The following is a 60,948-nucleotide window of genomic DNA, read 5'->3' as shown; positions in this document are numbered from 1 at the left end:
TTAACTTGAAGCAGGATTAACTAATACGGCTTAATGGAATAATCTAAAGTATAGTCACGTTTTTTTAGACCAAATTTCAACTAAAAATTTTAAAACCCCGCAACCCAAAAAAAAGGAATTTTGCGCTTAACCCCGTTTTGAACATACAACGTCCAAGTTGATTTAAAATCATCGCATCCAAGAGCGTTTCGCATTTAATTTCGGGAATTGAATATAAAGTTTTCAGTTTAAACAATATGACAGTGCAAAGGTCAAGGTCCGTGACCCAATTAAAATTTCCTTTTTTTTTGAGATAAATTAAATTTTCCTTTATTTTATGTTTTTCTCAGTTTTGAACTAATTACATGTGAAATTAGTTTGGTTCGAAGTAAAAAAAGCTATTAACACATTACATTCCGAATATGAACACAGACGCAAGTAACAATTTTATTGAAAGAATAAATTTCTGGCATTTTTCTGTTTTTTTTTTTGTTTTTTTTCAAATATTAACGTAATTGAATGGTTCATCAATAAAACATTGATGTAGTTGATAAATAATACCTTTTATATGCAAGGTTATGCATCTTTTCAGTAGGCAATATGATCATGTTCCTGTTTATACAATACGACTTATATCTATTAACACATTGAAAAGGAGGAGTGATCAGCACTTACTCCGTCATTTCCGCCATTGACATTGCTGAGGGTCCTTACTTTACACTATATAGCAAATACCTTAAGGTACCGGATTCCTCGTTTGTACAGAATGTACATCGCTACTTCTTTAAAAAGTGCTAATTAATGAGTAACTGTTTGCTAAAATATAAAATTCACGTCTCATTTTGGTAGTTCTGCACGTTCAGGTAAAATATATTTCTACTATATGAGAAAAAAATAAATCCTGAATTTTCAAAACTTTGTTAATGTTACGTTATCATTAATTATTTTGCTGTTCATGTCCAGTCTTGCGTCAAAGCTTTTTTTATCTTTATATATATTTACATTAAAAAAATTACTTCACTAAGTATAAAGATTGAAGTTTTATATGTAAAATAATCACTTTACTGAGTATAAAGATTGAAGTTTTATATGTAAAATACGTACCAAACATTTTGCACTTGGTACCAACACCATTCAATTCTGTAAAAAAAACATATATATGTACTTTCGTACGAACTCAGAATATCGTATCTGATCATACAAAATAATTTGTCGTATATGGATTTATTTTAGCTTAATGGTAATGAAAGCTTGGAGCTTTTTGAAAAATGATAAGGAATATGGATTACATTTTGTACTTAGGAACAACTAAGATTTGTTCGTACGTACGAACAAAATTCCAAATTGCATTTTTTAAAAACTCAATTCTTTTTCAGTTCTCTCATTTGTTCGTATGTACGAACAAATGATAGTGAGAAATGTAAAAGAATTTTTAAAGCAATTTGGAATTTTGTTCGGAAGTACGAACAAATCTGGGCTGTACAATGTCAAACTGAAAATATCTTGCAACAGTCTGATGTTCGTAGTCGAAAATCCAATGAATAAAAATAATCTTTTTCATTATTTGTACTCAACAATATGTGAGAAAAAATTTTAAAGCAATTGGAAATTGTCAACGTAGGAACAAATCTGGCTGTTCAAACAAAATGTCAGAACTGAAAAAATAAATCTTTTGCATACAGTCCTTGGATTTGTTCGTACGCATGAATAAATTTACAAATTGAATTTTTTTAAAAATCAATTCTTTTTCAGTTCTCTCATTTGTTCGTACGTACGAACAAATGATAGTGAGAAATGAAAAATACTTTTTTAGCAATTTGGAATTTTGTTCGGACGTACGAACAAATATGGGCTGTTCAAACAAAATGTCAGAACTAAAAATTAATCTCTTGCATAAAGACCCTGGATTTGTTCGTACGTACGAACAAAATTCCAAATTGCATTTTTTTTGTTATCAATCAATTCTTTTTCAGTTCTCACATTTGTTCGTAGGTACGAACAAATGCAGGCTGTTCATACGTACGAACAAATGATTGTGAGAAATGAAAAAGAATTATTAAGCAGTTTGGAATTTTGTTCGTACGTACGAACAAATCTGGGTTGTTCGAACAGAATGTCAGAACTAAAAAATGGTTTGTACTTAGGAACAACCAGGATTTGTTTGTACGTACGAACAAAATTCCAAATTGCATTTTTTAAAGAATCAATTCTTTTTCAGTTCTCTCATTTGTTCGTACGTATGAACAAATCCTGGCTGTTCGTCCGTACGAATAGATGATAGTAAGAAATGAAAAAGAATTTTTAAAGCAATTTTGAATTTTGTTCGGACGAACAAATCTGAGCTGTTTGAACAGAGTGTCAGAACTGAAAAAAGCAGAATATGGATTATTGTTCGTACGTACGAACAACCAGGATTTGTGCGTACGTACAAACAAAATTCCAAATTGCATTTAAAAATGTGAGAAATGAACAAGAATTTGTAAATTTTATTTGGAATTTGTTCGTACGTACGAATAAATTCTGATTTTCTGTTGCTGTGGTCTGCGATTTCTTCAATTTTTGCTGTGATTTTCACCGGTAAAAACTCCATATAGCGACAAAAAAGAGGGACAGACCGGAAGATCCTCTTTTATTCCGAAAGCAGATGGTTGCACAATAATGCAGACTTATAAGTATGGCCCTTCTTTGTATCAAATCAAATTAATATACAAATTCTAGTTTAAGTGATTTAAGGATCATTCTAATATTTTAACATTTTCTTTTTATAAACAAAAAAGGATTTTACCGTGTAGTGTTTTGCCGATTAAAACATGTTTCAAAAAATGACCTACTTTTGGTAATGCGTCCATTTACGCCTAAAAAGGATTCCAGATTGAAATCCCTTCAATGGAAATAGATTTCAGTTTCGCCTGCTTTGTGGGCAAATTAAACATTTTTTTCTTTTCATATGCGTCGTAATTAGGCCCTAATCATCTCTCTTATCTCATTGGTCAGGATAAGGCGGACCCGATGATGCCATTTTCAAATTTAGTGCCAAAATATTTAGTGCAGGGTTAAAAAGCGCTTTTAAAATGTTAACTACAAGCTGTATGCAATGTCTATTTTCCGACATTAACAAAGTTGCAGGGTGATATTTTGCGGGGCCGCGGTATACGAGCGAGATAAAAGTTAAACTACTGGTATCTGTTTTATCAATCATGGAAATAAAACTAATAAGCTCTAATTACATGTTCAATACGGATTTTTAGATTATCATAAGCTCCTATAGCCTTACCCGCCTTACCATTCCATTTTTATTGCTTATTTAGAATTTTTATTTTTCGTTTTATCGGATATCTGCAGGCTCAGGCCTGCCATGCCTTATAGAAGCGTACGCCACTGGTTGGATAAGCAATACTTTAAGGCAAGTCCACTGTGACGTCATTCAGTTTTATGTCATTTGTGATGTCACTTTCAAATCGGACGCGATAGAAAGGTATAGTAGTGTTTTCAAAGCTGTATGTTTATGGAAATTATTTTTGGAAAGGGTGATATATCGAGGATAATTCTTTGAAATACATTCAACGGGAAGGAAGGATTTTTAAATCGTAGAATACGGGTTATTTTTTTAGCCATGCGTATGAAAAATGGTGTAATCAACGCATTGTTTCATATGTATGGTGTCTGAATATCATCTAGAGTGCCACTTACTGAGTGTAGTTGTTCGACATAGAACAAAAATAAAGTTGTATTCCGATTGGACGGTGGAAATATAAATGGGGAATTGACAATTTGTAGAAATCTAAATCGGACCTTGGGATACAGCATACAGTTAACTTGGAATTTGCAAGTTGCATGTGAGTAAATTTGTCCTCCTTGCATTTGAATTTTGTTTTGAATATACGAACTGTTCAATCTGTTGATCTTTCAAGGTATTTTAGTACAAAAACGACGATTATTCATTTCTAAATCCATTATGAGTAGCTCCCCAAGTAATTCACGTAAACATTCATGTTCTCCTCCTTTTTAGAGAGTAAACGCAAATGGGGGCCGATTTTTTACAACAGTGAGCTGCCGTTGGAAAAATATATATGTGGCATTCATTTAACAATTCGAGTAGTTAGAGAAAAATCCTTGAAATTCTCCAGTGTGACTTTTTTTGTAGTTTAACTAACGCTATTTACTTTACCGATAGCTGCACCAGTTTTGTCACCGTGCATCCAAGTTGATGTTTACCGACGAGATGGGACAGACTTTAGTTATGAGGGCCATTATAAAAAGGTGCTCACTCAATGCAAGAGTTTAGTTTATACTAATCTGTTTTAGCTCAATTGTGATGAAAGCTTCAAGCTTATTGGAACCACTCTCGAGTCCGCTTCCTGGAAAACCAGTACTGGTGTCATATGAGAAGTCATGGTCGTGACCCCAGTGGGGCTCGAACCCATGACCCCTGGATTGAGCGGGCGGCACCTTAACCACTAGACCACCGCTCGCCTCATGCAAGAGTTTTACTTTACATTTAAACAAATACGTGTTCCTGATTCTTTGCTATGTACATGTGCTATTAAAAACTCTTCAATGCAACTAAACCTGTTGTCAACGTTGATATGGACCCAATTGTGTTTGGCAGAATTGTTGACACGTGAGTAGGTAAGGCTGAAAGATACAATAATTAGATAAAAGAACATAAAAGCAGCCATGCTGAAAAGTACTGAATTTAAGTTTTGCAAGAAAGAGAGCTATGACGTCCTTTATCGCTTCACAACTCACACAGGTATATCTATAGGAAGTAATCTGTCCAAATTATGACTAAAAGTGGTCTGCCTTTTGTAAGAAATCAGAATTATTTAAACACTAATAATATAGATGGCAATCCATGGATTACTTGTGTAAAACTATTTTGAAAATGAGAAGTTGGAACTAGACAGATCGAATTCCAGGGGATTGAGCGTTATATTTAGAGATTACCGAAGTCCTACCTAAAATGGTATTGTATGCTCGGGAATTAAAACTTATTTCGAAATAGACAGCATTTTGAGGTAAAGAAGTTCCGAGATATCTAAATTTTAATCACCTGTTTGACGTCGCGGGAGTGTAACAAAGCCATTAAATAAAAATGATAATACACTAGTGTAATAAAGCTTTGACGTCAACGTCATTTATACTATAGGCGAAGTTGGTCAAATTGTCTTGTTTATATAGTAAAAGAATATCGTTTTTTATGTTTCGACAAGAAACGCTAACATGTGATAAAAAGAATATTACATTTGTGACTTTCCACATTGAATTTATTAAACTCGTTGAATAAAATTGATAAAATGCTCGGCAGAGACTCGCATTTTATTATTTTATTCAGCTCGTTTAATAAATTCAATATGAAAAGACACTCATGTATTATCCTCTATTTATAATAAGCGTTGTACAAATGAAGTTTAAGTACATTGGCTTACTAAACTATATTGTTACAAAGATTTATCAATGGACATGACAATAAAATCTAGCTACAGATCCTTTGGAAGTTTATAAACAACCAGGCTATCACATTCGCACGATCACAGAACATCGAATCTGATCAAAAATCATGACTTGTTTTATACTGATTTATTTTAGCTCAATAATGATAAAAGCTTGAGGCTTATTTGAATCGCTTTTTAATCCGCTTCCCCAACCCCGCCCCCTTTCTACCCTTTACATCTTCCTTCCCTATCTTTCTATATTTTTCATAAAATTAAAATGTACTTGTTGGATGTTTGAAGCAACCCGTCTGTAATATTTTTACGTCACAGCCTTTTTGTTGTAGGCATACTTTACAATAGCGTGGCCCTGAGGCTGTGTTTGTGGCGTTTTGTGCTCCCGAGAACTCTACCCTTACCTATTTTCTTTTGGTGTCGTATGAGGTGTGGTCGTGACCTAATGTAGCTTGAACCAATGACCCCCGTGTTGAGCGGCTGACACCCTAATCACTAATATTTCAGCTGAATGATATAACTTTATAAGCTAGTTGTAAGGTCTGTTACAAAAAAAGGTGCTAACTCAATGAAAAATAGTTTTACTTTACAAACAAATACGTATTCCTGACACTTGAATGTGCTATATACATTTGCTATGAAAAACACTTTAATCCGACTTAACTTGTAGTTAACGTTGCTATGGACCCACGAAGTATAAGGAGAGCTATCCTACTCGACCAGGCGTTGGCGTCTTTCCGCGTCCCAACTTTGGTTATTTTATTTTTTACACTTTCTCTTTTTTCTATTTACTTCTGCAATTACTTGATGGATTTGATTCAAACTAAAAATAGTTATTCCTCATCATCACCCACATCATCTAACCTAAGGGTCATAACTCTGATACCAATATTTCATGATTTATCTCCCTTTTCACTGAGATTTTCAGGTTAAAGTTTTGATGCACTTTCACTCTATCTGTGTTATTACTGAATGGATTTGATTTGAAATTAAAATAGTTGTTCAACATGATCACCCTCATCATATGAAGCAAGGTACATAACACTGGCACAACTTACTTAGAATTTCAGGTTAAAGTTTTAAAGCACTTTCACTCTATCGCTTTTATTGCTGAATGGATCTGATTCAAACTTAAAATAATTGTTCAACATCAACACCCATATCATATGGCACAAGGTGCGTAACTCTGGTACATTTTTTCATGAATTAAGCCCCATTTTAGTTAAAACGTAAGGTTAATTTTGATGCATTTTCACTATATTTCTGTTATAATTATGAAATGCATATTTAATTCAAACTTGAAGAAGTTGTTCCACTTCATCACCCACATCATATGACAAAGGTGCATAAAAGTGCATAACTTTTGCACCAATATTTAATGAATTATGCTCCCTTTTTGCTTAAAATATACTTATACAGTTTTTTGATACACTTTGTCTTTACCTCTCTTATTACTTAATATTTTTGACTCAGGCTATTGTGCAATATCTTCATCCACCAATGAAATCACCCTAATGACAGCTCCAGTTTCCTCAGATAAATTATCCTATCCAGCATCGAAATAGTGAAGCGCGCTGTTTTCTGTGACAGCTCTTGTTTGAAAGTTATTGTCATCACTTGATCGTTATCGGCGTCGGCGTCTGCGTCGGCGTTGCCTGGTTAAGTCTTTTGTTAAGGTCAGCTTTTCTCCTAAACTATCAAACCTTTTACTTTAAAACTTGCAATACTTGTTAACCATCAATAGCTGACTCTGCACAGCAAGAAACGTAACTCCATTCTGCTTTTTGCAAGAATTATGGCCCCTTTTGGACTAAAAATATCAAATTTCCTATTTAAGTTTTATGTTCAGGTTAATTATCTCCTAAACTATCAAAGCTATAGCTTTAAAACTTGTAGCACTTGTTAACCATTAAAAGCTGACTCTGTATAACAGGAAACATAACTCCATCCTGCTTTTTGCAAGATTTATGGCCTCTTTTGAACAAGTTCAAAGTTTTGAGTTTACGTCGGCTTTTCTCAAAAACTGTCGAAGCTATTGCTTTAAAACTTGCAACACTTATCAACCATCAAAGACTGACTCTGTAAAGCAAGAAACATAACTCATTCCTTCTTTTTGCAAGAATTATGACCCCTTTTGGACTTAGAGAATATCAGATTTCTTGCTTAAAGTTTGCGTTTAGGTCAACTTTTCTCATTAACGGTCAAAGTCACTGCTTTAAAACTTGGAGCAGTTATTCGCCGTTTAAAGCTGCATGTATAGTAACTCTACATTATTTTTCGCAAGAATTACGACCCCTTTTAAACTTAAAATATTATGGGCATGACAATATTTTTTCTATCATACAGAGACAAAAATATCAGATGAGCATCTGCACCCGTAAGGCGGTCCTCTTGTTTTATTTCAGCATGCTTTCGTGGTAACATATGTACCGATACTTATATTTAATTTTGAAAACATATACTGCATAACTAAGTTTTATTTCGATTTATATATAGTTGTGAGTTCTTATTACAAGTCGCTTTTACATAATTTTAATAAACAAAATGCCCCCTCCCATAATTTACCATACTTTGAGCAATGACTGTCTACCACTGAGTGCTAGTATATCATGCTTTGTTTAGCGTACCATTTATTTCACCAAAATCTACGTTACATTAACACTTAAGATTGACAAACTTTTCAAAGTTACACAATGAGTATTAGGTTACAGTGCTTAGTTAACAAGCATCTTAAAATGACTTTTGAATAATTCTTTATGTAAATTACTTTAAAGTGCATTCTTTCGCCAGATGCAGCTTATTGGTACATACGTTACTTAATTACATTATTCCTTTGTGCATTAAAACTCTCTATTGATAGAGAGTGAGTGGCGCAGAAGTTAGCAGACTGGGCTACAGCGGTCCGGGTTCGATTTAAGATTGCGGCTGATATCCCGCCCAGTATTCAGTTCTGGTACTGTTTCCAGCACTATCGGTCTAAAATGTATGCTGGGAAGGTAAATATCACACCTGCCGTGGGCTTCACTGGAAATAAGTTGTTCAATCCATTACAGGTGGGGACTTTCGTCCACTATCCACTTTAAACAAGAAATTCTACCTTTTTAAATTTTTTATATCAAACCAAGTAAATGTTGAGTTATATACCGATAACCTAGTTGAGTATTCATATAGGAAAGCAGTTTAATATTTCCGAATGTTTATATGAACTCTTTACCCTATGCTGCTATTCTGCTAATTTCAGATATTGAATTATTTAACAATACTGAATATTGTTCTGTAATCACGAGTTTACAAGCACCGGTACATGTACATGTTTTGATTTTTTTTGTCCGACTCCCACATACAGCCGGCATCATCCTTACATGATGCATATATTGGTTTGCAATTTTTGTTGATATATAAACAATATGACATGTGCAAAGGTCAAGGTCACGTGCACCCAAATTAAGTTTCCTTTTTGTTTGTAGATGAAATTACTTTCCTTTTATATCATATGTTTTTCTTCAGTTTTAGAACTAATTCAAATGTGAAATTACGATTGGTTCTGATAGATATATAAAATGCTATTAACACTATTACATTTCCAGAATATGAACACAGACGCAAGTAACAATTTTATTGAAAGAATAAGTTTTTGGCATTTTTTTCTTTTTTTTTTTTTTTTTCAAATATTAACGTAATTGAATGGTTTATCAATAAAACATTGATGTAGTTGATAAATAATACTCTTTTATATGCAAGGCTATTCATCTTTTCGGTAGGCAATATGATCATGTTTATTTATACTTCATAGCACTTACTGCGACCTTTGGATCTTTAACATATATTTTGTGACATTTAAACTGAGAAGCATCTGTATGATCAAACTGATTACATTAGTTAGATAAAGTAAATTATCTTAACAAGAAATCAGAAATAATTGGTTTAGTAATCTCAACCCGAATTAAAACAAGTTAGAGCTGTCCGTAAGACAGTGCGCTCGACATTTTCTCATTGCTTGACTCCGAATTAGAACTTTGCCAGTAAAATCTTTATAAAACTTTAACCAAAAGATTTAAGTTAACAAGGAGCATAACTCTGTAAAAATTTAAACCAAAGTTAGGGAGTTTATTTCTTCTGGTGTAGCCTTTGATAGTAAAAGACTATTTAAAGTTTCAACTCAGTAGCATTGATAGTAACAGATATATTTGACTTTATCAAAAACTTTAACCAAAATTCTTTGTCAAAAAGGGGCATAACTCCATCAAAATTCAAATCAGAGTTATGGGAATTATTTCTCCTGGCTGGTGTAGACTTTGATAGTAAATAACCACTTTTAGTTTCAAGTCAATAGCTTTGATAGTACATTTATATTTGACTTAATCAAAAGTTTTAACCAACGGCGATGCCGACTCCGATGCTGAGGCGAGAGCAATAGCTCTGCTTTTTCTTCGAAAAGTCGAGCTAATAAAGCAACGAAATGAAACATTTAAAACTTTATAATCTGCCCTGCCGGAATGTGAACTTCAACAGTATTTCATCATAAAATGTAACTATGCAAATATTACATAAAGATTTATTGGGACGTTTTTTATCTGTAAAATGAAAGCTTTCCTAAAATTGTATATAACTAATATATACTGAACAAAATAGCTAAGTGTCCCTCATATTTATTTGCCAATATCTTAAAAATTACATCAAACAAAATACTTCTTGAAATGTAATGTACACTCAGAACGATATGTAATTGATAAAATGTCGAGCTTTCAACAAAACCAAAACACGTCTTCAGATATAATATTCATTCATTTTACGATTTAAACCAATTTTTGATATGTCACAAAAAGTAAACATACATGTTTACAATGTGCATGCACAATCATACTAAAAACGAAAACGTATTTCGCGAAGATAATGAAATAACTTCGTTAACTTGCTTTTTCTAAAACCAGCATTCACCATCCGTGTCATATTTAACCATTGGCTAGAAAAAAATGTTTGTATGAACAGTTCTTATTCTTACAAATGGTATTCACTTGTTCACTAAAACACAGTTTGTTTTTTTTTGTGTTTTTGTGACATTTTACAAACGGGGTGAGTTAGTAAATTGAATAAAATCTATATGTTGGCGTCGTTTAATATTTTTGAAATTTTATCATGTTACTATATAAATCTGGTATAATAATAATAATAATTAACAATACTTTGTTCTAAAAGTATGCTAAATTTCAATTTTTTCAGAATTTACAAAAATATTGGAAAATTAGCAAATGCGGTTAGCTATTTTGTTCTGTATACATACCCTATGACCTTTAACTTTTATATTTGAGCATACAATACGTTTTCGAGTGCGAGTCATAATTTATTAATTGGATACAAGTGTATGGTTTATTTAATCCTAATATTGTAAATCAATTCTAGTATAATGAGAAATTATTCATGAATCATTGCATCAGTGCCAAAAATTATGTGAAAATATCAGTTTTAATGCATGACTTTTTGACCTCTATAATTTTCATATAATAATTATATATTTTTGGAGACAGCACCCAGATGAACCAGGGATGTTTAAACTTTAATAAAGTCTTTATCTCCAAGCATTAACATTCAGGCTCTCATAAACTTTTTTCAAGGGCTAAAACCACCAGACTAGAAAGATCCCTATATAGCATGCGAGAATACTTAAATGCACGGATATTACCGATTGTCATTACGGACCCGTTTCCATAGCAAATCACTTTAACTAGGAATTAAATGCTTTGTTGTGCGTTTATACGGGTAATAAGTACATTTGGACTTCTTTGATCCGTGCAATATCTAAATGGAACAACCGAAAAGACCCCCCACGTTCAATTGTAAATTCGCCTTCCAATCAAAATACAGTTCCTGGTTCTATTCAAATTATCATTAAATCCAGTGAAAATCATATAGTCTTGTCGATTCAGTTTGGATTTTTACCGTCATAAGAACTTGTTTCAGCTATATGTTACAGTCTGTTTTAACATTTTGATGCCCAACTTTGAAAAAAACGACCCATCTTGTTAATCTCTTTATAAATGACATCACATTGCGCATACAGTATCGCGGAAAGCGACATCCTTTATATCGTTACCCACATTGTTCCTTATACGATAATAAACGGGGTTTTTTTCTGTCCATAGAAATTATACAGTGATATTATAAATAATACAAACGCCGTTGGGTTACACCAATGGTCACAGAGATTTCTTTTCTTTTCTGGCCAGAGCATTCATCTTTATATGTATTTTAAACCTGCAGAAATGTGCGTCGAAAGATTTAACAAAATCCTACGAATTTCCTTTTAAAACATATTATAAAAATTTTTCTTTACGCTCGTTTCGATATTTTATTGCATACACAAAATTATGTATTTATAACACGTAGGAATCTTCCTTTAAACGTCGTGTCTTTTAACAATAGTGTAAATAATAAATAATTAAATATGTGCTATAGAACATGATTAAGAAGTATTATATAATACAGGAAGATTAAATAAATTTCATGATCCGAAAGGACTAAAAAATATATCAACATTTAACCATGATAATTCCAAAAAAGCATTGAACATAGTAATATGATGATAATACCCTGACAAATGCTGTGAGAACACGCTGCTTTTACTTCAGACATTCCTTTACAATCATTTGTATCATTAGTTGAACATTTCCTTGTCCGTATCATTCTGCAGGTGTAGTTTGCCAATCTCTGACACTCCCAGTCACTCCATTCTGACCAATGTGCCTCCTCTGTAACAAAGAAAACAAAGGCTGGTATGAGGCTCAAGGTCTTGGAAATCACATCATAAACCTCTGTAAAGTAGACAGCTGAGGAAGTGTGGCTGTTTATTTAACGCAGATGGAAATTAGATAAACATGTAAGTTTGGGAAGCTATCTGTCTGGCTACTTACATGTAGCGCTTAAGGAACTTATTTGTATTTATAAAATTAATATGAATGTATATAAGGCGTACGGAAAAATGAACATTCAAATAAAAACAGTAACTAGTTATACCACCCACTAATGCCTAGATGACATTGAAACTTAAATTATGATACCAACGCATATTAGGAAATATCTCTTTGTTTCTATATAGCATGCAGATGAATTGTGTACTAGTGTCTTTAAATGTCTTGTTAGGGTGTAAATGCTCTTTAATTCTGGGTGAAATAATAAGAAAAGAAAACGCGTATTTTCGAGGCTTTCTATGGATTTTTAACAGAAACGTTATTGGCGGCACAGAAACTGATTTTGTTATTCCTAGGCGACGTTGTTGTTGCGTCGATTCAGGTTTCCGCCAAACGATTTTATATAAGGATGTACACTGATAATGTAATATTTATGGGGAGAAAACACACCTTCACAACATCCGCATGCCTTCGGACAATCTTTGGATGCCGTATCTTTAAATTGACAAATCAGCTGATGCATATCCGTAATAATGCTACAAGTTGGAACGTCTGTACAACTAGTATCATCTGAAACAGAAGTTAACAATCATTTAAGTAATTTAACTTAGCCCAAAATATTTCCTTGAAACTTGTAGCTTGCCAATATTTGCACATATTCCATGCATGTCTATTTATATCTTTAAACTTTAACGCTGTTAATGTACCAATGTATGACAAAAAGCGGGTGTAACATCACTGAACATGGAATGTTAAATAAATAAGGGTTCCAAAAGGAGTTACATTTACTTAACATAGTATTATGTAAGCCTGACGTGCCCAGTTTACTTATTTATTCAAGTTTAACATTAATGCGCCAAGATAAATTAAATATGATTAGGGCTACAAAAGAGAACCAAAGGCGTTGATTTTGAGAGAATAAAGTAATGTAAAACCTAATAATACTGAGCAAGAGTCATTTATGACTTAAATTGGCAATATTTATACATGTCAGTATGTGTAGTAAATTTTGTCTTATCTCAGGAATTGCATACAATACTAAAGATGTCTTTTAGATGTGGTTGTTTACCATTTCCTGATACCGCATATTGTCAAGGAAGTAAAAGCATTTAAGTTTTGTTCTGCGGCATTTTGTTTTGTATACTCAACTCTAGTCTTAACAGTTAGTCGACATTTCAAGAAATAGTTAAAGCAATCTGTAGACAGGAAGAAGATTTGAAAATTCTTTTCCCATTAGGCTGGCTTTGTTGAACAAATTTTTACATGTTTATAAGTAAGTGGTCATAGCTCATGCATATTTTCTTCAAGAAAATGTTATAATAAGGCCTCGTTCAGGATTTATTCATTGGCTGATTGTTAGAAACGCACATCAAATGTTTCAGTGTGTGAAAAATATAAGATTGTATTAAACTGCATGTATTTATTTAAAGTTTGACTGTAACCAACCATCCGGAGCACACTGTATTTCAAATTCATATAGATAGCGGGTGGACGTATTTTGCATTTAGCTGCTTTTTAGACGAGAAAATGCTGTTTGCAGTTCAAGATGGCGTTATGTTTTTTTTTATACTTTTTGACCTAACAGTTTTTCAAATCATAGGTTTGAAGTTAAAAAGCTTTGAAACGAAGACAAATGTCCATATATTTCTCAAAAACAGAAATATAGAAAATATCTTAACCAGAAGTGCGGAGTTATGAGCATTTAATATTTTCATGTTAACGAAAATTTTGTGATCAAGGAAATGTAACTCTCCTTGAACATGGAGAGCATAAACATCAAAGGGACGTAATATAGTCAATATTTTCTAATTGGGTGCATTTGATTTAACATTCAACTTTGGTCTGGATTGCTAAATACTGATCCATGATACTGTGCGCTAAACATTTAGAACATCTGGAACAGTCTATTAACAGCAAAACTATGCTTTAGCAGAATCTAAATAGTTAAGCTCTAACTGGAACTCGAACCCAGGACCTCTCACACCTAAGGCAGACACTCTACCACTTCCCTATAACAGCAGTAGCTAATAGCTGTGCAGTTTAATTGCTGGATTACATTGCGTAAACTGGAACAATAATCGGTGTACTCCGGATTATCGGTGTATTCGCTTTGTTACCTAACGGCAATTTTTGTGTAAAGAAAAAATATATTCTAATGCTGCCAACGTCATAATCGGTCACTTCTGCCCAAATTTCTCTGACGTGTTGTTCAGAGTATGAACTTACTAACTGGTAGTACCAGTGAAATATTACTTACACTGAATCTTTTATATTTGCCCTTTTTGCAGCTGTCGAACGGCAAAGACGGTGAGTTTTGTCCAAATATAAGTAATTATTTTACCAGTTTTGAGAAGATTTCGTTATTTATTTATTTATTTTGTTGGGTTTAACGTCGCACCGACACAATTTTAGGTTATATGGCGACTTTCCAGCTTTAATGGTGGAGGAAAACCCAAGGTGCCCCTCCGTGCACTATTTCATCACGAGCGCGCACCTGGGTAGAACCACCGACCTTCCGTAAGCCAGCTGGATGGCTTCCTCACGTGAAAAATTCTACGCCCCAAATGAGGTTTCGAACCCACATCGATGAGGGGCAAATGGTTTGAAGTCAACGACTCTAACCACTCGGCCACGGAGGCCCCTGAGAGGATTTCAATTGGTGGAAAATTACAGTTACAAACTAAATACCTTTCTGCAACACATGGAGTCATAAGCATTCACTGTCAATCAGTATTATGACTAAGATTGACTGTCATTCATTCATTTCAAAGTTTTATAGACAGAGTCCGTTGTTTACATTTTTATCGTAACCGGTGCACTTGTAAAAATCACTTTGGTTTGAAAAATCAAAGTATGCGAAGAGCTATGGTACGGTCTCTAAACAGAGGACATATTTCGCAGTAATAAGTGTGTTTATTATATACAAAATTTCAAACGACAACGCCAAGTTTGTGGCCATATAAATTATCTTCACTTGGCTTTTGGTCTTGAATGTTTATCGTTGTTTGTTAAAAAGTTATCGAAGGTACAGAGCGAGTTTATATTGACGACAAAATTCGTAGTCGTGCATGAAAATGTAATCCCTGTACAAAGCGCACTCTTTAAGGGATATTTATTGATTTGTACATATACATAAATGTGTACCCTAATTTAAGATTTTTATCTGCTACTTCTTAAACCTCCCATTGCAAAAATATTTTGGTACAAGTGACATTTTGTTGTTTGATGTTGTATACACGACAGTTTTGCTGTTTGATTGTTCTACCGATGTCCTCTTGAAGTTTTCTATCCAATATAAAGTTTGACAATTAGAAATATTTAAAAGTGATATATATAACCAGATATATGTATGTGTTTTACTAAAATATATGTACAATTAACAACATAAAGATGTCAGTTTATAAAGTTTATAAAAGATTTCAGACAGAACACCAGTTTTCCTATGATTCAGTTCGTTTTATATCACAATTATTATTCATTTGTTTGTACATTAATAGCATATCTTCATACTGGTATAATGAAACATAAACTTTCTTCGTGTTTAACTTGCGTTTATTCTTGTGCGGAACCTACAAAAGTCTTGTGATCCTACCTAGGGACAATTATTTGCCTATAAATGACACAGATGCGTTCAGTCATTTTAGATCTTACTATTCAGCCAACAGGTAACATTGCAGTCTTTTTCCTTCTTTTTTTACTATTTTGACTGATATTATATTGCTTTTATATATAGATTTGTTGGTTTACTCAGCATACGTCCATTATGAACACGTTTATCTACAGAGGCAGGCACACCGGATGCCAAATTCATTCTCTTTCTCTACGGACACAAGGCGATCTGACTAGAGCGACAGAGGGAAGAAAGACTCAGTAAAAGAAAGAGGGAAATCGTTTAGAAACAGTCATTTCTGGCTTACTGGACTTAGCTCTTCTCTAGTCAATAATGTGCTTAGTGTACAACATCAATGCACACGTAGCGCTATTTCATTGGAAGAACCAATACACATCTCAAACCTGGGTGGTCTACTCTAAAGAGCACCTCATAAATGTCAAGTGCTTGGCTGCTAATAATTGAGCCCTGGTTCTCTGAATTGAAAGTCAAGCGAGTCATAAATATACCAACGTTTCATTGCATTTATTTCACCAACATATTCATTACCAGACCGGATAATAACATAATTTACGGACTTAAGCTGTAGATTGTCAAAATGATGTAAGTTTCAGAATTACAAATTAATTGCATTAAATGTTTCCTTTTTAATCCTCAAACCCAAGAATGTGTTTTATTAAATATATTGCCTTCCTTTTTGTAGTATTTGAAGTATTTTGTTTGAGTAACTAAAGAAATCAAGTGTGATGTAGAATTGCAGGACGTACAATTTTGACATTTCTTTAGAGATGGTGCATTGTACCCAAGTCCTCAAAGTAATCTGCAATTTCATTTAGATTCTTCCTATCATTTATAATTAACGGACTCGTGCATGTCATGAATATGAACTTTGACATTTAACAGTAACCTTAACCTTGAAGCCAGCCTTCCAAAACTTGCACACTACACCTTGTTTCAATGTGGTGGAAACTCTTTTAGTCTCCAGGTCAATATGTCCTTGACCCTTGATCGACTTAACACAAAAACATACAGGATCCTTCCAAAGGGGTGCTTAGTCGAAATGGCAAATTTGAAAGCTACACCAATTACACTTAATTTTTACAGACAATGTTGAAGGACAGACAGATGGACGGATAATAGCATTCCATTATACGTCCCGTTTTTCTTTTCAAAACCTGCGTATAAAAAATAAACAAATTATTTTCAGGTATATAAAACTTATATACAGTCTGTATACATGTAATTAGATACTGAGAGACTTATGCCCTATATAAAAGAAATTAATATGTGGAGATATCCTTAAAACGTGTGGTAAAAGTTATGCCCTTGTACGCTGCACTTCTTCTCAACGTCTTCTTTCATTGTAAACTATCTGCAACTGCAATTAGCATTTTTCTCGCCTAAAATGCAGCAAAATGCAAAATACGTTGACCCCCCCCCCCCCCCCCCCCCCACGATATATCCCTTGGATTATAATCGTTACATTGAAAATGAAAGAGATATGAAATACAGGGAGAATGTGGGGGAGTGGGGGTTGCATTCGTCATATTTCATACAGAAATGCCTATTTATATCCAAATTTAGATGCACACATGTTACACGAACAAGTTCATGTGCTGAAGTTTGGCTTGTAACGATGCTTGTTTGTGTAAGACTGAAGAAATAAAATATGGAAAGTAGATCCCTCGGAAGCACCGAGAACAAAGCAAACAGTGAAAATTGCAGACTCGGTGTTATTGAGTCTGTTCATGAGCAGTAATGGAATATGCAACACTGTCCACGACCCCTAGCACCGGCTTAAGCAGTATTCAATCTTCAAATCTAAATGAGTTGAAATCAATGATCCCGAAGGACCAGAAAATATAACAACACTGAGATGAAGTCGGGGCGACTTTTTACGGCCGCCATACAGCACTTAACACCCGCTGTTGTGAAGTAAATAAAATCTTACTATTAAACTTAAAGTAATTCAAACCTGCTAATGCTAATTAAAGAGACTGGTCTCCAGATCGTTCGGCAACAACAAAAATAGATTTTAGATATCTGGCAATAAATGCTATATTTCTTATCATAATATATATTATAATAAGAAGGCTTTAAAACTTGATTACGAAAACACAGGAGAATTTGCTGTTTTAGTACTTTTTACGATGAAAATCGAAAAGCGTTTGTAACGCTTTACTCCAGGTAAACTGTCTCTATTATAAATATCTACATTTTGAAGCCATAATTCACTAGTTTCACTATAGCGCTATTGGTTACGACGTTGTCTTTATTTCCACGGCGGTCCGTGGTTCGATTCCCGACGCGGTTATCTTTTTTTCTTAATACTTGATTAAAACTTAAACAAAAACATATAAATGCAAGTATTTACCATTTAGAAGTATACGTTTGCATGTTATGTTTTAGTTAGAAATAGAAGTTAATTTGAAAACTAGATTGAACATATATGGGAATACATACTGAAATATAGCAGGCATTTTGAATTCAAAGTTGGCTGCCACACTGATGGCCGAAAAATGATTCCAATGGATTTTTAAAGGTATCACATAAGCATTCATACAAACAAAACCTTTCATATTATTGGGAAAACATCCACAGAATTACAACTCGCCACAGACTATTGAAACTGTTATTCAATGAAGCCTCCGACGTTCTAATATTACTTGAATTTTGTTTTAAAACAGGGCTCATAGAATGTAAGTAAGTACAACATTTGATTAAACATATAATTTTCAATGCATCCATTTTAGTTTACCGTACATTTGTCTATGTCCAGACAAACTGAAATATCTTAATATGCTACGATTAATATCATACGATTCTCAAAACAATGTACACGCTGACACAGAATAATACTTACTAAACCCCCTGCATCGACCCGACTGATGAAGTTCGAACTTGTCTGAAATGCATAACATTTTAATGAGACTCAAAGGTAAAATAAAGTTCTTCCATAAAATTAATGATATCCTAATCAAACATGAAGCGATTTGAAACGAGAGCTCTGTAAAAAAAGGGCAACATACGTCCAAAGTTCTAGACCAAAGAGGGAGGAGGTCCAACTAATAAAATGTTTTTGGAGTGTGTTTTGGAGGTGGGTATAAATTGACGGTGGGTGGGGATTGAGAAATTTTGACAGAATCAGTCAAAAGTGAATGGGTTAATGTGTGTGGGTCGGGAGTAATTTGGATTGTTGCCCTCCCAAATTTGCCTCATTTCCATCATCCTATATTTCTAATTTTAAGTTAATTTTATAAACAGATTTAAAGTTTAAAATATCTAAACACAGTTGACAGATTTGATTTTTTAATTCAATATGTGACCTTGACTTTTGACATCCCGACCAAGTCCATGCGCTCTGCACATCGTCTCATCGCCACCTACATATTTGTCAAATTGATTTCAATCCATTGAATGGTTATTACGTTACGCTCTTGACACAAAATATGACAGAAATACTTCATATTGCTATGAATTTTACCTTGACCTAACTACTTGGCCTAACTACTTGGTTCATGCGCTCTGCACATTATTTAATATGCCAGATTTGAAGTCAATACCTTGAATGGTTATTAAGTTTTGCTCTGGACACAACAACTGACGGATAAATTTGACATTTGAGCTCTATCTGTAACCTTGATATTTGATATACTGACCCGATTCATACGCCCTACACATCTTTTCATCGCAACCGACATATATGCCAAGTTTAAAGTCAGTTCATCGAATAGTTATTCAGTTATGCGCCGAACAAATATGAGTGATAAAATGACCTTTAAGCTCACATATCGGCTTTAACATTTCACCCGTAGCACTCTGCAGATCGTCTCATCACCATCTACAGATGTTAAGATTTAAGTCAATACTTTCAATATTTATTATATCATGCTCCAGACACGACTTATGACGGACAAACAGTCGGACCGACTGTCAGACGCACTCGCAAACATGTAATTTTAATACGTCAGTATTTCCGAAATTGGTGTATAACAGAAACAGTCTGAAAGTTTGCTGAGGTGCAGAGCGTGATAACGTATGTTAACAATATATCGACTATTCTAATTTTTTAAGAATACAATAAAATTCAAATATAAATCTATTTTTCCAAAGACTACCGCGGAGTGTTTTTAAAAGACGACAAGTTTACTTTTTTCATTTATAACTGTTGAAGCCCACCCATTCAGTTAAAGGTTCAGTATAAGTCAAATGAGCAAATGCTTTTATAACTGGTTTAAATTGACGACGTTTCCAACATGCGAGTGATCCCTGATCCACCCCGAACATTCTAGCATAATCCAGTACAGTATGACAGAACTTCACTGCATCACATAAATTGTGTAACAGTGACTTGAATCGATGTTATTTATTTTTTGTTTCCATAACACATGATTTACTTTAATAAAACAATAAAAAATACTATTCGAATAATGGATTCTCTGACTTCTTTGAAGCATTAGCTGTACTATATGTTTTAATAAATGTAAAGTAGAAAACGCACTTTGAATATAGATACAATCTGAAGGTTTTAAGGGTTCCAAAAGTGCTTTTACCATATGCACATTATATATTACCTGGACAAACTTGCCTCTCACATGGCAGTGACATTGAAGATATTAGTCCGCATGCTTCGGTAGAGCCCGTAGAACACTCTCTAGTCCGTGTCATATTGCAAGAACCATTTTTTCCCATTTTACATCTCCATTCGCCCCATTCTAGCCAGTGAGCTACAAATAAGATATACAGACATACTAGGAATTCGCTTCCATTGAAACACATTGTGTTTTGCAATTGAGTACTTGTTTTATTATTGGCCAATTCATATCTATAGCTAATGTTTCCTAGCATCAGGCTTTTTTTATTTCAGCATAGGCTGTATCAGAGCAAATCGTCCACCAACAGTTGTTCTGTGATTCTATCAGAATACAAAAAGTAACATTATTCAAACTTTGAACAGTGAATATCTTACCTTAATGATTATGACAAATTTTAGTTAAAATAATCAGATTTCATATTTAAAAAGATATGTCCAACTTTACGCAATAGATTAATTAGGAAAAAGCATGAAAAGTGCAACGTGGTATACTAAGCCTTTGTCATACGAAAACACATTTCTAAAGAAAGAAACAAATTAACACGGTCCAAGATACTGTACACTTAGAAAACAAATCAAACCTTCAGATCTTAAAACCAATTTTAAGCTAATAAACGTGTACCTTTCGCCAGTGAAATCACTCGCTTCCTATTTTTACATTGATAAAACCTTGCATTTTCTTTGTGTTTCATTTAATTCGATAAAAAGAACATTTTCTGACTATAAAACACTTCGTTTGCAGGAAATTTCAAAACAAATAAGACATATACTTCGTTTTGATGTTTTAGATGTTTAAAAATCCCTATGGTAACTTTATGGTAAAACAAAATACAAAACTGTATACTGTCGTCAACAAGGTTCTTGAACTGGAATACACTATGCGATAGTGATTGCTGTCTGGATTTAATTCTTCCTTTTTAAATATTGAATTATACAAATTTAAAGTATTGTTTGCGAATGCATAAACTATAGTTTTGAGCTCGCCTTCGGCATGACATTTTCTCAAACAAAACAAAACCAAACCAAAGATATGTGTTTGAAAGAAAGGTCAATGTTTAGTAAATTTTGACAATATTGATCTTATGTTTGAGAAATGCGATAAACAAAGGTTCGCGCTTTTTAGTTTTAGATGTACTGAGTGTAATCGAAAGACCTGTCCGTTTCCTGGTAAGATCATTGTCAGATTTACCTGGACATATTTCTGTTCTGCATGTATGAACTTCGTAATGGCTGCCTCCCAGTTTATCTTCACAGTCACCTGGGTTGTACGTTGAGCAATTTCTAGTGTTTTTCATAAAGCACCAAACCGGTGTTTCTTGACAATCCCAGCCTGTCCATTCCAACCAATATATAGGGATATCAGTAATAGGAGAAGTAGTCGTCACTGATGACTTTGTAAATGGTATAACGACAGACGACTGATCAAAAGACGCAAATGACGTCTTTGTAACGACAGAAATAAAAGAAGGCGCCTGGGTACTCGTTCGTAATATGGGAAAAGACGTCATAGATGCATCTGGTAATAAAGTTGTTGTAGCTTTTACTAACGAATCTGTAAGATATATAATTTAACAACCAATAAACATTTTAATAGCTTTCATCGTGTATTCAGAGCTGGTAGGTAAATTTTAAGAAGAAAATACTAAGATTGTCTTAGAATGCTTAACGAGGTCCATTCTAGTTCTTTCTCTCCTTATAACACAATCAGCTTGCTTCATTAACCGTGTACATTTATCTTAATTGTGTGACATTTCAAAAACGTTTTGACGTCGAAAAAGACTAAATTTATTACGAAATATATGGTTCTGTTTAAATTTTAAATCACCATCCACAGTTTATTGTTTTAACAATATGGTTCCTCTCGCTTTAGAAGATATCAGGTGTTCCATGTGCAGAAATTTTCAAAAACTGCTCTAGGCATAATAGGAGGAGATAAGATTATTTTTACTTTTACAGCTGTCATCACACTGGCTCATTTCATAAGATTTACTGCCAATTTTCTCGCAATCCACTTCATATCCATCAGAACAATTTCTGTGCCGATACATTACGCATGTGATTAGTTCATTATGGCATTCCCATGGTCCCCATCCTGACCATGACGGATATTTGTTTGAATTGTCGGTACTTGAAACATGGCCTATGCTTGAGTCAGTGGTTAGATGCCCTAATGTCAAATACAAAAGTAACGTATGTGTTCTCAGATGCAAAGTTCTAAATTAAAAGCAATCTACCGTTACGGAAACGCTAAATTTTCGGAACTGAATAAAACACAGACGACCTAAGATCTAAAAAAGCTCAAATCACGTTTCAAATTCACGGTTATTCTTTTAATATAATTGTGCTTAAAAATAAAAGTGGAAAAAGAACATAGACGTCTTTGATAACATGAATACTTAAAAGCGACACTTCATAGTTTAAATGAAATACAGTGTAACTTCCGAAAACCGAACGACCTCCGGACGAGCCTAAAAGTTCGGTTTTTGGAAGTTTCCGGAATTCAGAAGTTTGAAAGTTTTTAGGCAAAGTGGACGTGGTGCACGAGAGTTATGTTTTCTTACACGTAGGATGAAGGAGATTTTTATCCTTTTTAATTTGACAATTTCATATTGATTAATTGATTAATTAATTAATTAATTAATTAATTAGATAATTAATTAAATTTACAAACATTAAGGATAATAAATACATAAATAACAAATATAAAAAGAAACAACAGAACTTTAATAATAGCATTTACGCAAACATTTTCCACTTTGGAGTCCTGAGTTCGTCAACATTAATTAATGTTGATAATGCATAGTTAAATCAATGTAACTAATCATTTAAAACATCTATCTTTCTTTCATTCAAACATTAAGAGAGTTTTTAACACAAGATATTTAATTCATCATGCTTTCATAAATTGAATACAAATGAAAATAATCGCTAATTATTTCCTTACTTTTGCATCAAATGATCATTGTGATTATATAGCGTGTCAGAATAAACGCGCACCGCTAATAAATAAACAAAAGAACATGTTGACAGCGTTTCTGGATTATCAGGTGGCACTTTTAATCCAGCAAATATTTTGCTGTTCGGTTTTCAGAAGTCAATTTTAGTGTTAAAATATAAACGGTGCTTCAAAAATCGTCCGGTTTTCAGAATTCGGAAGTTCCGGTTTTCAGAGGTTAAAAATATATAGAAATAAGAACAGAAAAAACGGGACCTTGAGTTTCGTGCGGTTTTCAAAGGTTTCCGGTTTTCAGAAGGTCCGGTTTTCGGAAGTTACACTGTATTATAATCTTGCTATCCAGAGCACATGAAACAGACATTTTAAGAAGTTTTTATCAAGACCTTGAAAATGATATTACAGAGCTAACTGTAACACTTCCCAACCGAAAGGTGAAAGCCAAGAGGTAAGAGTTCACATGTGCCAGGTAAACAAACAATACCGTCTACGAACATCGGGTTTAGGTTAGACGGTACTTAATATTTCTCCTTTACCTCCTATGTAAACAAAACAATGTATGCCATCTTTTAGACTTTACTAGGCGGGAAAAAATCGTATGCAATATATACTAATATGGACTATAATCGAGGGACTACAGAAGCACATCCGGCGCAGTACAACCATCGTACGTTAAGCAACCAGCGACTATATAAAAACGACCTATGCAGGTATAATGTCCGACTAAAATATCTGTTCGAAACTTCCCACAACCGTCTCATTGCATATTTATAAAATAAACCTGTCTTATAGCAAACAAAAAATTGCTATAGTCAAATGACTGCGAAAAGCGTTTGAAATCTTAAAACAATCTCGAACAATATTCATTACTGTTTCAAACTTTAATGCTTATGCTAATATACTTAGGCTACTTTCTAAAGGCCTACGTAGGATTTATATAGGCAGATGGCCCCCAATTTTTGAAAAATAATAAGATCGATGACAGTGTTGAAAATCGACAGTTTTCACTAAAATAAACTTTCAACTACCGAACTGTGTCGTTTTTAATAATAACACATTCTCAGTATTGATGTAAAATGGATTTAAAATACGACCGGTACAGGCATTTTGCGTTAAAATTGCTGAATTCGGCCATTTCAGACTCAAAATTCGCTTATTAGCAACCCTTGCTTCAAGTAACAATTTATAACAGCTATTTCATTTGTTAATTCTATTTAATATTTTCCTAACCAGAAACTGAAGCAAGGGTTGCTAATAAATGAATTTTGGAAAAAATGATATTATTTGTCTGGCCTTTCTCACGTATAAGAGTGGCCTCCCTTGAAGCCAGGTGCTCGTTGCCAGGCAATATTATAGGTGGCACCGCTGTCAACACGTGCATGTGAAAACGAAAGTAGATTGTTTATCTAGGAATTATTACAACATTTTACCCTTCTACGTTGAATTTTTAAGGTAAGTATATAAAATACTATTTTGTTGTGTTGAATAACTAGGGAAGTATTCATTCAATTCTATTTCAATGGAAATGGAGCAGAATTATTGACACACAAGTGGCACAACTCTGCAGACTGTTAATGTTATCTGTGACACTCACAGTAGGAAGACAAAAAATCTACTGACACAGTGAAAGTGTTTACATTTTGCATTATTTATCTGATTCAACCTGATGAATGGTGTGTACTCAATGAATACATGTACTGTATATGAAATTAATGAAGCAGTAATTTGACAAATACAAGCAATGAGACATTGTTCATTGATTAACATATGGAATATTTTTCTGGTGTCCTTCACAAATGAGACAATTAATCCTTGAGATATAAAAGAATGCTTCAAGGTCAACAGAATATGATTAAAATTATAAAGGCTAGTAATGTAGTTTCTTATTATCATTATTATTGACATATTGTGATGTCTAATCAGTGTTTGTTTTGTATTATATTTCAGATATAAAAGTATGAATATTGAGATGATTATTTAGCTACCTTCAACTGGTCAGTGGCCAAAAGGTATGTCTTTTTGATAATTGTAAAATTTTCCTTACACACTTTTTCTTATGATAATTATAGGCCTCCCAAGTTAATCTCCACAGTTCTTACCATCGGTCTACTTTGTTTCTACTGAAAGTATAAACACTTTAAAATAACTATTCTATATTCTGTATATATCCAGGGTTGCAGTGTATCACATGCTCTTTTTGAAATTTCTGTGACCTATATTTTCTAGAGTAAAAGAAAATGTTTGTCATATTTATGCAAGAGTAAGACCAGATCAACTGAGACCCAAAATATAGTTGTGATGTTTGACTTATTTGTTCTCATGACATAATGAAAGATCAGCTGCTGTGGAATGCCAGTCATACACATGTACCTGCCAGAACATTACCTTTTAATTCAAGAAAGTTGCTTTTAAATCAATTTTGTAGACCTGAGGTAATATTCATAAAGCTTCTAAGATTATTTTCATCTAAGATATTCAGTATTTTGTTAGAGACCTGAAGTTGAAATATTTTCTTATTTAAAATATGAGAAACATTATGAATATGTCCTCTAATTAAATTAATTGATGAATCACACAATTATGCATATTGGTTATGTCATAAAATATTATTTGACTTTTTTATTTTAGGGAGTATTTCTGTGTGTCTTGAAGCATTGAATGCCCCAAAACAACCAGTATGATAAGAAGGTAAATTAGAACTCTTTTCCATGCCTTTCACAAAATTACAAAACCTATAACTGAGGAATTGAATTACCTAAGGAAGATCTGATAAATAAAACTTCAAAACACTAATTATGCCCTGAATTACACATAGATTGTTCCTTGCATTTTTATTTTTATAAAGATGAGAAGATAGTTCATGTATATATTTGTTTCTGCACAGGATTCAGAATCAATTTTCTATCAACCATGACAAAAGCAGACAGATTTCAATATATGTCATAACAAAATTCAATATTTCAGGAACTTCATTTCAAAAGGATATATTAAAAATTTATCAAGTTGCTTTATATTACATTACAGATCAGAGTATACAGCTTCCCAAAATGTTGAAAGACTAAGCTGTTTTTTTCTATGGACTTGTAAGTATTTTGAATGTTTGATTTCTCTTTCTTTTAACCTTATGATTGAATATTTCATTTCAATTAGTCATGACACTTTTTCTAGTAATTTGCATCTACATTTCAACATGTTTACACATTTTGTTTACACAGAAAGATATTTTTTACTTCTTTCATTCTAGGTATACTATCTAGGTTGAAAACAGCCACAGACAATGAATTTGGAGGTGCATGCTAGAGCATCAGAAATTACATACTTTGAATAAATAATTGCACAATACACATTTACTGAGAAGTGACTAATGTTTATGTTAAAGTGCAATATCCATATTTGTAACATTTACTTGTGGGTAATAGTTACAGTGTTGAAAGAGACTACCAGTGTTACATTTCAATCTAAGTTACAGTGTGGATGCTAATTCTAAATTCTTGATAATCAAGTGTTTTTAATAACTTATGAATACTAATTATTTATCAAACTGTTAAATTTATCACATTCCTACATCATTATTTTATATAAAATGCTTGTAGTTATATAATATATGCCAGGTTAAATGGTAATAAATTTTGTTTCTTTGTAAATATCTTGCTTTTTAAAAAATGAAAATGATACATTCAGCGGCCATCATCTGTCAAAAAGTTATTATAAATGCATCAAAACTGATGAAAAGTTACTTTTCACAAGTTCATGGAATAGCATAATATCCATAACATTGTATTGTTTTCCTAACCTGTATCTGGGGCCATCATAAATTAATTGCTAGATTAAATTTTCTTCACTAGGGAAAGGAAGTATTTTTTTTAATTTATTTTTTATTTCAGATATTTTATTTTTGCTTTAATGAGGATTTAAAGAGAAAAACTGACATAATTATAATAGTTATTTTTGTTAAGTGGATTTGATTATAAGCAATAATAACTGAAAGTTAATAATTTATAACATTCTTTATAGAAATATTCCATAGATGATCTTGGGAGCTAAAAATAGTTAGGGGAGGCATAAATATAGTGGGAGTGGATGATAATCTAACAATTAATATAGTATGGCCTTACAAATATAAATCAATAAATACTTACTGGCAATAATATTGATTAGGTATGATGCAGCTATATGATAAATATATATTTTTGAATGGTGATTTCTTATGAGAAAAAAAAAGCTGATATATACAGTCTAGAGTCTTCTAGTAAGCTGCATAATTATGATTGGAACTAGCTCCATATTTCCTTTCTTTAACTTCATAATAAAATAGCCAAGTATCACAATTATATGAATTCTAATGTCAGTTGTGTAAACAACTGAAAATGCATTGCATTTATTTTCTAAAGTTAGTAATAGTTAGCATTTGGTTATATCTCATATTTGGCCTTCTATAACTGGAAAGGGAAGGCAACAAATGGAATTTATGATTATACACAAAATATGGAGAAACTGATCAATAATAGCAGAATGCTTTAGCTTAATATGATTGTCAAAATTTTTGTAGTTTAGTAGATGGTCTCTTTCTTTAAGGGGCTGGTAGGTGAAATGTCAATATCACAGTGACCCTAAGACTGAAATATTTTATTATGGAAAGCTGAATGATAATTTTGCCCATGGTCATCAGGCTTTAAATCATAACAGACCCATAATTTGGGGTCAGTAGATCAAAGTTAAAGGTCACTGACAATTAGATAAAGAGTGATTCAGGTTATACATGTATAAGCTTGAGAACACTTTCACTTATTATGATCATCCAGCATTATAGCATGAATGCCTATGTTCAGTAGATGGCCACTATAGTGTTTGCAAATAGGTCAAAGTTAAATTCAAACCATACTGAAAATAAATGCAAGTTATATGCCCAGTCACAACTGACAGGCCATCATGGGAGACATAATTGTGTCGTTTTTGTCCCCCCCCCCCCCCCGCCGCCATGAGTGGTGGGGGCATATAGATTTGCTCTTGTCTGTCCGTCCCTCCGAGAATGTTGTGTCGCGTCTAGCTCCAAAAGTATTTGACGTAGAGTCACAAAACTTTACAGGCATGTTGGTCAGCATGTGTAGTTGTGCACCTGGGGTTTCGCGTCCGGATTCATTCGGTAGTGTAGGAGTTATGGCCCCTGACTTAGTAAAAGATTGGTCATTTTAATGTTGTGTCGCGCCTAGCTCCAAAAGTATTTGACCTAGAGTCACCAAAGTTTACAGGAATGTTGGTCAGTATGTGCAGTTATGCACCTGGGGTTTCGCGTCCGGATTCATTCAGTCGTGTAGGAGTTATGGCCCCTGACTTAGTTAAAAAATGGTCATTTAATGTTGTGTCTCGCGTAGCTTCAAAAGTATTTGACCTAGAGTCACCAAAGTTTACAGGAATGTTGGTCACATGTGCAGTTATGCACCTGGGGTTTCGCGTCCGGATTCATTCAGTCGTGTAGGCGTTATGGCCCCTGACCTAGGAAAAAATTGTCATTTTAATGTTTTGTCGCGCGTACCTCCGAAAATGTTTTACCTACAGTGATTATTTCATTACACAAGACCAGACTTCTTGGCCAGACTTACTAAAAAAAAAGTTTGTGAAATATGTATGTTAAAATGTACTTGACCTAGAATCATAAAACATTAGAGGATTGTTTTATAGCCTATGAAATGTTCTCTTTAGGATTTTACTCAGCTAGGCCAGAGTTATGGCCAACTAAGTGAAAAATACACATAAGGTTTCTTAAAAGTTTGTGTTGCAAACATCTTAAAAATTGTTTAACCCGAGTCATTAAACCATGTTACAGTGACAGGAGGGGGCACCTGTGTCCTATGGACACACATCTAGTTTCTGTTGCCATTGCTATAAGACCAGCTCTTAAATTGGCCCTCTTCGAAACTGTGCAGTCTCTACTTATTTTTCTCCAGTAAAAGTACTCTAACCTTTGAAACATACATTTTCACTTTTGTTGCCATGGCAATGAAATATTTTTATACTTTTTTTCGCATGCAAAACAGAGTGAGTTAATTAAACCCATTTCATTACTGCTAACAGATTTATCTTTATAATTTTAAAAGTTGTGACAACAAATAATGAAAACTTACTTATCCTAAGGAAACATTATTAAACAGATTACCAAATGACCTGTTACCATGGCAACTGAAAGGCTCTTTCTGCTTTCTTTACATGAGCATTATGAATTGTCAATTGTAAAAGTGATAAGTTCATTAAATATCCAAACATCAAAATACTGGAGTCATAACATGCAAAAAGTTAAAAAATGCTAAATTTTAGCCCCGTTGCCATGGCAACTGAAAGGCTCTTTTCTGCTTTCTTTACTGGAGTATTATGAAATGTCAGTTGTAACAGTGATAAGTCCATTAAATGTACAAACATCAAAATATTGAAGCTATAACATGCAAAAAGTTAAAAAATGCTAAATTTTAGCCCTGTTGCCATGACAACCAACAGTAAAAGTACACGTTTTATACTCATAAATATACCAGGCCAAGAATTCTACCTCTGTACATGATTTTAGATCATACTTTGAAACGTTAACAAAATTAAAACAAAATAATATTGATTTTTTTAGAAATTTTTAGTTTCAGGATTCCAAAGAGTTATTTGCCTTAGTTATGACCGTTTCTATGACAATTCTGTTACCGGCTTATGTATGTTTGAATAGCCTGATGTGTTTACATTGATATCTAATCAAACATTTGTAACAGTAATCATTTATTATTTTATTTTTTCCAATTTATTTAAGTATACCCCCAAGATACGCTAATGCTTTCTTTCACTACAGCACATAAGGTGAACATTAGATTTTCCATAAACAATTGTCCTTGCAGATTTTAATGTTTATTTTTTGAAAATACATGCATTTTGGTAAAAAACGGCACATATTTTATCATCATTTTGGTGAGGGCCAAAATTGGCCAAAATCCTACCTATGGATCCTAGAGACCCTTTGTCATACAGAGGCATTGCTCTTGCCTCTGCAATGTATAAATTGTATTGCTCAGTGTTAAATGATCGCCTTAGTAATTGGGTAGAACATAATAATATATTAGTTGATGAACAGAACGGTTTTAGGCGGAAACGCAGTACGATTGATCAAGTATCTTCTCTATATAATATAATTGATACACGTAGAACACATAAGTTGTCCACTTTTGCCGCCTTTATTGATTTTCGAAAGGCATACGATTATATCAACAGAGCCAAGCTGTGGGAAAGGTTGATTGATACAGGAGTTACGGGGAAAATGCTATCTGCCATTAAGTCATTGTATGCATCTGTTTCAGCTTCTGTACGAGTCAATGCCTTTTCTACAGATTGGTTTGAGGTACATTGTGGTTTACGTCAAGGCTGTATTCTTTCGCCAATATTATTTAACCTGTTTATCAATGATTTGGCTGTCTACCTTAAATCATTCAATGTTGGTATAGATATCGGTAACGAAAATGTTTGTATTTTGTTATTTGCCGATGACATTGTTTTATTGGCAGAAAATGCCACAGATCTCCAAATACTTCTAGATGCCTTAAATACTTGGTGTATCTCAAATGATATGAATATTAATTTTACCAAAAGTAATGTTGTTCATTTTAGACCAGCTCATAAGCATAGAACAGATTTTGTTTTTAGATGTGGTAATGATACAATTGCATTAACTGACAATTATACTTACCTTGGCATTGTATTAAATGAATATTTAGATATCAATGTTACTGTTAGAGCAGTTGCTCAAAGTGCAAGTCGCGCACTGGGCCTTGTCATTGCTAAATGTAAGCTTATTGGCGGAGTACCATATGATGTATTCACTAAGTTGTATGATGCTATTGTTTGGCCCGTCATCAACTATGGGGCGGCCATATGGGGGCACAGGTCATTTTCATGCGTAGATGCGGTTCATAATCGTGCTATGCGCTTTTTCCTAGGAGTTGGAAGATATACCCCTAATTTGGCTCTTGCCGGAGAGATGGCCTGGACTCCTACTATGGTACGTCAATGGAAAACTGTTTCTAGCTTTGTGTCTCGTATCTGTAACACTGCAATGACCAGGCTCAATAAACGAATAGCAGTCTGGGCTAGCTCTAAGTTGGGTACTTCTTGTAGAAATTGGTTTTTCCATGTCAAGAAAAAGTTTGAGGAATCTCAAATTGATTACAATATTTCTGAATATGTACCTAAGAAATATGTCATTGACAAGATCACTAAAAATGTTGAAGAAAATTACCTAAGAGCTTGGTTTACTGGTATAAATAGAATAGAAAGTGCTAGTGGTAGAGGCCGAAATAAGCTCAGAACTTATTGTACACTGAAACCTGAATACAAAGTTGAAGAATATTGTCAACTTATTATGCCTATTTCACATAGATCTGCATTGTGTAAATTCAGATGTGGGGTAGCTCCCATCCGTCTTGAGACGGGCAGATATGAAGGGTTACAAGTTGAAAATAGAACCTGTCCTTTTCTTTGTAATACGGTTGAGGATGAAATACATGTCTTACTGAATTGTAACTTATATGAAGATTTAAGGAAACCCTTAATTTTGAAGGCAATTTCCAGTAACTCAAATTTTGAATCTTTGTCTGATCTTGAAAAGCTTAAATTTGTGTTAACAAACCCAGCATTATTGAGATTAAGTGCAAAAAACCTGCTGTGCAATACTTGATAGAAGATGTCAATTTCTTAATAAATGACATGTATATAGTAAAATTACTAAGTAATTTTTAAATGTCAAACTATTTTAGGCCAGTGTAAATTTATCCATTGTTTAAAAGTATTGATGATATTTATCTATCACTCAAAATGCTCTCGTTAATCTAACATATGTTTGGTCTGACCAAACATGTTCCATTATTTTATACCATTTTGTAATGTTGAGCTTATTGCCATAGTATTAATAATTCAGTGTTTTAAGTAAATAGATTTTAAGGCAGCTTTTAAACTAAGATTAACAAGGTTATTTTGAATTTTATCTGTTTGATATGTATATATCAAGTAGTTTCATATTGCAGCTGAAACTCTATAACTCGAAGTCGGTTGGACCAATGTAAACACTTTGACTTTAAATAGTCGTGGTTCTATTTAAACATTTTCAATTTAAACAAAGTCAGATTGGAATAAATTTAGATTGAGACTGAAAGATATGTTCGACTTAAGCGGGAGTTCAACTTAAGCGAGTTCGGGTTATCGAGTTTGGACTGTATTTGTGTGCTATTCATTGTACTATGTAAAATGTTTTAATAATTGTCTGTTACAAATCTTTAATAGATTGGCTATGCATGTATGTTCCATGTATAATGATTGTTTTATGTATGTAAACATGTATAGAACGGACAATAAACTTTGAAAACTTTGAAAACCTACGTACCCCTTTATCAAAATTTATAGAGAAACCATTGCAAGCGGTCTTTTGCGTAGTGTGTCATAGTTTATGCAAAGAAAAAAATCATATATTTTCTGAATATACGATAGAAATATCATAAAACTAAATACAACTGTGTTTTTTCTTCAATCTTATAAATAAGATAAGTAAACTGTGCTAGACTAGCCAATAGACCGAAATTTTTCTACATTTTTCCCATTTTGTCTAATTTAAGAGTCAAATTCCCAGTCTATTGTAGAGATCTTCTTTGAGGAATGATGTTATAATTATCTTGAAATTTAACAAAGGATAAAGATTGGCTCATTTCTCTACAGTGAGTTATAAAAATGTAAAACAAAAGATGAATCATAGATATATTATTTTAACTCTTTCTGAAGAGTAAAATGTAGTTCATTGCAGCGAAACATAAGTTCATAAACTACTGAAAGGAGACAGGTACTGTGACCGTTTTAAAAAGCAAAATGTAACAAAATGTGTGTGAAGTTGCGGCGGTGCATTTCTTTTGGCAATACAATTTAAACGTTTTCTAACCAATTATCCAGTAATTTCTTAATGTAACTCAGTTTAATAAAAGATAAGATTTTAGCACTATATTCAAATTAAGACATTTGAATTTTAAAATTATTGGATATACTTTTACATCTATGAAATATCTGGGACATATTGATACGAGGTACAGTATTCTTAAAATATTAAAATGAAAGAATGGGAACTATATTTAATATCAATTGTTTAATCAATTTATTCTATTTATTTTATTCATAATACTTGTAGACTACGCTTAGGAGGCAGAACAATCTACATACTAAGATAGTCACAGAGTATATAACTGATGTAAAATAAAACAAAATTGATTGTCCTATATATTTTGCTGATATATCATCAGGTTAAGAAAGTACTGAGTTTTGTTATAAAATCTAGATTTACGGTCAATTTCAGTGGTCCAAACGCAGTCTAATGATTAGTAATATAAAGTCATATTGACTCGAGAGCGGAGCAAAGGAACGACTCAAAATGACTTTCAGAATAGGCGTCGTAACGTTGAGACGTCATAAAATATGACCTCGTTCAAAATTTAGGAATATAATAATAGAAAAATTCACCAACAGCTGAAATTGTTTGCAAGCCTTTGCACAAGTAACTTCAAGTTTGGAATTGATTATAAAACAAGTGTTGCCTTTAACTTCTGGTACATGAGAAATTATCGACATGTGAATAATGTTACCAATCCTTGGAGGCCAACATATGATTTACAAACAAATCAAGTTATTTCACCAATTACTGTAATTTGAAGAGTTGTTTATGTAGTGCAAACGCTATTTTTTGTTGTTGGGTTTAGTGTCACACAGACAGCATTTAGCTATTTCCAGTTTGAGCTGAAGAAGGAAGACCGCCAGGTGTTGTCCTTCATTGCATCGTTTCAGAAGCAGCGGGAAGGGTCACCAGTTTGTTGATAAATATATATAATATTTTCTTACCTGTACAGCCTGCCTGATGACAGGATGCCAACTCGTAATGATCACCTACACACCCATACTGTGAATTAGAACAATGCCGCCATCTAGATTGAATGCATCCAAAATCCACATTGTGGCATTGCCAAGCACTCCATTCAAGCCAATGGGGAACGCTCGTAGTTGTATTCAAAGGGTTTCTCACACTAGCTGTTGTAAACACCGTGTTTGAATCAGTATTTGCATGTCTGCTTACACCAGTTGTGGTTGGTAATTGAGACTCTGTTGTTGTTTTCATATTCCCTGAATCCATGATCAACAATAAATATATTTGCTAAACACAATGATACTGAAACAAATCGGGATCAGGGATAGTCGGGTGTCCATATTTCAATATTTTGGCAAATATAAAGTATAAACTGATGTAGCTGTACCTTTAAGTCGAATATTGTTACTTAAGAAATAATATATCTTATTTACTTTATTTTCGTTTAATAAAATACTTGTCTGAAGTTCAGATGCGAAGGAATTATGTCAAGAGGGCGGAGCCCCAGTGATGTAATAATATATATCTGAATGACAAACAATGATTTCTTTTCAAGAACAAATGACTGGTTTAGATATATTATGTCCATTCAAATTTGTCATCAAGGTATATAATCTACATCTTTTAAGATATTTACCGAATATTTGCCTGTTCTTAGATTTTTTTCCAGCGTACCGCTATGACGTTTGACGCTTAGACGTAATAATTTTAACGACAAACAGCGCGTATGTTTCACAATAACACACAGCTTTAGAATCCTTAGTTTAATAGGTAAGTACTAAATGAAACCGTGTTAGAATTTGTTTGACGCATAATAAATGAAATGTAGAAAAGCACATTATTATGTTTTCAATTAATACGTGATATTAATCGTCTTCTAATAGCTATATGTGGTAGGCTAACTTATCTATAACTTCATAAAATCAATTTTGTCTTGTTTCAACAACATTTCCGATCGAAAATGACGGTTAGATTTGCCAAACTAATTTTATTTTATTTTTACTCATTAGTAGGCAATGTATCAAGAAGTAAGATGTATATAAGTACCTGTTCCGCATGGGCACGTTGAGCCTTGCCATAACTTGAGTTGACTGCTGCCCGAAGGTGGACAATTCTTACGGTCTGGAACACTACACTGTCGCGTTCGGAATATGTAGCAGCTGCCTGCATTCTTCTGACATTGCCAACCACTCCAATCTTCCCATTGACCAGTTCCCTGATTTGTGGTCAGTATTACACCTAATGGTAATTATGCATACAGTAATTTTTAAAGTTTCAAAAAAATATATATCAAATCACATGATTTCTTTCGAAGTTGTATTGAAGTAAATTATGTAAAAATGGCTATCGACATTACATTTTTATGTTCATGTATGACATACTTACACAGATTTTACATATTTTGAATATCGAATATCTGGAAGAAGTTCAATCTAATATCATTGTTCTTTTCTTCATGCGAATATAAAATCATTTGTTCATGACACTATATATAAATTGCCGGTCCATAGTTTGTGCTACTACCCGGTCCACATTTTGATACTATATTTTGCTACCTGGAGAAAAAAATCAAAGAAAACCTATTTATGCTGACATGAAGTAAAACACCAATTGAATGACTTGGCGGTCAGTATTCAAAACTAGAAAGCAATCCAATAATTGTATATAATAGACAGTTTTCAGCAGCAAGGTTCTTGGGTTGAAACAGATTAAAACACGTCATCTTTAGATTGAATTATCACTGCATATATAGACAGTGCGTGAAATATTACAGTTATGTCTTATATTACAAACATATACGTTGAACATATTGAAAAACGGTTAACGGGATTAAGGTTTGACTGGAACTTTAATGTTTACAAAACAAATCTCCATAATGCACACTGCAGAATGATGTATATACTACTGTCGTGGTCGATGACCTTTTTAAGAGAGTTACACGGTACCGTCCCGGGTAACGGGTTTCAACGTAGGATATTCGCGGAGAGACGGTCTGTAGGTTGCTGTAGCTGAGTGGTTTGGTAGAGCGTAGGAACCGCTGTGATGGGGTAACGTCGTGGCCGGGAAGTAAACAGTGTTTTCTAATAAAACGATCTTCGAAGCGAGGAAGGTTTAGGGATTTGAGAAAAAGCAATCTTTACTTAGTAAGTCATTCAAGCCGGGAAAGAGGTTTTTGAGTACAGAATCGACAACGAGAGCCGGCGGATTTCGGCGCATGCGCGCGGACGTGTAGAAGCACGTGGTTTCGGAAAAATAATAACAAACGTCAAGAGTGACAGCAGCTGTCAAAACTATTGTTTGAAACTTTGAATTAGGGTATTTTCAGTGTTTCGTCTAGTGTACAGAACTGTTATAGGAATATGCTCTAGTGGAACTGTTTTCAGTTTTGAAACGGTGTTGAAGAGTTTTATTAATCTCACGAGTGTAGCGTGAAATTGGTGGTAGTTATTTTAACACTGTATTGTGCATTAAATTCCTGGTAGGAATATAGGACTTTTAGAGTTATATAGTGTACTGAGGTGCAGATTGAAAGGAGGTAGGGACGGTTCAAGATACCTTTTGAAGATAGTGTCTTGGGTGGTACAAGAACGGTACAAGAACGGCGGTACGAAAGTTATAAGAAACCTGCAGACAAGGTAGGATTGTTCATTTGAATGTTTGCTGAGGCGTTAAAGCAACCCAGCAGGATTCTATGCAGACAAAGGCATGTCCAGATTTCAATAGGCCCACCCCTTTCCATCATTTAGGTTGCAACTTGGTCTGTCTGGAAGAGGGGTAACTGATATTAGGTGTACTTGTTTCGTTCCAGCGGCAGTGATAACAATCGGTGAAAATATGAAGAAAACGGGTGTGAAGCCTGAAAAGCGTAGTATGCCAGTGTTAGACACTTCAGATTGGAATAGCAATTCTGAAGAAGAGGTTATATGTAAGAAGCGCAGGAAATGCAGTGGTTTGCAGTCGTTGCCATAGAATCTGGTGTTTGGTGGTAAAGACAATTGGAGGGCCTTCAAACAGGTTACTTTCTTTGCGAAAGCATGTGAATGGATGGATGAAAGGTATGCTGATTGTCTTTGTTAGTGTTTAAAAGGGATGGCGGCAGATAACTATGCAATGATTACAGAAAGAAATAAACACCTGTCGTACAGGTGTCTCATGAAGAAATTGGACTTGCGGTTTGGGGCAAAAGAACTTGTGGAAACAGCACGGCTGCATTCCGGCAGGCTGTACAAGAAGTACACGAAAGTTTGGAGGAATGGGGGGAACGTGTCCTCGTGCGTTCCGTGATTTGCCCAAGTGGTATATAAATGAACAGGCCGATTCTAGCAAGGCAGCAGGTCTTGATGTTTGTATGACGAAGTATTAGATTATGGAAAAGGCCATGGAGCACGTGAAATGGTACCAGCACATGCATCCAGTAGTTTATGGGAAAACAAAGGTCACGTGTCGTACACATGATACGAAAGTGAAGGGTCCAACGATCTATGAGACCAGAGTAAGTGGTGCTGCATCAAGTTTCACTAGAGCAGAGGTAGAGGCGATAGTTAAGAAAACAGTGGAAAAGTTGTTCGCAGAAATGGCCAGGGAGCGTAACAATGGTTGCAGCCGATCAGTTACTTCTGACGTTTGCTTCCAGTGTGGTTAAACAGGCTATTTCAGACGAAATTGCCCAGAACGTAGATGGTACCGTTGTCAGGCGAAAGAATATTTGAAGAGGAGTTGTCCGGAAGGTCAAGGTCAGCATCAGATTGGCAGGAGTGTTGTAAGCAGTGTTTGTTCTAACAATTATACAGACGGAACCAGAACGGTTTGATGTGTAGAAAGATCAAGGGCTACAAAGGAGGCGGTTGGAGAACCGGAAGTGAACTGTGGCAGTCCTCGTAGGACTGTGACGGGAATGCAGCAGAATGCGGTCAGAAGCAACACAAACATATAGGTGTGTGATGGTCAGTGGAAGCGAAGGAAAACAGTCAGATGATGTAGGTGCACTGGAAGGACTAAAGTGGCGTCCAACAGGGAAGCAGATTTTCAGGCCGGTAATTGCTGGCGGTCATATGATTATGGTATAACGGAGATCTGTAAGCTGTCATCAGCATCAAGGTTTAAAGTGAACATCCAAGTGGGTAGTACAGATGTTCAGGCAGTGGTGGGTACGGCGGCGGAGGTCACGATTATTTCAGAGGAGATGTTAAAGGCTCTGTAGATTTGACCAAAGATGGTTACAGATGTAAAGTTGCTGACTGCTGGTAAGGAGCTGTCCATGAGTGGATTTAAAGCGGGTCCAGTCAAGCTGCAGATTGGTTCCAAAGTGTACAAAGAATACCTGAATGCGGTACCAGTAGAACAAGACATGTTGTTGGGACTGGACTTGATGTAAAAAAGAGCAGTTCTGAACATACCAAAGCAAATGATGATTTTTGATGATGCAGTTATACCACTAATGGTGCAGAAGTTTCCTGAAAATCCGCTCTTAGCGGGGATTGCGGTATGCAGGGACAATATGCCATATGAGTTTGCAGTCTGCACTTAATTGTAAGGAGAACAAGGGAAGCAGTGGCGCTGCGGTGTTGGCTGGTCAAAGGCAGAAGTGGTTTCGAGGTGTTTGCAGGGAGCAGAAGGCTAGAACACCGAGAAAGTCTGTGGCTTTAGAAAAGTGTCAGCAGAGGTACCCAGCCAGGAGCGGAAGATTCCAGGGGGGCTGTTTGAAAAACAGGTGTGTCAAAAGTCAGCAGAGTGTGATTGCTGGGAGAATGGACCAGAATAGGAAGCGCCACGTGCGGGGAAGTAACAGAGGTGAGTTTTAGAGGGGTATGATCGGCTCAGGAAGCAGAGCCTCCTCCCCGGCAGTATTAACCAGCAACACAGAGATGCAGGACAAGGGACGCCGTACGCCTCTTGTGTTGTTTAGTCGTGGTTGTTAGCGAAGAACCTGAAATTTCAAGACATGTGTTTGAGTACGTAGGATAGCCTTAGAGGTAAGGGCAGGTCGTACAAGTTTTCAAGAAGTGTTCGAAAATCTGAATATTTTTACCACGTCGGAAAGGTTTTCAATAAAACTGGAACCTGTTTCACCAAAACATATATCCTATCATACATTGATGTGTAGGTACGGATCCTGGCTAACGACTGACACCATGTTCTCCTATACCAAAGAAATATATACGTATTATACATGGTCATATAAGTATGAATCTATCGAATGAGACCAACTTTGAGTATCTGACTAACACATAAGGATCATAGCTGGCCATTTAATGTCCCCGGGTAGTGTTCAAAATTAGATAATATGTCAATTTTGACCATGTCTGAAAGGCTTTAGACCCGGTTCGAACCCCTGTGACCATGATATTTACATGTATAATACATGGTCGAATAGGTATTTAGGCTCGAGTAAGGACACCATTTGTCTTCTAACTTCGTAATTTGACCATAAAGAAGGGGGATTCGACCGGGTTCAAGGGCTTATGCCAAAGAAATATATATGTCATACATGGTTGTATAGATGTAAGTCCTGGCTATCGAATGAGACTAATGTTTAAGTTCTTAGAGCAGCCGTAGAGATCAGGACAGGTCATTGGATTCAGGGCATGCCTCCAACATAGACAATAATGCTTTTTTACCATGTCTGGAAGTCCGGCTCCCTTTTGACCAAAACATGTACCAGTTTTATACATGGTCGACTAGGTGTGGGTCCTTGCTACGAAGTAAGACAATGTTCGTGTACCTGGGTTGGCCATGTGAGTCAGGGGATAAAATACATGAATGTACGGTGTTGTAATTTAAAGTGAATTTCAGTTAATACTAACACTATATTTGATTATGACCTTTGTTCGAGTCTTTACATTCCGGATACCTACCTATACCTTAAATGGATGTGTTGGTAGATTTAAACTACTTACAAGTCCATTTAATATCATCAAAGCTCAGGACAGGTCAGAATGTGACCAAACTTGTTTTATGCGTTGAGGTGCTGGCCAAAACTAAGCTGCCCCGACAAGACAATATTACCGGATTTTGACCTATGACCTTGACCGCTATCCTTCTATTTAAAGTAGTATGCATATTTTCACGAAAAAAAATGGTACATTCTGAGACGGTCCGACGAAACCGTCGGTGGTATATACAAATAACATATCTGTCATGACAATGTTTAGATTTTATTCATAAAAGTTATTCTATTAAAATCTACAATAATTTGAAGTAAATGAAAATCACGGACTTTACACAGAAAAAGTCCGAAAATACAGCTTTTATCATAACACATTACGTATTGACGGACGAACAGATGGTGTCTTTTCGTAACAAACTTTCAGATATTATAATTTTTTATCATAACAATTTTTATTTGCAGTTATTAACGCAAAATAAATATTTCATAAGCACTTTTTCCCTTATTTTAGGGCTAATATTTAAAGCGAAAATGCCAAAGTTCAGCAACTGTTCCCGACGGCGTGTCTGTCGGGGAAAGATTGACATTCGTATTCCTTTGAATAATAGTTCCAACCGCTTATTTGAAGAAATTACTGTTTGATATCTTGTTCCTAACGTTTGTTATAATGTAATGAAATTGATGAAAAAATGCGACAAAAATTACCGTCATACGTTCCCTATAATAGCAAGTGTACAGATCGTACCAAACTTACCTAAAACTATTTATTTCAATAGAAATAATAGATATACACGAAAGCGTGTTACTTTCGTTTGGACCTGGCACCCATGTTCCCTAAGGATCGGGTCTGAACCTTGTGCTATACTTTTATGAAACAGATCTTTGAAAGTTCGAAAAATCTATATACATGTAACTTTTTGTACGCTATCTTTATGACTTTTGTCGTTGTATTTGATTAAAAATGACCTTTCCTTTTAAATAATAATTTCAGGCCCAGGGCTCAAACCACTCTAGAGATCTGTCTGACCAGACTAGAGCGTTCTGAATGTCTTTTCTTGTGAAGTATTTAACAATAGATAAGAGGTAAGCGTAGACTTCTCGGAAGCACAGAGCACCAAAAACACAACCACAGAGCCACGCATTTGCATAGTAGGCCCACAACAAAAAGACGCTGTAATGGAAAAATATTTGGGACGGGTTGCTTCAAACATTAAACAAGTACATATTAATTTATGCTAAATATAGATGGAGGAGAACGAAATGGTAAGGAGCAAAATTGAGCCGCGGAGGGAGTGGGAGGGCCCGATGAGGAAAGATGAACAAGGACGAATATACAAAGGAAATGCCACGTTTCTTAATAACAGTCACACTACAACGTACATCACGATAGCACAGACACTCGTGTACCAAAGATAAACATACCAGCACGACTAACTGACTAACACAGAAAAACGAACAAGCAACACCTAAGGAAACAGCAGGGCACCGCCATAGACCCATAAGCACACACACGCACCCACACAAGTAGAAAAAAAAAAACAATGTCTAGCTAAAAATGTTAAACCCTACGAGAACAAAACAGGTTTTTAGACTTTGATTTCGAAAATTCGATGCCAGAGACAAAGCCGACCCTTGACCTTAGGGGCGAGAGAAAAATATTCGAATCTGACCTTAATCTTTTGCGTAGCCCCTGCGGGACTTATTGCTAGGGTAATGCCCAACATTTGAAGCTCTTTACAAAAAAAATCCATTTTTGTATTCGGTAAAGCCGAAAAAAATGAAATAGTGAAAAGTGAAAATCTAAAAGAAAGTGATTATTCTGTGAACTTGAAATTTTCGACTTCCTCATTTTCTACGGTTGATTTATTTGGAGGTCAGGATCAGGGGTTGGGTCAAGCCAACCGTTTGGTACTTGGGGACCAACCAAAGTCCGTCGGAAAATCCCGACCGGATTCACTTTCTATGTCGGAATAAAAACATCAAAATATGACCCGCTTGAGCTTTGTCTGTTTGTTTGGTAACTACTATGTATTTTGAGACCGGGGTAATCATTAAAGCAATCAGAATTACCTTTATTTTTGAATGAAACGGCTGCAGGCGGCCTTATTTTCTTAGTATAAAATATTGTCGACTCCTGTACGTGGATCGTTTATTATTTTTTTACAGTTTTACCAGTTATTCCCCTTTACTTTATAAGCACAAAGAAACGGGTTTATTTTTTCAACATATAACTGAAATGACTAAAGTGTCATTCATATGGTCAAATCAAAATAAAGTTGAAAATAGAAATAAAAAGTTAATCAATGCCACTTTAAGCATATTTATAATGAGAAAGTTAGCAAAATAAATTCTTCATAATAAAATAGTTGCATATAAATCCTTTAAATATATTATAACTCAACGGTTTTCATATTATTGCATAGAAAGCAAATTAAATAGTTAATCTGCATATGAATTCCTCTGACTGAATTATAAAAATCCTTTTAACCTCATTGGTTACAGCATTAAAAGTAGTGTTATAACTTAATTATAATTAAAATATCACAATTTACATACAAATAGGGATAATGCACTTCTAAAAAGCAACACGGGAAATGAATGGTCGTATTGAAATATTAACTACTATAGTATGTGAAGTGGCGGATATCTAAGGCTTCTATATACTACGACTATGCATTTATCAGAACGGTATCTGCTTGCCATATAAACGTTAAATTTATACGGTCAATAGATGATTATCCGGTCAATATGACTGACGCATAACCTTATAATCCCTCTATATGTAAATGTTAGTGTGTGCACACGCGCGTGCGTGCGTGCCTGTTGGTGTTTCTGTGGGTGTAGGTATGTGTTTGTATGTGTGATCAATTTGACCTTTTTTTCTATGGAAACAAACGTTCAAATATTGAAAAAAAAACTTTTCAATTTTAAGTCGATTTTTAAAACCCATTTAACTTTTCTATAATGTTTGAAGTCACAACAAAAGTCTTTTGATGAACAATCGATTGCAGTTATTAAATGTTTTAAAAAGAAGTAAACACAATTTTCTCTTATTTAATACTTACTTAAAACACAATTTTTTGTATATGGGGATGCATGTATGAACAATTTACATCTAAGTCATCTTTTATAAAAAATTAAGAATTCTTACATGAAACATAAATTGTTTGACACAGTTGCTTAAAAACATTTACATAAAACAATCATTTACCTTCTCTACAAGGACAGGTTTTCATGTCTCCCCAAACTTGTATTTCACGATTCTTCTCATTACTCTGACAGTCTTGAAGAGTCGGGACAGAACAATTTCTGGCTCTTGCGATGATGCACGTTGCTCCGTTTTGGACTGAACATTGCAAAGCACTCCATTCTTCCCAGTGAGGTGCAACTTTAAATGGTAATAAATTTGCGTTTAAATTACTGGCACAGACTATGTATTTTAATGTTTTTACTATGCTATATGCAATTAAACGAGTTAAGGTAGTTCTGTACGTTCGGATCAAAATGTTTGTCCTCAACGTAGAATTCAGTTCAACTCTGACTTTTCAAAACTTCGGAATATACTTAGTAGAAAATCCGACAAATGAAAACCATATGATCGTGTGCTTGATTTTCTGATATACTGATTTGAAAAATTTGAACCTCGCACAAGTTTTCATAATGGGCATCTTTGGAACAACTAAAATTTTGATAACATTAAAATAGAAATAGACAAAACTTTTTTACACTGTAGATTTTAATGAAGCTTCTCACAATCATAGAAAAACATCTGGTCTATAATATGATGGAATGAAATGTATAGGTTCATGTGCTTTTTTAGATATTTAAAAATAATTAAAGAGATGGGCATATTATGCGCTTTCATTATGACATTATATGTTATTATATAATGTGTCAAATGTTCTAATATCATATTTTATCTTAAGAAGGGTAATCGTGTTGCCGTTTTAAAAAATTTATTGATGGGTTGCCATTAATTCATAAAATGATCTTCATTTCCGTAAACAGAATCAATCCTATAACGCAGATAAGACTAAGATATTATCAAGAAACTAACATTGGTTTGTTTTTTAACCTTCCATGTAGCATGGGTAAGACTAAGATGTAAACATTCTATTCTACGTGATCCGCATAAATGACTTTATGCCACTACTCCCGGTAAATCAAACATGTAGAACTATTGTAATCCGATTTAATATTATAAGATTCTTTCACTGGTTATAGGTGCAGATGGGAATTTCCGGCCTCCAGGGTAACTGTTTAGGCGGTAACGAGGTTCCTACCGAGTTACCGCCTAAACAGTCACCCGAGAGCCGGATATTCTCATCTGCACCTATAACCAGTGACAGAATCTTTTTCTTGCATACCGATATCAAGATATAATAATAAAAATAAAATAAGTCGAACGTCTTTCTTTTTAGAACTATTTCTTATGGCAGCGTATTTAAACAAAGCGCGGGAAATCAACGTCCGTAAACAGGAAATCCGTCATGACGTTTCAAAGACAAATAGCAATGTTTAGTGCCGGTTTTATTTTATCAGTTCCAGAGTATCGTTATAATTTTTGATAAAATAACGTGTTTTGAATCGAGAAATATACTATCAGGAACAAAGAGGAACTGTCAAGGTATTGGATTTTTATTCCGTTTCTCGAAATAAAATATAAATAACTACATAAATCTTCTATACTTATGTAGTTCGTATTACGTCTTTTAAAGCACGAGAGTCATCTTACACCCGGGGTGTAGGATGAATTTTTTCAGCACCGGTAGAAATACCGGAAATCCCCGTCTAGTATGCAAGTAGAAACAAGTTGTAATGGTGAGTAGTTCTTGAATTTTGATCCTTTCAAAACTAATAAAAAAAAAACACAACAGAAAAATTGTTAATTAACAACATGAAAATATTTATAGATAACATAAAACTGTGTATCTATACGCACGTTACACAACGTCGAGGATTTCTTAAATGTACAGAATATCTAAAATGTTTATATATAAAAAGTTAATAGAGATTTAGAAAACTTTTCAAAGATTTTTTTTAAAAATGTTCAATATGGACTTAAATCTAAGAAAATGTTTTATAAATTTGGTACATATGTAGCAGAGACACGATATTTCAAGAAGGGTTAAAAAACTTTAAATTTCTTTATTGACTGGTTTTAAAGTAATGTCATCAATGTAGTAGGTTTTTCAAATTAATAGAATATAAATAGATAAATTCCATAAATCTTGAAAAATGTTTTAGAGATTGTCTTATAAGTTTGCTGATGACGAAAACACTATCATGATTTCTCTTACTGTTATTGTACTAACCTGGACAAACGGCGGAAAACTCTTTGTCTGTGCAGTTAACAGATGTTTTTGCACAGTGCCTAGTCCTTAGACGAAGGCAAGTGTCTCCGTGTGTGTTGATAATAGTCCATTGACTCCATTCTTCTGAAACATCTACATCAAAAGCAAACATAAAAAAACTTGAATTTGATGGTGTTGGTGAATGATATTTGAATTACCAAACATCTAAACGTCTTAGATTAGTGTATTTCTGTTCTGAAAGATTTTAGTTTAGCTAAAATTGTTCAGCTTAAATCTTTAAGGAAGACCAGAGGTGCAGCCATTGGCTTTATTTTGAGACATGAGTCGAGCTCAGACAACCACTTAAACATTTCATCTCGATTGCTTACATGACGGCCCGATCAGGGCTAGAACAAACAGAATTAAAGAGCATGTAATCTCGCACCCAGCTACGCAACTGGTCACAGAAAACTAAACCGGCCGCTTTATTCAATAAAGACGTTAGTGTACTTTCTGTTAAGATTACATCAAATTCATATTTGTAAAATAATCGATTTAAAGACATTATGATATTAAGTTTAATTGTAGGCCCACAGGAATACAAGAGTAGCTGTAACAGTCATTTACCTGATTTACCTGATAAAAGGAAACATGACGCAAATCCTGAAAAATAAAAATACTAGTAAGTATCACTTACTTGAAAAAAAAAGTTATTCAACTTATTATTATAATGATAATTTCATCTGATCGGATGACGGCTTGTTCGTAGCATAATTTACATTTCCTGTTTACTGAAAAAAAAATATTTTAAGTTCCGATAAAAGATTTAAACTATTGACACTGTAATTAAGAAATAATATATCTCATTTAGTGAATTGTCGCTGAATAAATCATTGTTTGGAGTTAAGATGCGAAGGAATTATATCACGAGGGCGCAGCCCGATTGGTAAAATAATACGCATCTGAACGACAAACAATGATTTTATTCAAGAGCAAATTACTAAATGAGATATATTATTTCGATTCTAACACGTTACCAAGGACTTTAAAGTACATCCTTGACGGCATTCATTAAATATTTGCCCGTTTATATCAGTTTCTTTTGCAGCGCGCCGCTATGCCGTTTGACGCTATGACGTAATAATTGTGACGTCAGAACAGTGAATCGTTGTATAATAATACATTGTTTTCAGCCTTCTTTGTTTAATAGGAAAATGAACCTGATCGTATTAGAATGTGTGGTTTTTATGTCATCTGCGTCTGCGCTCAAAATGGAAAGCGATGATATACAGTTTAAAATCAAAAGCGGTGTTTATATGAATTATGTGTTTCAAAATAGATTTATACTAGAAATGTGTACTTATGAACGGTGTTGTCAAAATATGTTTATACTGGAAATTATGCACATATAAACTGCAGTGTCAGAATTGATTTTTACTGATATCATGCATGCACCTATAAATTGCAATGTCAAATAATAGATTTATACTGGAATTTTGTGCATGTGATCTGTGTCGGTAGAAAAGATTTTCCTTTCGTTTTTTTTAGAATATGTTTATACTGGAAATTATGCACCTATAAACTGCAGTGTCAGAATTGATTTTTACTGAAATCATGCATGCACCTATAAATTGCAATGTCAAATAATAGATTTATACTGGAATTTCGTGCATGTGATCTGTGTCGGTAGAAATTTTCCTTTCGTTTTTTTGTTTTTTTGTGTTTTTTTTTTGTTTGTTTTTTTTTTTTGTTGTTTTTTTTTTCATTATTATTCTAAAGAACAGTGATGAAAAGGGAACTATTTGATATTGAACTTATTTATATGAATTCCGATACTATATACATAGATATAAGTATATTTTAACACTACAGTTCAAAAGAATATTATTCCAGTATAAATCTTTTGTATTAATAATCCTGTTTGGGAAAATTAACATTTAAGTGCACAGATGAGAGTTCCGGATGATGTCTGGATGGATGCCTTCGATATAAATCAAGCTGTCCTCTTTTGAATTTTAAAGATTTTTTTCTATAGTTCCTTTAGAGCAGTTTTTCCATATGGTTGATGCGTAGTCAAAAATAGGAAAAATGAATGAGTTATAAGACATATTTCTTCATATCAGCATTTAGGTATTTAGATATCATGTAAAATATCTGACCAGTACTTATGAAAAATTGTCAAGGACTGCTGGTCCTTACTTGCCCCAAACCTAAAAGAGTAGTTTTCGAGAACGAAAAAAAAACTATGACTGTATGATCACTCACTTTCTTAGATCATTTCCTATCCGTTTAGCATAGTTTCGATTCAAATTTTTATGCGGTTATCTAAATCATTTAAAAATGAAAAAAAAAACAGTGAAAAATTATGTTTACTAGGCAATATAAGGATTAAATTACTTTTTTGGAGGTGTTCGTGAATGTGTAAATCATGGCTTAAACGCATGCATTTAACATTTTAGCGCTTTATTTAATGTGTGCACTACCCAGTATAATAAGAAAAGAAGTCTGTATCGTTTATTTTTCCCTAAAAACTGACAGATGAGCCGCACCATGAGAAAACCAACATACTGCACTCGTGACCAGCATGGATCTCTGCGGATGCGCAGTCTGCTCAGGATCCATGCTGTTCGCTTCAAATTCTATTGCAATTAGAGAAACCATTAGCGAACAGCACGGATCCTGACCGGACTGCGCGAATGCGCAGGCTGGTCTGGAATCATGCTGGTCGCAAATAAACTATTTTGGTTTTCTCATGGTGCGGCTCATTAATATATGTACAAAATTGATCATTTGATGTATTTTGATAGAGAAAGGTATATTTGATATGTTATTTGTGAATTAAAGTGTGAGTGCTCAGAAGTTAAAACCATATATTGTTGTATTTACGCCTGTTGTGCAGAATATATCTTACGTCAAAAGCACGTTAATGCTGAAGTTTCTAAAACTCTGGTAGTTTTGTTGTTGTTGTTGTTGTTGTTGTAAAAAAGAACGGGTGCCTATCGTAATATTGCATAATCAAAACAAATGAACGAGCTGCACCTTTGATTTTGCCTGGAACTTTTCTTATTTGTTTGGTGTTGACGGCTCTGAGAACCGTCTTGCCTAATACACGCGTAGAAAAAATGTATACAAAAGAAAAGGTTATGTTTTACTTAGAGTACATAAAAATGACAGTTTCTAAAGTGTTTTTTAAAAAATCCAAATCAAGATTAAAAAAAAAAAAGATGACCTCGTCGTGAATCGAACCCCGCAATAGACATTACCCCGTCGTCGTAAACAATAGCGCTTAAGCGCAAACAGTGAATTAGGACTTCAAAATATTGATATTGGGAACATGCTAAAGCAGCACGTGCGTAAAACAGTAAACTTTTTTATTTTGTATACAGTCAAACCTGTGTTAAGCAACCAGCCACTGGAGCAACATAATCTGGCTGCTAAAGGCAAAGAGTTTGAAATTCAAACAGAAATTTAATTTGGGAAGTAAGTTGACTAGCTACTTAAGGCAGGTGGTTGCTTAACCTTTACCCTGCTAAATTTCTATAATGGACCGGTCCATCTTTCAATTAGGGCAGTACCATGTATTATTTCAAGGGGTGTTCACTGAAAATTAACTGACTGAATAGCGAACAGTGCAGACCATGATCAGACTGCACGGATGTGCAGGCTGATCTTGGTCTGCACTGGTCGCAAAGGCAGAATCACTTGCCGGCAGCAGGCTAAAGGTTAATAAAGGTGGCTGCTCAGACAGATTCAGCTGTAGTACATAGACTACTTACTGAAGCCGTTCATTACTAGACATATATTAATAGGATGCCATGCATTTTGTAATTAAACTGCTGGCTTTTAATTATTTTCAATATAAAGTATAGATTAGCATTTATTGTAAATGCATAAATTTTAAGTGCATACTTCAGAATGATCTTCTTTCAATTATGAGCTAGGGACTAATCAGCTCATTACACACAAGGGATATAATAGGCTAACTCAATAACAGTGATTGCTGAACACGGTGTATAACCTTCTCTTCCGAAACCGAAGCGAAAACACTCTTTGTACTTTTAAATCCATATTTTGCTTTTAAAATGGAATTCATACACTAATAATTTGCTTAATTTTCAACTAAATGAATACATATACAAAAAATGTTTATGTATAAATAACATTTGATGAATTGCTATAAAGGAATATATTTTCATGAGAAGACCCACCTCGACCACATATTAAATACCGTAAACTTTCGTGGTTGAATCAATATGCGGTATTTAATTTCGACGAACGGTAAATAATTCTTATAGTATAATATATGTTTTATGGTCGAAATTCTAAATTTTCCCCTCAATATATATATATATTGGTTGAAACCTACGGAATTAAGTGCTCAAGAAATTGAATGTTTTTTACAGTACAAAAGAAAGATTACAAAGCTTTCGTTTTTATTGCAGTCCTTAAAAATAGATGAATTGACATGGAGACACGTATGAAACATGTTTTTACTAATGTTTAAAGTCACTTACTTGTAAAACCGCTGCATATTCCAAGAATGCATAAAAACTTGAACAGCATTTTGCAATAAGCACACCTTGGTATTTTACTGAACTTCACTTTATTTAAGATATTTATTTATCATTGTTTGTTCCCAATTATTTCAAATGTTCACTACGACTGAGAATAACTGTCATATATACATTAACAAAAGTCTGACCGAAAGACAGATTTATCTGAAATTTGAACTTAAGTTCCTAAATTTATTATCTCTATGAGTATGACACACATTTGATAACCCATTTATTTGTGTGATAAGATTTCATGTTTTCGTCGTAGAAGCTTTTGTTTAGCTTATTAAGACTCGTTCTGACAATCGGTAATTTACGTACGATTACATATTCTTGTATGTCGTTTCGGCATTCCTCGGACGTAAATGCGTCTTACAAGGTCACGTGGCTTTGAATTGCAACCGGATATTACTGAAATCGCATACGATAAAATACGGAATCGAACGAAACTTTACTTTGTCAGTGAAGCTTTTATCGTGTGTACATTGGCAGCTAAAATAAGTTATTATAAAATGAAATAAAGTAAGATGCAAGTATTCAGACTACGGAAATATTGTGATTTTTTTACTTATTTCTACTAAATAATAAGACATTTATTTATATAACGAATCTTCACAGAGGTAAAAAAATTGATTTCTATCAAGCGAACCAATTTTTTTTCCATGCTTTAACACTTACTTTTGAGAAAAAAACAAGTTTAACTACATGTCATGATTTTGGATCTCAGCGAGACCAAAGTTACCGAAGTTGGACAGTCCCCCAGCCCCATTAATAGGCGAAAAGAAGTAAATTACAATGCCTTTTGGTCGACACTACGATTTATTTTGCCAACAAAATAAAAATATTCTACTGTGATCTAGTTCACAGTTATTAGTTATTGAACGTAATTACTGGCCGCATCATTTGTTTGTACTTAAAATATAATCTTGAATGATTAAAGATATATAAATACTATCCCTTAACATGACGGAGCCTTACAGAGGACGTAGAAACAAAACGTGTAACACTGGTTTATCTATTTTGACCAGTAACTACTGCCTTAAAATCACAGTCAGGAGTTAGTCAGCAACGTGTTATGTCTCTACCACAAATGAGAGATTTTGAGGTACGTTTTTTCCTTAATGTTGTGCTTGTTTTAAAATAAACGTTGGAAAAAATACAGCTTGATATGAATATGCTACACACGTTTTAGACCTTACAAGTCCTTTGTGTCTGGGCAAAAGCTTTGGTTGTTTTCAAGGAATGCTGGTCACGGAATCCGAATCGAGGAAAACTATAATAAATAAAACTCACCTTTTCGTATTGTGCCGCCATCTTTGTTGCTTGAGTAAGGTAGAGTGTGACCACCCGTCCCTGTCGCCTTGAATTTATTTCAAAAGTGAAAATAACAAAACATATCTCGCTAGGTATATGTAAAAGGTGACCACATCTCAAAAGGTGGAAATTTGACTCGCACGGTCTTTTTTGAAAATATTCCGAAGGACTATTTATCAATTTCGTGTAGCCTAAGACATGTCCGTACATCTTTAAGTTTGCCACCTCTGCAAAACAAAGACCGTTTAAGGTTGCTTTTAAAGATTTTCATCCCGGTTTGTATGTTGAAAAAAAAAGTTCATGGTTTCTTTTTAGTTTGTCCCTTGAAATCCAAGATCCGATGTAACGTTGTAAACTGACCCCCTTAGAAGAATGACCCACGGTCATTATTTTATATAGAATAATGACCCCTTTTCTATAAAGTACTGACACCCCTTATAAAATAATGACCCTCCCGATTTTATACCCCCCCCCCCCCCCCCCCCACACAAGCTACTAACATACTCTATATCTATTCAAGTCACTGTCGTGTTTCTATTGCTTATATTTGTTGTTGTTGTTGTTGTTTCTGCTGATTTTTCTAGTATGCATGCCACTTTTATGCTATGTAAACCTTGTAAGTAACCTTCCTTATATAAATATCTTTACTAATAATTGATACTTGTCTGATTAATGCTTACCATGTAAATATAATTGCTCATTTTAATGGAAACATGCGTGTAAATCCGAAATAATTGCAAACTCACTTTGAACGTATGTTTTTTTTTATTATGTATAGTATGACGTTACCCACACTATATGCTGCACTAAACCCAACAAATATGCTGTACCTCATTCATGCTCCACTCCGCCAGTAAGCTCTGCTGTACAAACAACCTATGCTGTATTCCACCCACAAGCTATGCTTTACCGTGCCAGTAAGCTCTGCTGTACACATATCTTTGCTATACCCCCACCAGCAAGCTATACTGTACGCCACCTACGCAATTTGCTATACCCAACGTACAAGCTATGCTGCACCCCGCCAATAAGCACTGCTGTACACACAACCTATGCTGTACCCACCCACAAGCTATCCTGTACGCCACCTACGCAAGCTGTACAAAACCTACAAGCTATGTTGTATATCACCAACACGATATGCTGTAGCCTGGTCTCTTTTGAAAGATTTGCTAAATATACAGTGAAAGGGTGATAAAGACAGACAACATGTGAGCAGAGACCACCTATGAGCAGAAACAGCATAAGAACATAAACCAAATGTGAATAGAGACAGCATAGGACCAGAGGCCAACTGTGAGCTGAGACATAATATGACCAGAGACCAACTATGAGCAGAGACAGCATATGACCAGAGACCAACTGTGGGCAGGGACAGCATATAAACTGTCAGCAGAAACAGTATATGACTAGAGACCAACCATGAGATGAGACAGCAATGACCAGAGACCAACTATAAGCATAAACAGTATATGACCAGAGACCAACTATGAGATGAGACAGCGATGATCAGAGACCAACTATAAGCAGAAACAATATATGACCAGAGACCAACTATGAGATGAGACAGCGATGATCAGAGACCAACTGTGAGCAGAAACAGTATATGACCAGAGACCAACTATGAGATGAGACAGCGATGATCAGAGACCAGCTGTGAGCAGAAACAGTATATGACCAGAGACCAACTATGAGATGAGACAGCGATGATCAGAGACCAACTATAAGCAGAAACAGTATATGACCAGAGACCAACTATGAGATGAGACAGCGATGATCAGAGACCAACTGTGAGCAGAAACAGTATATGACCAGAGACCAACTTTGAGGAGTGGCAACATTTGACCAGAGACCAACTATAAGCAGAAAGAGTATATGACCAGTGATCAACTTGGAGGAAAGGCAACATATGACCAGAGACCAACTATAAGCAGAAAGAGTATATGACCAGTGATCAACTTGGAGGAGAGGCAACATATGATATATATGATTGCATTGATTGATTTTGTAGCATTTGTCATGTCTTGTCAATAACATAATTATTGTTTAAAGCGCAAGCCAAATTTCAAAAGTAAAGCACTTTATATTGGCAAAACGGCAAGAAGCGGGTTAGCTGTTTTGTTCATTATACGAGGGGTGATCTTGAAGTTCGTATAAATTGCTCATAACTTATTAATTTTAATTACAGTACATCTGAAACTGCATTATCAAAACCAATAATTTAATGGGGAACATTTGTCAGTGACTTCCCCTGATAATGTCCAAGAAGTAGGTTGGTCCTTCCTCTGTTTTTATCGTTGACTTCTTTGTGATTTTCAAAAGCAATATCTATACTAAATTTCATTGGATTGGAAAATGATCAAGGACAGGTTTTCCTTTAGTGGCCCTCTGTTAAATTTAGGTTTGATTAATCATTTTTATTTAGAAACCTACACATAAAAAGCATATTTATTTTGACCAACCGCAACATCTTGGATAAAGATTATAAGGAAAAAGTCAGAGGAATCCAACTGACAGGGACCAATGTAATATTTGGTTATCCTTGCGCTTTATCATAAAACTTTTCAAGGGAAGTAACAAGCTAATGTTCATCATTGCAGATAAAATATGGAGCGAAATAATAACCGGCCAACTATAGCAACAATTAACGGTATTCTTGTCAACGCAACAGGTGGTGACTGAAGTGGTAAAATTTGTAAATTTATATGATTGCCTTGTTTGATTTTGTAGAATTTTTCATGTCTTGTCAACAACATATATTGTTTAAAGCGCAAGCTAGATTTCAAAAATAAAAACTTTATATTGGCAAAACGGCAAAAGGCGTGTTCGCCATTTTGTTTCATTGTAGTATTGTTGAAAATGTTTTAACCATCTTTTTACCATCTAGAGAATGCTTGAAATATCACTGTCAGACAATTTACCTCTAAGGATATACAGTTAACACTCGATATTTCGAACTAGTTTTTCTGAAAATTCCGGCACCTCGAAGAAATTTTTAACTCCTATCTCGAAAACAGGTGGACAAATTATCTCAAAATAAAATCCCTGATCCCTTGGAATTAGAGATGCCGAGTTTCAGCGGATACCGAATTTAAAATTATGTGAGTCGGAAGTGTAATAAATTAATCTATAATTGTTTATTTCTTACGCAGATTCTAAAGTATTTCATCACTTCCGTCCTCTCAAAGTTACACGAGAATAACGTGATCGTGATTGCATTGTATGACTTGTCACATGCTTATTCAGTTTTTGTTTAACACTGCTCTTGTTTACCTTTTAAAGATACACAATGCCTAATATAGTAGTCGCAACTTGACCGCGATGGTTGACCTTAGGCTGATTATTCATATCGATTATTTCATTGTAGAAATCAAGGGTGCTTAGGGTAGCTGTGTATATTTATATGGTATTAGTTTGTATACATTGCAGTATCAAAGACTATATATTTACATTTGATCAGTTAAAACCTTCCAATACACTAACTTATAATTATCCCTTTTCTCATGCAGCTCATGTTTTACGTACACTCCTTTTCAATGATAGGTTGTGCCTCATTATTTATTATAATACAAATGTCAACCATCGGGGTCAAGTTGCGTCCACTATACAGCAAAGATACGAATTTGTTCGCTTTTTTATATTTCTGAAAACCAGTGTGTATTATGAACGGTATTTTGCTTTAATTACATACAGAAATACCATTATGTCTGAAATCTTGAGTATAGACTTACTGAAACATCTGTATTCAAAACTGTTGACCTGCAGTTTCATAAGTTTGGAATTTTCAAATATTTTGTAATATGGGAGGGTAAATTCATATTTCCCAATGCAATGGGTCATACAACGAAAAAAAATATTTGTCTTGTGAACGCACTCTGATATTGTATAACATATCAGATTAAATTTATTCTTATAATGCAATACAGAACAAGTATAATAGATAATGCATGTGACTTAAACGCCCTATAGCCTATGTTATATAGTAGATTTTGTTTGTTCGGGGTTTTTTTTTCTTTCTTTTTTTTTTCTTTTCTGTTTTATTTTTTTTTTTTTTTTTTTTTTTTTTTTTGGTTTTACGCCGTTTTCCAACAGTGTTTCAGTTATGTAACGGCAGACAGTTAACCTAACCAGTGTTCCTGGATTCTGCCCAAATACAAACCTGTTCTCCGCAAGTAACTGCCAACTTCCCCTCATGGATTAGAGGTGGAGGACGAATGACTTCTGACACAATGTCATTTATTTAATTGTTATAGAGGTCGAACTCACGACCACCCCGCGTTCCTTAGATCTGCGCTCTCCCTTTTGAGCTAAGCGGGCTAGTATTATATATCAGAGTGTGAGTTAATTCCTGACAACGCTATATCATATAAAAAAGCATACTTTCGTTTTGAACCTCTTGAACGTCCCACATGATGAAAAAAACAATGATAATGATAACAATAATAACGATACCTTTATTTCTTTAAGATAAAACATAAAGAAACATAACAGAGTCTATTTAAACTGATATAATGTCTAAATCATTACAGAGTCTTCCTGTAATCACGGTGTATGTACAAAATAAACCATGACATATAAATCAATTGCAATGATAAACATATTTTTTCCGGCTTTATTATCAAAGTTAACACTGAATTTAAATGATAGCGTGGTAACCAAGATCTGTATTACAATCAAAATTTATTTCCCAATGTTGTAAACAATTCCTAACTAGGAAAATAAGCTCGAAAAGGAGAACTACAGATAAATGTTGTTCTCAATAATTTCAACATGTTTCTCAATAATTTCAACATGGACAAATCAAAATTAAAAAAAAAAATTAATATACGGCCAGTGATTAATATTTGTAGAAACAAGGAGAGTGTGGGTTTCTTTTCTTGGATCCTTCATCCTCTTTGGACATGTGACTGCAGGAATGAATTTGAAACTATCTCTATCACGTTATAATACTTTATTCGAATATAAACGTCAGCCCAAAATTATCTTTAACGTGTAAAGAATAAGTCGAAATATTTTCTCGTACTGGTAAACATGAGCCTACCCTATATTTTAAGTTCAATCAAATTAATTTAACTATTTGAGCCGTGCCATGGGAAAACCAACATAGTGGCTTTGCGACCAGCATGGATCCAGACCAGCCTGCGCATCCGCGCAGTCTGGTCAGGATCCATGCTGTTCGCTAACAGTTTCTCCAATCCCAATCGGCTTTAAAAGCGAACAGCATGGATCCTGACCAGACTGCGCGGATGCGCAGGCTGGTCTGGATCCATGCTGGTCGCATACCCACTATGTTGGTTTTCTCATGGCACGGCTCATTTATATTGTATACCCTTTTCAAATGCGCTCATTTGATTGGTCGAAAAGGGGTGCAAAAAGCGATATTGACCCGCAAAAGTGATAATGACTCTTGTGATATCACATTTTCTTAAAGTTGTATGAAATATGGACCAGTCAAATTAGTGCATTTGAAAAGGGCATAAAATATAACAATTATCATGATTATAGACTTACACTTCGGTCAATATGTGGTTTTACCTCGGTCTGCGTCCTTGGTCAATATCATTTCTACAGATCCGTAAAAACACGTATTGACCTCAACAAAAGTCAATAACTGTATCATATATATTCGATCCAACATGAACAAACTGTACTTACCAATATATATTTTACTTATTATTAAAAATATTTCTTTAAAAACAGTTATCCAGAGGGTTATCTTAATATTCCGTGGTCCAATAAGGTTCTGGGATAAAACCTTGTGTGTGAAAAGAATTGGAACAACTGTCTTACCCTTGAATGATTGGAAGAGGCGACTAATGGATCTAAACACTTGGTTTGGTTGTGCCTCTATGACTTCAGCAGTTTTGATTGCGTACCTTATATGAGCCGCGCCATGTGAAAACCGACATAGTGGATTTACGGCCAGCATGGATCCAGACCAGCCTGCGCACCCGCGCAGTCTGGTCAGGATCCATGCTGTTCTATAACGGTTTCTCTAAATGCAATAGGATTTGAAAGCGAACAGCATGGATCCTGACCAGACTGCACCAATGCGCAGGCTGGTCTGGATCCATGCTGGTCACAAAGCCACTATGTTGGTTTTCATAAAGCGCGACTCATATTTTTATTTCAATGCAAATGAGATGTAAAACCAAAAGTTTTAGTCCTTTCGGCCCTATAAAATATATACTTTGTTGGTGTGCCGTAAAACACAAGTAAAACAAATATTACTCGGGAACGTTAATTTAACCCTACATCACATCAAAACGTGGCTAAACTAGCATTTTGGAGTAAGTTATATTAGGTAACAACGAAATTCATAATTTATAATTGACTTGGAAACTATGACCCTTCGATCATTGCCTAATGAAAAATGAATCAAGCTTACTAGATATTTATAGCCTAGGTTTTATTTTCTATTTATTATGGAACTTACGGCAACATTTTACTATTTTTTCGTTCTCAACAGTAAATTTTTCTATTTGTTTATTTCAATTTTCATCGCATATTTTGCAATGTAGCACATACAAAAATATCATTCCACGACAAACATTTTATTCTATCTTATATGATAGAAATCGTGCATTTCAAAACACATAGGTGCACATTAATTCGCTAGACAGTCATACGAGATTAAAAGGATAGCATTTCGAGGGGTGAATGCGAAAAAGTTCTAAGTGCTTCTTTATTTATATGCACTTAGACCTCTTTCGCATTCACCCCTCGATTTTATCTCATGATTTCATAGTTCAAGTAGTTTGTTCGCATTTTTGTTTTTTTTTTAGAGTGGGGATAGCTTAAAGGTGAGGAAAAAGTCTTTTTTACTACTGTAGTGCGCTTTTTACCAAGTGTTCGGACATAAATTACTATAACCTACTACAGTGTTTGAATAAAAAACAAGAATTTGCTCACTATGTGATATAACAAAGTGAGTTAGCTCAGTATATGATGAAATAAAAAAAAGTTACAATATACATGTAAAGTTTTGATTTACCATGTCGACAAAAAATGAAGACACCGCATGATGTGTCTGAACATTTTTTTAACGGGGCTTACATGCTTATTTCAAGGATATCAGTAGATAGTCCTGTCTAATACGAATTCGGAGGTATGTATATCTCAATATTTTCAATAATGTCAAGCTAGGTTCTGGTAATAGTTAGAGACGAATTGCGCACGCACGTCGTCAAAATCATTTATAATGAAAATAAACATTAATGGGTATATTTGTGTATCCGCCTGTTCTGTGGGATTTTTTTCTGACAATTTAGAAATGTTTTCACACTCTTCTAAACATCATACGAGATGTAAGTAAGGACTCGAGTGCCTTAAATCTGTAATATATCATCCCATGATAGCCACATGTTGTTGTTCCAGGTTCACAATACTGCCCATTCAGGTGTACGTACATGCATTCACTAAACCACCAAGCGCCTTCATTGTTTAATGCACAGTTCCCACTAGATGAATCCTGATCATTGTCATAGGTACTAAATGCTGCATTTTTGTTAAATGACAGCCCATTCGCTGTACTGTCACCTGTAAAACACATTTGAGCCGTGCCATGAGAAAACCAACATAGTGGCTTTGCGACCAGCATGGAACCAGACCAGCCTGCGCATCCGCGCAGTCTGGTCAGGATCCATGCTGTTCGCTAACAGTTTCTCTAATTGCAATAGACTTTGAAAGCGAACAGCATGGATCCTGACCAGACTGCGCGGACGCCCAGGCTGGTCTGGATCCATGCTGGTCGCAAAGCCACTATGTTGGTTTTCTCATGGCGCGGCTCATTTGTACATTATAAATCACATAAAGCATCTTTAAAACAGAATATAAAAATAGGCATGCCGGCTAATTGAATTATTAAGGCGTTTGTCAGCAGGTATATAAAATATATTTGTACATCAGCGTGACAACTTAACCGTTCATGCTGTGTTTTTTGTTTTAGAATTTAGACACGTTTAAAACCACAATGCAAAGAATGAACTTAGTTGTACAACAGAGGACCAATTTCGACATGTCGTGCATTTAGTTTGTAGGAACGTGTTTTCCCAAAATGCAAAAGGAATATGCTGTTGAAAATCCAGTGGAAGAGTTGGATGAGAATAAAACAAGAGGGCCATAATGGCCCTATATCGCTCACCTGTTATCATTGCACTTAAGGACAAGAAGGTCAAAAAATCATAATCAAGATCAATCAAAAGAATTATGAGAAAATGTAGTTGAAATTTTCTTAAAGTTACTTCAAATAAAACCATTTTCAAATCAGGCCAGTAGTTTCATACAAGAAATTTTCTGTATAGCCATTTGGGAAAATGAGCCCCCTCCCCCAGGCGGCCACTTTTTCAATGAATCAAAATTATTTGAAAAATATCTAAGTCTAAAGGACAGAAACAACAAAGGGAAGAAATTTAACCAAAATGAAAAAAAAAATTCTTACAAGGTACAGATATGTCAAAAATACTAATGTAAGAATATATCACGAAGGCCGTCGGCCTGAGTGATATATTGTTTCGCATAAGAACGAAAAAAACTCGGGTTATTCTACGATAAATCACACTTGGGGACTTGTTATTTCGATTCTAACACGACATACTAGTATCAACAGTCTTAGAAAAAATGGTAACTACTTTTTACGACATGAACTACACTTCGTGCTACGCACCTGGATCATTCTATACATAGAGGATGACGTCACTTCTTTTGCACGCGCATGGGTTATCGCAACATAACCGTTGATTGTTTTTTAGGTTATCTTCTGGTCGTGTTAGAATATTCATTTTACATGACGCAGTGAATGCTTCAAATTAACGTAATGAATGCTGCAAAGTTAATACTTTATTTTGATAAAGCAAACCAATGACTCTCTTAATATATATTAAAATTGTTTAGACATATTATTTCCAATGAGATAAAAGCCTTACACGAATATGTTGCTCTTGATTATAAGATGAATATGATTCACAAACCTATATTTCCAACTCCTAACGAAATCTGCAGTGAGTAACTTGGACCAGCTGATATTGAAAAATCCTGGAAGGTTATGTATTCTGTGTCCCCGGAAACAGATGAAATATCAATTCGAAGTTCTGATGTTCCCATGGCTACCATTTCATGAAGATATTTCAATCCTGAAATCATAGATCTATACTTGTTCATTAGTCGTTACCTTGCTTAACTTCTATAATGAACGTGTCCATCTTCAAATTCGTACAGTACAAATAACTGTTAAAAGGGGTGCTTATAGAAAAGCTACTTGTTGAATAGAGAACAGTTCAGATCATGATCAGACTGCAGAACTATGTTGATGCGAAGGACAGACAGAAATCCTCTAAACAATTACTTCTAGGGCTAGATTCTATATGCAGATGTGCTATATATTTCCCTACGGACTCTGGTGCTGAATAAAAAAAAGCATTAGCAAGTGTTTTTATCCAAGCTGTCCCAGGCAGACCTACTGGATCAAGTGCCAGTATTGTGTGACGTCACCTACGTTC

The 60,948-nt window shown here is 34.4% G+C and overlaps 1 protein-coding gene and 1 long non-coding RNA gene across 5 annotated transcripts; one reads left to right on the top strand and one right to left on the bottom strand.

The window, feature by feature from the left end:
• Nucleotides 1–451: 451 nt before the first annotated feature.
• Nucleotides 452–50,361, bottom strand: LOC123541812 (A disintegrin and metalloproteinase with thrombospondin motifs adt-1-like). 4 transcript variants are annotated; one of them, XM_053531650.1, is made up of 14 exons: nt 50,099–50,361; nt 46,221–46,247; nt 45,606–45,737; nt 43,502–43,678; nt 35,451–35,642; nt 34,382–34,660; nt 22,484–22,702; nt 21,725–22,087; nt 20,516–20,668; nt 18,805–18,846; nt 12,782–12,901; nt 12,014–12,172; nt 4,549–4,614; nt 452–1,119 (listed from the first exon to the last, which is right to left on the bottom strand). In XM_053531650.1, the coding sequence occupies exons 1-14, from the start codon at nt 50,145–50,147 to the stop codon at nt 992–994; spliced, it is 2,106 nt and encodes a 701-aa protein (XP_053387625.1). In that variant the 5' UTR covers nt 50,148–50,361; the 3' UTR covers nt 452–991. The 4 variants fall into 4 exon arrangements, with proteins under 4 accessions (XP_053387625.1, XP_053387624.1, XP_053387626.1 ...); XM_053531649.1 differs by having other exon boundaries at nt 46,212–46,247; nt 50,099–50,360; XM_053531651.1 differs by lacking the exon at nt 35,451–35,642 and having other exon boundaries at nt 46,212–46,247.
• LOC123554215 (uncharacterized) lies at nt 24,409–27,132 on the top strand. Its single transcript, XR_008368659.1, has 4 exons — nt 24,409–24,940; nt 25,436–25,497; nt 26,117–26,176; nt 26,733–27,132. It is a non-coding gene; the product is annotated as an uncharacterized LOC123554215 (long non-coding RNA).
• Nucleotides 50,362–60,948: the final 10,587 nt, after the last annotated feature.

This window comes from Mercenaria mercenaria, chromosome 19, assembly GCF_021730395.1.
Source record: "Mercenaria mercenaria strain notata chromosome 19, MADL_Memer_1, whole genome shotgun sequence".
In the NCBI taxonomy this organism is placed as follows: Eukaryota; Metazoa; Mollusca; class Bivalvia; order Venerida; family Veneridae; genus Mercenaria; species Mercenaria mercenaria.
The sequence above is the reverse complement of the archived record's forward strand: the minus strand, read 5'-3'. Positions and strand labels throughout refer to the sequence as shown.

Coding starts and splice junctions, on each gene's coding strand:
- LOC123541812 (XM_053531649.1), bottom strand. CDS start 50,147: ATGCTGTTCAAGTTTTTATGCATTCTTGGAATATGCAGCGGTTTTACA. Junction 34,661..35,450: donor AACGTGCCCATGCGGAACAG/GTACTTATATAC, acceptor TCATGGATTCAG/GGAATATGAAAACAACAACA. Junction 20,669..21,724: donor CAGAACAGAAATATGTCCAG/GTAAATCTGACA, acceptor TCTTATTTGTAG/CTCACTGGCTAGAATGGGGC.